Source organism: Physcomitrium patens, chromosome 20 (assembly GCF_059467195.1).
Source record: "Physcomitrium patens ecotype Gransden chromosome 20, ASM5946719v1, whole genome shotgun sequence".
NCBI lineage: Eukaryota > Viridiplantae > Streptophyta > Bryopsida > Funariales > Funariaceae > Physcomitrium > Physcomitrium patens.
In genome coordinates this window covers 3,445,820-3,517,908 of record NC_143429.1, presented here as the reverse complement: position 1 = coordinate 3,517,908, position 72,089 = coordinate 3,445,820, and the positions used below count along the sequence as shown (strand labels likewise).

The following is a 72,089-nucleotide window of genomic DNA, read 5'->3' as shown; positions in this document are numbered from 1 at the left end:
AATCAAAGATATAGGATAGATAGTAGACATATTTACCTTAGATGCTTATAATCGTCTTTGAATACCCACTATATCTTTTCTCTTTTTCTTTTTTTCCAAGAATTCAAATGCTTCTTCTACTTTCTTCTAATTTGTTATCAATCCTTCATCTTCTTCTTTAACTTTAAGTAAGATTTCCAATTTCTCTTGTAACTCTTCATTAGCTACTTGAAGAAAGAGCTCTACTTTACTTGGATCCAATAATTGCCTTTTTTTCTTTGATAAAGAAGAATATTGCTTTTCAAACTTCCTTAATAATTTTATTGCTAGAAGATCCTTCTTTAGCCTTTCGACCCATTCAAAAAATAATTTCTTTGTGATTTAATCACTATCTTCGAAGAAAAATTCATCCTTCAATACTTGAGATAAATTTTTCCATGAACCTCCGAAACGTTCTATAATAGACCTTACATGATTTCTTATCTTTGGTGTAGTAGCCAATTCAAATAATTGAACCATCTCCCTTTTTGGAGCATGTTTCAACTCCATTTCTTTTACATAGCATCTTAAATACTTTGTGATGTCGTTCCCTTCAAATTGATCAATTTTATCTACAACCACTTGTAATGCTTTATTTGCCATACCTTCTTTGTGATTTTTAACTTCTTATTGTTGCATGAATAAGGCAAAAGCCTCAAACATGCTTGCAAAATTGGGATCAAAATATATACCTTGTCCTCCACTAGTACCTCTATTTGTGACTCCAGTCAAAGCACCATCCATAGCTCCTCCTATAACTCTCTTGTCTTCCCTTTCTATAATTCAAATAAACTAAGAATTTTTTTCAAATACCTTCCATCTTAAGCTTTTTACATCCAATTCACCAAATATGTTGTATTACATGAAGTATTGCTTGATATTACATTGGGCATTTGGTTGTGAAAGGAAGAATAGAAATTACAATAACAAAATCTTATTTCTAATAGAATATTAAATAAAGTTTAATTAAAACTTAACAACGCTAAATAATCTTTAATCAAATTCAAAAGAAATCTTAAAGAAATAATAAAAAATAATAATAATAATAAATCTTATAGGAGATAAAAGATAATCTATAATAAATCTTCAAAAAAATCTTTAAGAAGCACTCAAAAATATTAAAATAATCACAATAAATCTTAAATAAATTTCAACCAATTTTTAATTTAATCCTACTTAAAATCCTAATGGACTTCAATCAAATCCTAGACAAACTCTAAATCCTTAACCAAATCCTACACAAATCTTAAACTCTGAATCAAATCCTAGAAAAATCCTAAATCCTAAATTCAATCCTAATCAAATCCTAGAAAAATCCTAAATTCTAAATTCAATCCTAAACATTAAACCAAATCCTAAAAAAATCCTAAATCCTAAACCAAATCCTATACAAATCCTAAATCCTTAACCAAATTCTAACTAAATCCTAAATTCTACACCAAATTCTAACCAAATACTAAAACCTAAACTAAATCCTAAACAAATCCTAAATCCTAAACTCGAAATCAAATTATAGGGTAGTTTAGAATCTTAATATCTTTTGAATATATCATTGATCTTATTTAAAATTTTATAAACCTCTCAATCTCTTAGTTGCAAATAATTACAACAAATTTGAAAACAATCACACCTACCAAATGGAAGAAAAATTCTCTAATATGCTCAAATATTAGCCAACTTCATTCTCCAACCTTGATGCTGATCTTTCAGTACTAACATATCTCTTTTATACCATTTAATCGATTTTAAAATTCTTATATATGTAGAAAAATAAGTCTACTATCTACATACATAAATTTTATTCCAATCCAATTAATAGATTTCAAGAAATCTTAAAAATCCTTACTAGATCTAAATTCTACTTTCTAAGACCTCAATCCACTTAAACCTCAATAGTCCTCAATTGAATTGTTAAATCAAGCTAAAATTCATAACAATTATTAAGCACAATTATAACTATTAATCTAAAAAAATTGACTTATAGATCTACTACAAAACTCTTGATATTTTCCAAAACATTAATCCAATTGTATTTCATAAAAATATAAGTCATCCAAAACAATCTTGATTTTGTGAAGATCTTACAAAGTTATTATAAATCCAAATCATACATAACTAATGCTTATAAAAATTCTATCAAGTCTGCTATCAAACTCTACTTTTTAATCTCCAAAATAAATCCTAGAATTGCCATAGATATACAATTTTGTACCTTGGGATTTGACTTTGATCTAAGTTGACAGTTGATCTTCTCTGGGTATCAATTTTTAACTTTTTAAGGTAAATTTTACTAAAATCTACTCTTAGCTCTCTCCTACACATGTTTATAGTATTTAAATTTCTAATTTATTTTATTTTATTATATTTATGGCCAGACAATGTAAATAGAAGTCTATTTTGTAAAAAGTAATATTAATATTTTTATTTTTACTATCTTTTTATTATTATTTATATTTCTAAGATAATTTTTTATAATATTTTAAACTAAGATCTTCTATAAGATAATAATTTCTGCACTCTTTTACTTATTAGCTATGTCATATCATAACAATGGTCCCTATTGTAATTAGAAAAATTTATTTTCCGCCATTTTTTCATCTTTGACAGTTGTACTCTTCATTTTGTAGTTGCATCATTTCTTTAGACAATATTGAGTGGTGTGCTTAGCTTCTCCATAATATAAATTCAATCTTTTTTGACAATAACTAGTCTTTTTTTGTTTAGTAAGAGGTTTAAAACATACTACATTAATTTACATATCTTTTACTTTTAAATATTTAGATTGAGAAGTCATTGGTATTATCATTAAATTGAAATAATGTAAAGGTATTTTATGCAATTTTTAGATTGAAATTCAAAAAGTCAATTGTCACACTTTACAGCAAAGTCTATTGCTTGAATCAATGTCTAAGGATCTGATAAGTTAAGCATCAATTTCTTTACATCATATTGTAATTTGTAGAAAAATTGGTTGATAAAGGCAACATCATCCCACTTGATATCAATTACTAGTTGTCAAAATTATAAAGGATATCATTGATCAATTACCTTCTTGCAAGATATGGATTTTATTAGTTATAATATAAATTATATTATATTTTGTATACATAGATAAAAAATTTGCCAAAAAAGCCTCTAAATTATCCAATATTAGATCTTGTTATTCAAAAAAAGATGAAAATCATAATAATGTTGAACCTAAAAAAAGTGTATCAATGAATCTAACTTATGATCTTGGCATTGAATAGCTTTGATGTTGAAGTTCAATCACAAATTATACTTGATTGATAAATTCTTGAAACTTATATCTTTTGCCATCGAAATTCTTAAATAAAGTAATTCTGGATTTTCTAATATTAGAAGAATGTTCTACTATAGGAGAAGGAATGTGATTTAGTATAGATGCTAAAGTGGCTCCAATTATGTCTATACCTTTATTTTTTGTCATTTTTATTATTTTTGGTGGCAATAAATTGAGTTGATGCATTGCAAGCATTTACTCTCTTAATTGCTCTTACATTTGTACCATTGCACTCTTTATTTCAAAAAGCTCTACTATGATAATACTTAAAAAAATTATCTAATATTACTTAAGATAAGCAAAAGAGAGGACTTGAAAATAAAAAAAATACTAAGAATAATATTAGTTTAAAAGAGGATAATCTACAACTTCTAATATGCTAATATCTTATTAAGAAAAAAGAATACTCTATTTTTAATCAAAAAAAGATAAAGCTCTAATATTATAAGTGCACTCTTGTCAATCTATTAAGCACATGAACTGAAAGATGATGCATAAATGTCAAAAATCTGAGTCGAAAGAAAAGTGACAAAATAAAAATAAAAAAGTATGTATTTTAAAAAGAAACTAGAATAGCTATTGCTAAAAGATAAAGAAACTAGAGACTCTTGAATCTAGACTAGAAGCAAGAAAGGAATTGACAAAAGTAAAGAAGGCTTTATTCTTGCATCTATATATACTATCTACCTAAGATCTATGTGGTAATGTTGAATAGAACCTCCAAAAATGTGTTGACTTTGAATAACACATATCTTAATTTGCAAGATAAGCTTTTTATATGGATGCTACATAGTTAGCTTGTTCTGCAAGCTACCAATACATATGGTACATGGATAATTTGTTGATCAAGTTTCTAACCTATTAATCAATTATAAACATATGTAAAGTCAAAATAATGTCTAGAAAGCTTCTAGAAAGCTTTTTTAAAAGTAATATGAAATTTATTTATTTTTATTTAATTCTACCTATTCATATTACTTAGATAATAATTATAATGGATATATATTTGTGATACCATTACTTCTACATATACAAATTTGATTTTTTAAATTAACGATATTTTTTATTTTTAGACAAAGTGTATATTTATAAAATAGGTTATATAATAGAATATAAATAAGATATTTGTATAATTGATACATAAGAATAGATAGTTAAAATTATATTTGAAAAGTTATAGAAATTTTTAGAATTGAGATTAGATTAGTGGATCAAACAAGACCCATCATATAATATTCTAAAAAGAATTTAAGGGGGTTATCTAAATAGAACCTACCATAAAATCTTTTAGAAGGAATTTAAGATCTATCATCTAGGAACATTCTAGAAAGTTGAGGGTGGTAGGACAAAGTATAAATAGGATTAGTCATGGCCTTTTGGGACATCTGATCAGATATAGCTTCGAATCTTTTTTCTTAATATAATTGGATTTTATATTTTTCTATTTTTTTTTTTTTTTTCTAATTTTGATTTTTCAATTTTTTCTTCTTTATCATATTCTATTTATTTCTATTCAATTTTGTTTTGGTCTAGTTTATCTTACATTGTGATGAGATTTTATGTTGTTGTGGATTAGAAGGATCTTAGACTCTTGAGATAGATTTGCCTTCTTTTAGGTTGAGACTAATAAATCTAATAAAGCTATGACTTTGTGATTTTTTAGTTTTAAATAAATTTTTATTCTAAAATAAGGTGAAGGATTTGAAAAGAGAATAAGAACTTTATTAGGTATTGTAGAAGATTCCAACTGCATGGTTGCTATTATAATTAGAAAAACTAATTTTTTAATATATTATCCTCTTTGATAACCATGCTTCTAATTTTATGATTGTGTTGCATCTTAAAACAATATTGAGTAGTGTGCTTAGATTCTCTACTACATAGTTATAATCCTTCTTGATGGTATCAATCTTTTCTTATTCAATAAGAAATTTAAAACCTATCATGTCAATTTACATAAGTTCTTGTTTTATTGAATAAGCTTTTGTAAGCATAGAAGTTGTCACTATGACTTGACTTGAACATCTCCAACCAAATCTTTGCTCTTAGTGTCTTTCAAAGCATTGATTGTTACATGCAATAGCTAGAGCAATAAATTGCTAAAATGAGTATTGTGAGTATAAAATTCACTCTTCAACCCCAATTATAAGATGGCCTCAATTGAGAATTGCTTGTAACTGGGGGTGTGAAGTGAAGTATGCAATTGGAAAAAAAAAACCAAAAAAGAACAAATACAATACAAGTGGAAGAAATGAAATCAAGTAATTACTACATCCAAAACTAAGTCACAGTCTGTTCTTTGTATTTTTATCCAATAAAAAAATAAAAACTAAAAACTAAAAATCAAATTTTTAGACATGTAATTTTATTATCTTTTCAATGACATAAGAAACATATAAATCCGAATTACTATGAGTGAGTTATGAAGTTTTAAAGATAAAAAATAAGTAATTAAAAAGTGAAGTGAAAATATTTTACCTCAAGGATAACTTACTTATAGATTAAGGGTTCGAGCCTCACCAAGGCTCACGTGTAGTGTATAAGGGTGTCTAAGAGAGGCCATGAGGCCTTAGTCTTATCCTCCTAACTATCTTCAAAGTGCTACAATCTATATGGGACTTATGCACCCCCATTCCTATAAAGACTAAACTAGCTACTCGTCTTCCTATTTTTTATTAGAAGGACCAATATTTTGCATTTTTGACCTCACCATGGTGTTTAAAAATATCCAATTAGCCTTGAAACCTTGTGTGGCCTTGAAATCTTGCTCCATTTCTTCATAAAGGCTCCCAAAGTGGTAAAACTTATTTTTACAAAGATCTTAAAAATTGCTCTAAAAATTCCTAAAAAATACTATGTAAATTCTAAATAAATTCTGAAAAAGCATAATTTTTTTCTATAATACTAATATATATTTAAGGCTACTTTTTCCTACCTATTTATTTTTGATAATGATAATAATTAATTTAAATCCACTTTAAATCTTCTTTTTTATATCAATAATTAAAATGATATGAGGTTCTTTCTCATGCTTCTTCTAACTATTAATATTTATAGTTTTTATAAGTAGTATATATAGATAGAATACCAATATAAATATTAGTCTTAATAAATAATCTTTAATATTCAATAATAAATAAAAATATTAAATCAATAAAGATAATTGCCTCCAAGTCTTACTAAGACTCCAATTCCACCACTAATATTCTAATTTTCTATTTCTCTAAGGATTTCTACACTACTTATTATATATTGTGATTTAAAGCATTCTAAATATATATATTTTTATTCTAAAATAATAAGTGAGTTAATTTGATGACTTACAAACTGCATAACTTCTTGCCTAAAAGTCTTAAACTTCTTCTATATGCATAGGCCTAGTACCTCCATGGTTCACGTTAGAAATATGTGAGTTTTTCACTCTTAGAGTATTAATATGCTCATGAAGATTTGCAATAGTTGCAAAATTATTCTCACTTCTACTAAGAGTAGCATCCATGATTTTTATATATATATATATATATATATATATATATATATAATTCAAACAAATCCAAAAAATTAAATTAGAGGAAGGTAATCTACAACCTCTAATAAAAATTTCCACAAAGAGGGATAATCCACTCTCTTTAAGGAAAAGATCAATGTTAGAAAAAAAGGTTTTTTTGTTTAAAGGTAAGTGATCCACAACCTTCAAAACACAATAATAGAAGTGAGATAATTCACTCACTTCTAAAACAAGACAAAAACAGTATGTTAGCACTCTTGTCAAACTATCAAGGAGATGAATCTCAAAGAAAGAAAATCCTCAATATACTCTTGTATCACTAAAGAGAACTAGAGAGTCATTCAAAAGTTGATATATTATTAAACTAGAATGATTATTTCCAAAAAAAAAGAGACTAAAAAATCTTGAAACAAGACTAAAGACTAAAAAGGCATTGACAAGAGTGAAAAAGCTTCACTTTTGCCTCCATATATACTCTTAATTAGAAGTTATGTAGCAATATCATATAGGACCTCCAAAATGTGGACTTTGCTTTCCATATGTCTTAACTTGCAAGGCAAGTTATCTATGTATGCGCCACATAGTTAGCTTGTTCTACAAGCTATTACAAAAAATTAACTTGTTCTACAAGCTACCAACATGTCGTTAACTTGTTGGCTAAGTTTCTATCCTACAAATACATCTAAAGTCATAACTGTATCTATAAAGCTTCTACAAAGGTTTTTTTGAAGACTTTATGAAATTAATCTATATTTATTTACTTATATCAAATCATACAAGTAACTATTGGAGTAAATATATATGTTCGTGACACCTCCCTACTTTACTTCACTTTGCATTATATTTTTGTCTTTGAATAAAAAGACTTAATTTTAGACTTCAAAACTCCAAGAGTTTTGTAATATACAACAATTATATATATACATGTTTGGCCACAAATTTTCTTCCTATGTTTTTTTTTTTTTTTATCTAACTCTAAATATAAACAACAACCCTCCATTCCTAGCTACAAATGAAGCCTTCTTTCCTACCACAAGTCCAAAGTTGGTATAATATTAAATTAAAATGGCTATTACCAAAGACAAGAAGATTAGAAAGTCTTAAAATAAGATTAAAGACTAGAAAGGTACTGAGAAGAATGAAGAAAGCTTCATTCTTGTTTCTATATATATATTATCTAATTGAAAGCTACATAAGAATATTCTATAGAACCTCCAATATGTGTCCAATTTACAAGACACATGTCTTAACTTACAAAATAAGTTTCTTATATATATACAACATTGTTAGCTTGTACCTCAAGCTACCCACATATGTAATACATGGCTAACTTGTTGGCCAAGTTTTTAACATACTGATCAATTATAAACATATATAAAGTCAAATTTGCATCTATGAAGCTTTCAAGAAGCTATTCTATAAGATATTTTTATGTATTTATTTTTATCTATTTTTATTTATTTATAGTATTTAAATAACTATTAAAATAAATATGTATGTTTATATCACTTGATTGCAATAGTATTATTCTATGTTATAAAAGCTTTTGTAATATTATCTAATTAATCCTAAAATGATTCTATTTATAGAGGTCTAAGAATGTTTATATGCATTTTGATGGATAGCTTTGGAATTTTGATAATTATTTTAAAAATATATTATTATAAAATATTAAATAATAACTATAAGAATATAATTATTTTCTTTCTAAGATTGATATGGATAAATTGACTTATATATTTATATTATCAAAGTATATAAAAGTGAATAAATATGTATATATATATATATATATATATATATATCAAAAATATATAAAAAAATAATTATAAAGATTAAATATTTTTTTAATGATTATCTAAGAAGCTTCTTTAATACTTATTTGATATATAAGAACTTTTTTTAGATATACTTGTATATTTTAGAATCCAAAATATATAAATGAGTATTCAAAAGAAGTTCTAATGGATTGTTATTTTTAACAAATGATGTCTAAATTACAAAAATAATCTATAATTTAGACATCCTTAAGCTTTATGGTTTTTAAGAACCATTCACATGATTATCTTCTTAATTAATATATATAAGAGCAAGACTTTGGTTATTTGTAGTCTTATTAATGTCTTTCTTACAATCTAATCTTGATTTAAGATTCTCAATTTACTTAGTACTTAGTAATAATAACAATAATACATTCTTTTTGCATGTATAAATATAGATATATATATATATATATATATATATAGAAATCAAGGGCAACTAATCAAATTCTAGAGATTCCTTGGCCAACGGCATGAGTTTTCACTAGTGTATGTGTATATATATATATATATATATATACGCATTCTTATCCACATGTTAAACCATTTGTATTGTCTTTATCACATAGTTTATTTGAATTTCTTTTTGTCTTATGTAATATGAAATAGAAAATAGTATATATGTAATTCTTGTTTATTTCATGTTTTATAACAAATTATGTTCAAACCTTTTTTTAAAGTAAAATTTGAGTTTTTTTGAAGTCATAGTTTTCTACTAAGATCTCATGTGTTTTTTCTCCTCAAATTATATAGTAAGATTTAACTCCATATGATTTACACTTTAAAATAAATACTTTGTGGTTCAATACAAATTGGAATATAAGTCGTAAAAAGAAAGAAAAAAAAAAAAAAAAAAAAAAAAAAAAAAAAACACTTATTTTCTGTTTTTATTAAGAATGAATCATAACATGATGTTGGAAGAACAATTTGTGTTAAATACTTGTACAGCGCTATGTTACTGATTTAAGCAAACACATCATTTCAAAACTTAATTTCGCACAGTTCCATGTATATTTAGAACGAATTTTAAATTAAAGTAAATAATATGACAAGTTTATTAACATGACAAGTCAGTCATATTTGTAGATACAAATGCATAAACATGTAATCTATTTTTACAAATTAAATGTATGGAAAGCATTTAAAATCCAAATTATTTGTACCCCACCATAAATCTTCCCAGACAAAATTCTATGGCGTAAAAAAATTGCCATGACCTGAATACAGCCAGACATTGCCATGTCCCGTCACATTTCTTGCCACTGATTTTCAATGTGCACATATTTTAAATCCTAAAAACGAAAAAAAATCTTGCTGAAAGAAAATAAAGTGAAAGAAAGAAAGAAAAACCTAAAATAAGAGGGAGCAAAAGGATGGCTTTTTCGACGACATGGTGGTCGTCTTCTTCGTTTTTTTCATGGCCAGCAATTGTTGTTGAAGTCGAGAGCGTGCTCTGGCCAATGCTCAGAAACCCATACACTCACAGCTCTAAAGGGGCTCAATTTGCGTACCATGAAGCATGGCTCCAAGCTACAGATTCTGAAGTGCCCAGTTTGCCAGCCTGTTGCCTCGTTATCTTGATTCAACCTGATGCAATTTGCTTTCGTTCTGTCGCAATTGGGCAAAAAGCTGTCTCGCGAGGAATACAGACTGTTGAATCTACCACGGAGCTGCAGCAGAGAGACGCCCACGGTGTTATCCCACATGACTCAGAGGTTGTAGAAATAGTTAGCTGCTACCCTTCGTTTCCAGAGCTTTGAGCAAGCAGCTGCTGACTGAGATTATTAATGGCGTGGTTTCCTGTCAGTTGCATAATGGAGAATATAGGAGCTCCACGAAGAGACTCAAGGAAACTGGTTGGCTCAGAATCTTTAGTAAGCCGTGCGCATCATCATCATCATCACGTGGCTTCGTCTGAGGGCAATGTCAGGCGACGAGATGTTGAACTAACAATTAGGGTTTGGTGATCCGACGCCTTCCTGACTCCCTTTTCTGACATTGCGAAACCGGGCTCTGCTTTCTTGTCTGAGTCTGTGTTTTTGGCCACGCCACTGTTGCTGCTGCAGCAAACTCAGTTGTGGTAACTTCGGCTTCGGAGCTGCGTGGCGTCTCTAGCAAGTTTGGGTTTTGCTGACAGGTTCTCGAGATGTTTGCTTTTCTCACACCCTTGCGCATAAGCGATGTTCAGTTCTACCCACCGGACCTGATCATTCCAATCCCCTGCACCGTTGCTCTGCTCTGGGAGCAGTGACAACAACAGAGCTGCACGGTGAATGTCACTGCATCACATCTGATTCATGGAATCATTCACAATGTTGATATCTCTTTCAGCGCAGTGCACATTTGCGTATATAAAGTGCTCTGATTGTGATGTTACAATTTTTTAGGGTTCTGTCACCATTTTGTTTTGCTTTGTTTTGTTTTTCTTCTTTATTTTCCTTCTTAATCATTTGTAGAACAAGTAGAAATAAATTATATAGCTGAAAAGAAACTGCAACATATATAATAAGCACCAATGATGTTTCTGTAATCGAGGATTGTGATGGATTGTGTGAAAGATGTTGGTTTTAGTCAAGGGTGGTAAATATTATTTGAGAATATAGTGTTCCAACTATCTTGAGATCTATTTTGGAGCTAAAGTAAAACATATTATTTTTGCCTCATATTGAATCAAAGGATTTGATGAGGTTTATTTTGGTGTATAGATTTTGTTTGATTTTGACATTTAACCACACTTTTTTGGTGTGATCAATCATGTCATTCAATATAAAACAACACATCTTTTGTCTTAAAGATTAAGTTGTTTTGTTTTTGACATGTCATCTATAAAACTATTTGTTGCATAACTCTTGACGTTGTTGGGGATTCCCAAAATCTTTGCAATGTATTATTATAAAAATAACAATATTAAAACTTAAAACAATCTATAAGGAGTCTTGCATTGTGTGGCAAAACTTATTAATTACTTTTAGTCCATAGTGTTATAAATGTTGTACAAGATTGTGTCCTTAAAAATAATATATCATTAATTGTATGTATTAATGGATACTAAGACATAAAAAAGTACATGTCAACCATTGCATTAAATTTTCTTTTCCAAGAATTTATCATATTTTATAATGTTAAATAGACCAAATATAGTTGAGTTCTTTAGATGTCATAACTTTGGCCTATTATTCATTGTATTTAAAATTAAATAGCAAATAAGTTTTTAAAAGCCATTTAGGCATCAAACATGTGTCTATTGTGGCATTATATGCTAACAAATATATTTAAGGTTAAGTAGAATAATATACCAAATCTTTAAAAATAGATATGTTATCTTTGCTATTAATTTATTTTATTTTATGTTAAATGTACATTTTGATTCTAAAGATCTTTAAAACCTTGTATATTATAACAAACAAAGTAGGATCCTATAATATACAGATAAGTTAAAGATATATTTTTAAAATATTGGTTGTATTGTTAGATAAGTTGGATACTTTTATTAAATAAGGTTGGTTTTTATTATTATTCATTTATTTATCATTATTTATTTTTAAATTTTAAGAAAACCAAAATCTTATAAATTTAGTGTATAAAATGTTAATAACACTAATTTACAATTTATTGAAATTTTAATAGAATAATTAAAAATATTTTTTAAAAAAATAACAAAAAAAACATACTATACACATTCTTTATTATTATTATTATTAATTATCTTTCAGAAACAATTTCTTAAAGTAAAATGAGATTTTTATGTATTTTTATGTATTATAGCATATTTCTTGATCAATAATTCAGTATCTTAAAATGATAAAAATTTTAATTTTTTAATTTTTAAGTTTTTTTAATCTAAACTTTTGAAGATATGTCTCACTTAATATTTGAAATATAAAAAATAATGTAGAATTAACTTTATTAGAAATGGAATGACTACCAACTTCTATTAAAATAAATTATATAAATATATTTTAGCATGGTATTACCTTGATTAATTTTATTTATTTTTTACTATAGAGATATTATTAAAATTTCTATATTTAGTTACTTGGTCTAAAATATCACCAATTTCTTTATTATTATTTTTAAATTTTATACTTGGTATACCAAAACTTATTTTAATAAAAAAATTTAAGCCTTATAAATAAATAAAAAAAAATCAAAATTAATTTATAATTTGCTTCAATAAAGTTTGGGTTTTAATTTATACATTAAGGTACTAATGAAGTATTATTAATAAGTGAATTATTAAATTTGGTTAAAATAAAATTAGAGATGAACCTTATTTACAAGATAATCTTATCTCAAAGTATATTTTATACAAAATACCATAACAAGGTTGATAATTAATATGTGTCTATAAATATATATATATATATATATATACAAAGAAAATGATAAAGCAACCCAATTTTATACTAAATTAACCTACATGCTTAAACCATCATTGTACTCTTTTAACCCCGTCTCTATTCCTAGCCATTCTCTTGTTCCTAATTGTTGCCCTCATTCTTGATGTTTCCAATCCCCTACACTTGTCCTTAACAACAGTTGAGAACAAGGATCGATTAGGAACAAGCATGGGGGCTACAAGGGTGCAATGATGGTTGCTTTAATATAAATTTAGGTTGCTTTATCATTTTTCTACAAATATATATATATATATATATATATATATTTATTGTAGTTAAATATCTTTATAAATTTTTACTTAGTTTATGCTTATACTACCTTGTAGATTTCTTCTTATATTATAATTTCTTTTATATGTGTGAATATTTTTTCTTCTATCTAAACATTACCATTATAAAACCATGGTACAAATTTATGCCTTACTAGTAAATTTATTTTGAATTTATATAACTTGCATTATTATTCCATATCATATTTCTATGTTCTTTGGCATTAAGACTAATGTAGATATGTAAAGCAATAAAACTTATTAACTAATTATATCTACATTTTAAAATATCTATTTATTATGCTCTTTGAGCTTAATGTATTTAAGTATTTAAAAAAACCACTAAAATTTAATTCATATGAGAATCTTTAAGCTATTAAGATGCTTATGGTTACAATAATTTATTTGATTTAAAAAAGTAATTGTGCTAAACTTATATTTTAAAGTATAATTATTTTGTTTTATTTTTTATTCTATTTTGGATTTTTTTAAATTATAGACATTCTTTTTATGACATTGATTCTTATAAAGATGTTGCAATATTTGATTTGGAGTAATATATCATTAAGGTGCCTACCTTCAAAGATAGTAAGGGTGGATAGGACTTTAAGCTTGTTGATATTCTTTTACATTATATTATTATCAAGAAATAAATTAAACCTAAATTAATTTAATATTAGTTATTTAATACATAATATTTTTATTGAAAAATAAATAAAAATATTTAATTTGTGTTACCAATATAATTTTCAAAGGTTTGCCTAGTCCATGAGCTCAAATTTCAATTTTGGTGTCATAGCCAACTTGCTAGCACATATGAACACAAATTCAAATAATAGATCATTTGTCTATGTTAGATTTTAGGCACTAATACACCTATTTGTTATAAAGGGTTTTGGTAATTTAAGTAATGTTCTTTGGCCTCAATATAATTTACAATGACATCTAACACAACGATATACAAAACAATCTAGCTTAAATTAGATTAAACCACATACGTGTGCACAAAATTGTGGACATCAATGTGATTTTGTAAGAACTCATCAAACCAACCACTCCCTGGTTTGCAAATAAACCTCAATAGAAATGGGGTTGAAAAGAAAGCATGTTCTGAACAAAACTGAAGTTTGTATCAATTGGTCTGAATGCGGAGAAATGAAAGCTTTTGAAACGGCACATTTCACGGCACCATGTTTGTTTGCAGGTAGAAACACTGATGGTGTTGTGGGTTTTGACTGCAACAGTGACCGTCATAAAGTGAGGCAGCAGTATCAGAGAGCTGAAGAATGCACAAGAGTGGGTACGAGACTATCACGACTATGGTGGGAGAAGATCACCATTGACTGGAACTGGAGTTAAGTCACAACACTTGCGTCGTCCTTCACTCCTCAGTTTACACTGATTGTTGCAAATCTTAATGGCAGAGTTGGAGAGTTAATGCAGCATACGATGCCATCTTCACTTGTACCCAATTGGGCAGAGATCTGATGCCACGAGATGGCAATAGTATGGGATTGGAAACAGGGCCTTGTGCCTCCAGCTGCACTCTCTTTTCTCACTTGGAACAGTGGAACCCTCGGCCAACACAGAAAAACACACTATAAATTTACAAAAAACTGACATTTGATTACTAAGGAACAAAAGAAACTATAACTGCGATGTGTTGACTTGTGTTAAGTAATGGCCGAAAAAAAGAAGAAGAGATATTGCGATTTGATCACATGCAGTGTCTCGAATAGCAACTTTGCAGAGTCTTATTTCATCTCTTCCTCGTCTGGTGCTGGACTTTTGTTTTTTTCTTCGGGACCTGCACCAGCAAATAAAAAGCAACTGACATTTTGTCTGTCTGCTGGGACAGACCTTTTGGAGATGTCGTAAATGAACAGTTTGGTGATTACGTGTCCATTTAAAGAAGTTATGTTGTAGTTGTTTTTGCGTGGAATCGTTTTTCCTCGCCGATTGGATCTTCCCAAAGATTGCAATGCGCTGAGATATGTGAATGCTTGGAAATTGTATCAAGAAGGCGGTGATTTCTTGATTCAATCTCCACTCCAAAGTTTTCCTGCAAGACAACCGGCCCAAACGCTTTTTCACTTCTAGTAACTCACATCACCTCGCTAATTCAAAATATGCTGAACCGGTTGCAACTCCTGGCTCTTTCTTTGCTTTGCAGACAGAAACTCTCTTAGATTTCTATAGCTTTTGGACACCCGAGATCGTAAATATCGCAACCATGTCCTGTTACTATGCCAATGAATTCCATCTTCGCAGCAAGTTCATATGTAATTCTGCTTACTCCTTGAACGTTTCCGTGCTTTATGAGAATTCTGAGGATTGTGGGTTGATGTCTTGGTTTGTCGAGAGGAGGTTAGAGGTTGAGAGGTCGAAGGGTCCTTCCTTGTAACTGTGTGCTGGATCAAGTGAGAGCTTCCGGCGATTTGTTCAAATGCTAGGGGGCGTGTTAAATGGATCGGTTGTGAGGCGGTAGTTTTTGGCACGGAATGCGCCCTGATCGGAGTTGGAAAGTTTGAGAAGTCGCTGGGCAGCATGGGTTTTCTCGTCCTAGAGATAGAAGTCGGTGGAGGGTGTTTTGTCAATCGTGTATTTCGGTTGATGGTGGGTTCACATGAACGGACCCCGCACTCGAAAGCAAGATACTCGTGATGAGGTTCCTTTGGGGAGGAAGAGAGACGCTTGCCACAACTTGATCACGATTGTTTTCGACCCGTGCTCCTGATCTTGGGGTGGGAGTGATCACAACCGAGCAAGTTGCTCAAGACCACCGTGGGAAGCACCTGTCAAATTTAAGAAAAATCTGATGAGGCTAAAATAGTTAGAATTTATCCCAACTTTTATAGTATCCTATTTGTAGATGTAGACTGCACTGCTGCAAGGGCATTCAGTCGGCATCGATTCTTCATCGAATTTCGATCATAGCACACACCAGGAGGTTGACCTTCCTTGAGGCTGCGATACAATTATGTCCGTGGCTCTAATCTAGTTCCTCATCTCTACTGGCAAGTTTGCGTTCCGACCGTTGTGGTGCTTTCGACTCTTTGGGTACCTCTCCTCAGTCATCATTTTAGTCAAAAAGTGCCTCCAGGTGTGGAAGATACAGTAACTAGACAGATTTGGCTTATAGCAAGGGCCCTCAAGGGCTACACTTGGGAAGAGGATGTCTTGGACCGCAAATCCTTGAGCATCTGTGTCCTTCCAGGTGTACTTTGTGCATTTTTCGTTACCATTCAAGTGGTTCCACGATCTAGCGGAGCTAAATTTAGATCGAGTTCATGCATCGAGTTCTTTTACAAAATTTCAGTCTGTCCATCTGTTTTTGGTTCTATTTTTCTAATGAAATATTTGAGCTCTATAATTGGTTCTGGTAACTAGATACGAGAGTTAACTTCCTCCAGGCCACCATTGCCCGCAGGAACCTCTATATACATTTTGGAAAATGTATGAGCGTTTGATTAATTTTTTGGGGATCCAGAGATGGAGGGTCCTCTTCGCCGCCTTGCTTGGTCAATGTGGAGCTCTGAACAAACTTTCTGTCCATTCAGTCGGAATTTTTCGATCAGTACTTCAGTATTCTTGCAAGAGAACAAATGCTGCTTGTTTTAGACTGATCCTTCTCCTGGAAACGCGCTTTTGTCACAGGAGCGAAGGCCAGTTGACGACACGCCCATCTGCTCTGTTCAAGGGCAAGGTTAAGTGACGAATGATTCATTTTCTAGGCATGTGGTTAGTGAACCTCTGCGACTACAATTCGAAAACTTATATTTAAGATATATGTTTGCACGTTTTATAGCAATCACTGTCGCGCAACCAGTCTTCTTCAGTGGCGGCTTCCAAAGTACCTACCAGTCAGTGTGAATATCATTTCACGTTTTTCAGGATTCAAGAATTTCGGTCAACCTCAGGATTACACTGAAGCCATTCCGGATGCAGTGAACCTGGTCGAGAGAATATGGTACAGGATCTATAAATTGTACTCAAGTAAGACAACTTTGAACAATAATTCTCTCCAATGGAGAAGTCCGCCGAGAGGGAAAGCTCAAGACGGAAAAGCTGGCCCTGGAAAAAGAAGTCACACGACAAAATTTCCGCTGCACCAGCGCTTGCTCCCTCCACACTCACCTCCAAATCAAATGACAATCAGCAGGTGTGAAAATCTTGCAATGAAGTGCTGCTACAGATTAATGCGCCAGGGATGTAGGTTTGATTCTTCTTTCTTCAAATGCAAGTAATCTGAAAACTAGAATGTGAGATATTATGGTACTTCGGGTATGGTGATTCACCTCTCGAATGTGATGGACGTGAGAAAAATTCCAGATATGGGAGTATCAGCCTACAGACCTGCCAAGCCATACGCGAAAGACTTTCTCGATGAAGTTCTCAATGCAGCAAGACCGCAATCGAATGGTAACTGATGAGGCCAAGGCTCAGAGATTGCAATCAGAGGAGAGAGCCGAAACTCTCGCGGATAAGCTTTCCAACGCACTTGCTGATATCACCGCAAAAGATAATCTTGTCAAGCAACACGTCAAAGTTGCTGAAGAGGCCGTATCTGGTGTGTTTTCCCTGGTTGTGGGGGGGAACCATATGAGAGTGATTCGTTTCGATTTTCTGTATTTTGTTACTGACAGTGACAAATATGACGTTATTGATCTGGTCCGAAACATCTGATAATTTTGGAACGGCACAGATCAGATTAGCATTGTTACTGGGTGTGGATGAGACGCACAAATGGACAATTGTATCAAACATTGTTTGTTTGTTTTTTTTTTCTCTCAGGCTGGCATTGAATAACCAGACAACGTTGGTGTTTGGTAATCTTGTTTTTCAGGTTGGGAGAAGGCCGAAGCGGAAGCGGTGTCACTGAAAGCACAACTTGATGCAGCTCTTCAAAAGAAACTGGCCACTGAGGGTCGAGTGTGTCACTTGGATGGGGCTTTGAAGGAGTGCATGAAACAGCTGAGGAATATTAGAGAGGAAAATGAACAACGCATTCATGATTTATTGTTGATAAAATCACGAGAATTTGACAAATTCCGATCGGAAATGGAAGCAGAGCTCGCAGAATCTTCTCATCTTCTGGCTCAGAACCTTTCTGAGCTCGTGAAATCAAGAGCAGAAGTTTCCGCTCTTGGTCATGCCTTACAGGTGAGAGCTTCAGCGCATGTTGTTTTGTAATCTAAAGCACAGCACATCGTGTGGCATGATATCAGCGCTCAATTGTATTAGAAAACTAAATACATACGTCTGTCTGAGACGTTCAGGAACGTTCGAAAAGTATAGCTGCGATTCGTGAGGACAAAAGACTTGCCGAGGCCGAGATAAAAGCATTCCAGGTATGAGTTGAAAATATTCGAACAAATTTTTGACTCACTGAATGGTTCAATAATTCACATCCTTCATCTCTTTTTAGAGGAAGACCTCATTGGTGTTTTGGCAGCCCTGTATTACCGCACATCTAAGATTTGCTGAAACTAGTTGATATTATTATTGGAGATGTCAATCCTTACCTGAGTTAACGAAGTTGAATACTTGAAACACGGTAGAAATAACTTGCGCTTACATCCTTTTCGAATGATCATAGATTTGTAATGTGCTTAATTTAGGTGATGCTGGAGACGACGGTGAAGGAAAATTCGCAACCTAAGCACGAGGTACATGTCCTCAACAAAGAGCTCGATATCCGCAGCCAAGAGCGCGAATACGAACGTAAGGCGGTGGACATGGCATCTAAACAACATCTGGAAAGTGTGAAGAAAATTGCCAAGCTTGAGGAAGAATGCAATCGTCTTCGTCTCTTAGTACGCAAAAAACTTCCAGGTATCTCTTCTACCTCTTGTCACCTCAAAAGCTTTCGCTTGCACACTTGTAACGATGTACAGATAGAACCAATGAGCTGAACTGATCGACAAAGTTATAGCAGCTTAGAAGAGAATTTAGTAACTACATGTGTGGTGTGCCCGGAGTGAACATGTCACAATAGTGATATTGGTTGAGTTTAACATGTCTTCAAGTTTGTGACGGAGAAATGCATTGAACATCAGATTTTCATTTTGAGACATCAGACGTTGATATGTGGCTGGTTTGATTGCCCTCTGCAGGTCCAAGAGCAATTCAAAGAATGAGGATGGAAAATGAGGGTGTGTCTAAGGAGCCAGCTGATAGGAGGCGCAGGTCTATGAGCCGTAGTGGTAGTCAATCGGATCTGTCAGTTGCAAGCAACACTATGCAAGAGAATGAACTGGATGGGCGAACTTACGAGGCACAAATGCTGGCTGAGCGAGTGGTGGCCATGGAAGAAGAGATAAACATGCTGAAGGAAGCCCTCACACAAAGAAATGCAGAGCTTGAGTCTGCTCGTCTCATGAGCTCAAAAGCCACAACCCATCTCTCCGTTGTAGAGAAAGAACTCAAAAGGGCTAAACAGAAAAATGGTGCGGGTTCCGTTTCTCAAAATAAATTTCTTTGTTGAGGGCTATTTAATGCTCAGCTTATCAATCTACAGGATTGGTATCTCATTTGTTTTAGGGAAGATTTTCGCAAGTTGAAAGCAGATGTGACGATGTCCCTCTTTAACGTCCGTAGACATATAATAATCCTTGACATCCTTGCAGATGCGTCAGATAGCGCCAGTGTACCACCCAACGGCTTCTCCGAGTTTACGAGAAAGATGAGAGGTTCATTATCTGATAGTCCGAGTGACTCAGTCAAAGCAAGAGACTTTGAGAAGTTTGAGCTCATGGATGACTTTGCGGAGATGGAGCGTCTCGCCATGAGTGCGACCCTGACAGAAACGCAAAGTACTATGCCAACGACGCCGATGGACTTGGTTCAGAACTTGGAGGATACCTTGAAGGCCAAAATCCAAGACTTACGAGTTGCCGACCAGATGTATCAGGACCTGAGGACGAGGTTGAAAGAAACTGAAATGGAACTCAATGTTCTTCGTTCCCGGAACACAAAGGAGACCTCCATGATTGGTTTGCAAGAACAGTTGGCTCTATTTTCCAAGCGGGAGCGAAGAAGAAGTGGCAGCCAGTCGACGAGACTCTCTGGCTACTCGTTGAAAGATATTTTGGGGAGGGCTAAGAGAAATGAAGATGCGAGAACAACTTCAGAGGCCAGCTCGTTAGAAGGGACGATGCGTGACGAACAAGCCTCCATTTCAGATGCTGAGTCGAAGGTTTAAGATTTTCTAGCTACATATACTATGCAAGATCTTCGTGAATGAGTACATGGATTTTGACGAAAATCACTTGTTTGTTGTCATGCGCGGCACTCGCTATTTGTAAATATTAATAAGATGTTAAGGAATCACCATCAGAACTTTTATTGTTTTAATTGTAACAACTGCCCGGTATCAATTATTTCTTCTTCAATTGTTGATGTATGGTTCTTATGATGTGTCCTGTTTGCAGGCTGACAGCCCTCATTTGGAGCTTGCAATCGCAGTTCGCAAGATTTTCCATTCGGTCGAAATGCTTTATCAGGCAACTGGGTACAGTTGCACCCCATCTGTCATGAGCCTGCCGAAATTGATAACTAATGAAATCTCACTACGATATGAGTGGCGAAATCCTGGGTTGAAGACTATTTTGCGTAATCTGGCGCATGTGAGCAACATGTTGTTGCAAGGACAAACTGATTTCATTGATTTTATAGTGGAGGTGGGAACAGTCTTGGATTATATTGTGTCCTTAAAGCCGCTGGGAAGCTGCACTTCTCCTATAAAAGGTGAAATCTCACGGGAATCAGCTAATAAAGATCTAAAGTTTTCGAGGGATCTTTCGGTAAGCACAAATGGGGATGTTGGGCGCCTCGAGTCGGAGAAGGCGGACATCTCTACCCAGTTGGAAATAAGTAATGAACACGTTGGATCTCTAAAACTGCCACAAGAAGAAGACCCAGTGCTCACTCACAAAGTTCCGCAACTTCAAGTACAGACAGATCCTGTAACATCTCCCCTAATGTTTACATGCATGAAAGTCTCTGTTTTGTTGTCAATCGCACAGTTCCTTCCAGAATCACAACAAAAATGACAAGCAATGTGCATGCTTTTCTAGTGATATGTCCTATAATTTGCAGGGCATGTTTCATTACAGATTTTATTACAGCAAGGCAATGATCCTGAAACCCCCCAAACCAAGGAAGATGATATGATTGAAGAAGAGCTAATGGCGCTATCATCTCCGAATCCTGCACTCCGAGCTGCAAGTGGAGAGCTCACAAGATTGCGGGATAGAGTGGCTGGTTTGGAAAGGGAGCTTCAAGGAGAACGACAGCGTAACCAAGGCATTGCTACGAAGACAGGGGACGTGCAACATCAACTTCAAAGGTGAAGGTTCTAGCCACTTAAGTGTGCGGCGTGTTGGATGAGCTTGTACTCAGCGCCTTTAATGACATCTGTCTCTGTGCCTTAATATTCCATATTGGAGTTAACAAACGAATGGATTTGTTGCGGGTCAAATGCGGCTAAACCACAAAGAACGCTCCCTCTAAAGTACTTGTACAGACACAAAATTTTATAAGCTTCAACTTTTGCAGGCAAGGCAACGCCGTCAGCAGGGAAATGTCTGGTGGATCACATGGGGATCTGTCCAGTCACTCGACCTCCGAAGAAGATGAAGATTCTAAGCCTAAAAAGGTACCTCTTTTTCACACCCATTTTGGCGATGACAGTTTATAAATGAATCCACGAAGTTGGGTTAGATACAAGAACTTGAAAGGTGTAGATGAAGCCAAATACAATATACGAACAACGAATGTGAAGACAACGGGGGATAAGGTAGCCTTGATCAACCCTTAGTTACATTATCCCGAAGTATAATTGTATTAACTTGGGGTCGAGTTGCTGCTTGGAGCACGATATTTCCTCAATTTGCAATCATCTTTATTTTGCAGCTATTAGTTAATCACCCGATGAAGCACGAGCCTCCAAAACGCGACACCCAAGCAGCAGCCTTGGCCGAGTGCCAGAGAACCATTCTAGCATTAGGGAAGCAGCTCAAAGGCATCGAGACAGGCTACCATGCTCTAGAAGAAAGAGATACGTCTCCAAAAGTTGCACATTCTCCCCGACCCATTGAAAAAACGACCCAAAACGTGGAGCTTCTTCTCCGGCAATCAGAACCAACAGAAGACGTTGAAGCTCCACCAATCGATCCTGACAAAACTTACAATCTCCAAACGCCGGGGGTTCAGGATCAAGGCAACCAGTGGGTTAGCCCCAGCCCACGATGGGCCCACCGAGGCTCCAGTCCTATAACAAGCCGCATGTCAAACTCTGGTGTGATATATTCCCCTTTCATGCGCGCTAGCGATGCTGACTTCTACAATCGTGGAAATCAAAAAGGCAATGGACCTGAAAGAGAAAGAGGACAACATACACCACGAGGCTCCTCGCCGGCACGATCAGAGATTCACAACCAGGAAGCAGGGTCTGGACCGGGATCCCCTGCCCGATCTCCCGCAATCACACCCTGGTCCTTGAGAAGTCGCCTCAAGGATGCATTCGGTGTTGCACAAGGGGATTCAGTCGCTTCGGCAGAAAAGATGCGAAGTAGTTCCAGCTTCAGCAGGTTTTACTCGAAGAGCAAAAGTGGGAGCATGAGCTGATCTTGTGGATAAGACAAAGTGTCACAACTCAGGCTTTATTATGGCGACTTTTCTCCATCTAAACGAAGTCCAATACCGCGAATCAAATCGTCAGCTGCAGGAAGCAATACACATAGTTCCTTGCAAGACATTGGCAGCTCATCCTCAAAGGTTGTTGTCTGGTTTAACCTGCTTTTCCATGCATTGATTGGTGTTTCACAATGGTGTGATGGAGGAGATTTAGGAGCTTACAAGTTAAGAACTGCTTTGACAGGAAGCTGAAGTTGGGTACTTCCACACATCAACTGATTTCATGGTGTTGGAAGTAATTGGTTTGGTATACTGCGCCTGCTGCGCAAAAGCATCTTGAGTTGTAGGTAGCTGCATGAACTTCCAATTTAGTGGTGTGCCCATGCAATCCAGACTTTAGAACACAAAAACCACTAGATCCGGTTCTTCAGTTGTTGTCGTGATGTAATTAAGAGAAAGGTGTTTTCAACACCCCCTTTTGAGGTGCACTGGGCCCCTCGGCTCGATCAGTTCAGTGGACCAATCCTTGGTAAGTAGTAGGTAGTATCTGAAGGTAAACTCGTCAATAAGTTTGTTTGCTACATTTAGATATTCACTTGATCATTGAGTTATCAATCATCTTCGAAACCTCTTTTCCTTACTGAATTCTCCGGCTTCGCATTGCTGAGACAAGTTGTGAAGAAAAATGTTGTTTTGACAGTCTTTTAGGGTGGTCTAATATGTTCCTTTGGATCCCTAAAAGAATAAAATGTATAAACTCTAGTCTTAAAAATGGAGTTACAATTAGAACTGGGGTCATGATGTGCGTATTCAGAGCATTTTGATTAATACAGGTTTGTACAAGACATTAGTTTTGTTGAAAAGGTTGTTAGCTTTCTAGAATCGATTGAGATCCTTGGTTGCAGAGAATTGTGGTAGTTATTTGTAATTAAGATTCCATTATTATCATTATTAATACAAGCAATGTATGTCCTTGTTTTGATTTAGAAGTAAAATTATAAAGCAAGTTATTGATGTATAATAATTTATAATACAATAATGTATCACAATGTAACCAACAATTACACCAACAAATTCAATCAATACCAAACTAGATAAAATGAAATAATTATAAAAAAATGCAAAATAAAATATAAATAAATAAAAATTTATAGTTTTTTTGTGGTCGGTTTAAAATTATATATATAAATATATATATATATATATATATATATATACACATATATATTAAGTGAAATTCAGCAATTATCTTAGTAATTTATAATATTTTATAGTATTTTATTTCAAAAATAAAATAAAATAAAAAAGTAGTAATTTTTTTATCATCAATCTTATCATTATAATTATTTTTGTATTATAAATCATTTATATAATTTTATTTGTATTTATATATATGAATGTACATACATTTATTAGGTTGTTAATAATTTTCATCTTAAACAAAGGTTCTAAATAAATTTTAGATGCACTTTAAAAAAAAAAAAAAACACACTTTTCCAAATTGTATCATTATTTTTTTTGAAAACATAGATAAAATAAAAATCATTAGTAATGCTCCTAAGTTAACTTTTTAAATAACATTTTTTTAAGTTTTATACTAGAATTTAGAAAAAAATAATAAACCTTATGAAATTATACATACATACACACACACACACACACACACACATATATATATATATATATATATATAACTATCTATAAAAAATTAATACTTGCAAAGTAAATATTTATATATTTATTTATATATTTGTTAATTTAGTCTTATAATTATTAATTTACAAACAAATACACACATACTTTTTTAAATATGGTGGCATCAACAAATTGCTCTTCTTTAATATATAACTATATATATTATTAAACTTAGATTGCTAAAAAACTGAAATATGTGTTGCAATTGAAATTTTCTACAATTTTATTTTAAAAAAATTTCATAAAAAAATAATATTTAATATATAAATACATCATATATATATATATATATATATATATATATTAGTGTCACAAACTCCAAAGGCAACTTTCCAATTGTACCCCATCATTTTAAAAAAAAAAAAAAATCTATTAACATAAAATCGTCTTCTGCACACACAAACATATATATATATATATATATATATATATATAATTTGTGTGTTTAAACAGGATTTAATAGTGTTCAGTTATAGTAAATTTTTAGTACTAAATACAGAACATGTTTAATTTTAAAAAAGAAAATATATTTATTTTAAAGGAACAACTACTACTATATATATAGATATATATATATATATATATATATATATTCATATTTGTAATATTGCAACTATAGTTTTTATACATGAATAGATATGTTTATGCCAATAAAACTCATACATAAGAGCTTCTTTAAAAATAATATTAGTAAAAATATCTATAAAAAAATTCAGATTTCCAAATTTATTTTTTATATAACAGAAAAAATGCAAACAACAAGAATATTTAATACACTTTATATACATAAATAGCATCTTCGTTATTTTATAATTTAATATTTTTATAACATACTTCATGTTATATTTATGTAAACATATTATATAGTTTAATGTAATAGATGTATTATTTATTCAAAAGAATAATCCAATTCATGAATCATCAATGATTTAGTTTTATGATTGAAAAGAATTAGACATTTCTTAGTTAAGTATTTTGAAACATAGAAATGAATTAATAGAAGAATTGCATAACAAACTATAAGTTAAAATATGAATTTTTAAGATTTTGTTGATGATACCATAATTTTTGCTACTACCACCACAATGCCACTTTTGTTTAATATCTTTCAATCTATTTGATTTAATATAATTTTTTATTAAAAAATTATTAAAAATATATGACAAGTAAATATCACAACTACATCAATATTAGTGAATATAAGAGGAGTTAGGTAGAAGTAGGTAGAAGTAAGTAAATTTGATGATATCTTATAGAAAAGCTACTTAGAAGGTTTATAGATGCAAATTTGACTTTCTAAGTGTTTGTACATAATGGATAGGTTAAAAACTTAGCCAATAAGTTGACTTCATCTTGCACATATTGGATATTTGTTGTATAAGTTGGCCATGTGGTGCACCTATTGAAACTTTGTCTTGCAAGTTAGACATATATTACAAGATGGATACATATCAAATGACCTATAGAATATTGCCACATAGTTTTCTAGTTAGATAGTATTTATGGAGGCAAGAATAAGACTTCTTTTACTCTTATCAATGCTTTTCTTGTATTCTTGTTTTAAATCAAGAATCTCTAATTTCTTTGTATTTGGCGGTAGATATTTTAATTTTTTATCTTATATCTATTTTTTATTTGATTAAACTTTTTTAAGTATTATAAGAATATATTATTTTTTAAGAATTGTATTATGATATATATTCTTGATAATTTAATGAATATTAATTAATTATTTTTGTTATATTTTAAAAGTGTAAAGATTATTCTATATTTACAAAAAGGAACTTATAATTGTGGATTTATTTTAAGAATAGTTCCATTACTTAAAAGATACTTCTAGTCTAATAATTGATTATATTAATTATATTAACCTTAAGTATTTTATTTCAATACATGTTTTAAATCATCATTAGATCCTTTAAAGCATATTCTTATAAAAATTTATATCCAATATCTATATAGGCTAAAATAACAACAAATTATCCTAAAAAAATATTTTTTAAATATTTTCATCTTATATCAATTATTTTTAAAATAATTTTTTATTTCTTGTTTAACTAAATATTAATTTCTACCTTAACCAAATATTAAAAATTCTTCTAAAATAAGATTAATTTCATCTTTGAGTAATAAAATTAATATTGATTATTGATTCAATATTTTAAAATCAAATTCAATCAAATATATTGTCATATTATTTTGCACCTCACAAACTCTTCCAGTCCATCCTCAACAAAAGTAATAACAGAAACTAACAAAACCATGTAACAAAGACTAACTTCAAACATCAAATCTCAAACAACAATCTGTCATAGTAACGTCACCCTCAGCCATCAAAACTAGTCACCAAACAAACTTTTCGTCAAACTCCCCCCCCCCTCCTTTTCTTCATCCACTTATTCATCTTCATCCACGGCTGCCGTCGTCAATCGATTCGGAAGACCAAAGGAGGGTGGCCAGTGTCGGTCAACGAGGGTTGACCGATGGCGACACCCGCAGCGGAGAGGACGATGCATAGGGACGGGCGGGGGTGGGGGGGTGGACAACGTGAAGGGAAGGGCGGGCGGCGGGGGAATTCGACGACGGCAGGGAACAACGGCCCGCGTCTGTCGACCTGCCACATTTCAATGCCGTCGTCGATACGAAGGGTTGCTTTCATCGAGTCCCATTTGTCCGCCATTCGGGGGAATTCGACGACGGCAGGGAACAACGGCCCGCGTCTGTCGACCTGCCACATTTCAATGCCGTCGTCGATACGAAGGGTTGCTTTCATCGAGTCCCATTTGTCCGCCATTCGGGGGAATTCGACGACGGCAGGGAACAACGGCCCGCGTCTGTCGACCTGCCACATTTCAATGCCGTCGTCGATACGAAGGGTTGCTTTCATCGAGTCCCATTTGTCCGCCATTTTGAACGTGTGATGGGGTGGTCGTAATAGTCCCCATTCAGAGTCCCATTCCTCAGGTCTGCCGTTGCGACGCATCCTACCCCTGCACGGGGCCCTTGGACCTCGGCCTTTTGGTAGTATCCAAATAATTATGCTTGAATGGGCGCCATCGCTAACATTGCAGGAGCGGGCTGTTTCAAGGAATTCGAGATTTGAGGTCCTCTCCTTCGTGTGCCGTTCTCTTCCCCCTCGCGGCGGATGCATGGGCCGGAAGCTGCTCTTCTTGTTGTTGGCTACATTCATGATCCTCATGATTCCTCTCACGTCGATCCTGCCGCTGCCCACTCCGCCTTGGCTGCTCATGCTGCTGCCGGTGCTCGTCTTTGGGGCGCTTCTGACCGTCGCTGTCCGGTTTCAGATTTCTGAAGCTCGCATTGCGGATGATGCTTCGAAGAAGCACCCGGAGTTTGCTGTGTAAGCATGGCGGGACTTGGAATGTTCGTATCAGGACGTAGGAATCGTATGGATCGGCGGAGATGCTGCGCGAAGTCGCTAACGCAGCGGTCAAGTTGCTAAGCTCCTGTCGGTTTTTCTTCGCATTCGTTGTTTTTATTTTATTTATTTTATTTTTTATTTTTTTGATTCATTCTGAATTGGAGCCCTTGTTGGGTGCTAGATTAGGTTGCACGTCCAGAGCAATGGAGGTTGCAATTATATTGTATTCAGTTACCTCATTACAGACTGGAAAAAAATGCCGTCATTGCTTGGATGAGCTTGTTGATTCTAGATTATGAAATCAAGAGTTTAGGGTCACGACGGGTTTCGGGGCATCGTCATGCATCGGGAATATCCAAGTTTTGACTTCGTCGAATTAGTTTCAGAATGCATTCGGTTCACACCTTTGCATCGACCAGAAATTTTGGGTTCCATGTAGCTTTATGGAAGCTGAGGAGCGAACATGTTTAAGAATTAAACTAGAATAAACTTTTGCAAAGATTGGACGTGATGTATTTTGGCCCGATCATGTTAACATCACATTTTCTTCTTCGCTGGAAAAGATTTTTCATTTCATCGTTGATTGCGTTGCGACGTGATTTCTTCCAGCATTCCACTTCACCGTCAGTTCCTCAATATCTATTAATCTGAACTGAAACTGACCTGAAGGTCACGGTTTTACACGACAATAGCCGAATAATTTTCCTACATTGCCACTCCGAAGACCTTACCGTCCAGGTCCTTGGTCCTTAATCAGTAGGGTTCAGGAGTTTTACCTCTTCTTTGCTCCTCGAGACCACCCCTTTCACGGGGTCAGAAGTAAAATGCTTGTGTGGGAGGGTGGTTCGGACGATGCCAACTGGCTCTAGGAAATCAGCTGTCCCCACCTGTACGCTTATCTTTAAAAATTATGCTGAAAATCCCGGAATCCAATTCCTATAGATAGGTGTGATTAGCCTTGTCTGCGATACCAGCAGCCTCCAGATTTCAGGAGAATTAAATTTGCGTCGACGATGTGACATTAGGCTTCACCATTGCTACGGTGCATGATTGCGGAGCTGGAATCTGTGGACAACGAATGCTGCAGTTGATGAATACAACCAACTACGTGGATAGTGATCTCATCCAGTTACATCCTCGATGCAGGCGCAAAAATCAGCAGGAGATGGCAGGTGAGGAAAGGGACTCGCTCGGAAGTTTCATGTAGCCCTCCACCCAGTGCCAAACCCTGGGATCCTGACAAATGGTGTAATGCACGAACCCGAAAAGATGAGGTTCGCTTTGCTTGTTTCGCGCCGTAGAGCCAACACTCCTTTTGCTTTCTCAGGTTTTTTGTCGTTCGACTGTTCTCAGAGTTGTGAGTATCGTAACTGAGTTGGATGTTAAGATTAGTCCGGCTTGCGGTGCTCTTCTGAGGTTGAAAGGTGGTGGGTTTCCTCCTAGATGTTTTGAGATTAGGTAGAAGGTACAGTTTGGTGTAGCTCTCGAAGAAATGGCGGCAGCGCTGGTAGCAGCGCGGTTGCCGCGTCCGCAGCGTGAATTCGTGGACGTAGTAGGGCGTGAGACGATGGAGTTTGGGAGCTCTGGAGTTAGATTGCGGCCTGTATCATCCTTGCTAGTGTACCGGCTCAAGGGCATTATCTCGGAGTCCAGGTTCGCCAGATTTTTCCTTGATCTCGTTTTGTTTCTCCTGTTCTTTTCAGGTTAGAATCTGAATTCATTGGTGTGATGAAAATTGGGGTTTCTTGCGAGCTGTCAATCCTTCACAAATCCGGTTTCGCGAATTCAATCTATTTAGAATAGCTGTTTATGAACGCAGTCGACCGAGTTGTAGGTTTTGAGATACGATTCTCCTGGTAGAAATCTGAGACCTGTATCTCGTATGGATCAGCTTATAATCTCATTTCTAAATATAACGCTGATATTTAACTTGCACTATTGTTCAGGTTTCATGATTCTTACGAAAAAGAATTTTGAGAAATGTGCTAAATTTTTTGTCGGTCGTTTCTGGGAAAGCTCTGTTGTAGTCGCAGTGTGTACTGTAGCGGTTCGAGGGAAAGCATAGAATAATCTTTCATGCTGCTTAGTGTCCTCTCGTTTTGTTGCTTTTGGTCAGTGCGCTTACTTGAAGATTATCAAACAGCCTGCGTTGCTATTTCGAAATTTTGATATTCTAGCGTGGACAATGTACATAACTTACTCGCAATTTGAACATGAAAAATGAGTATATGCAATCCAGCATTAAGGTATCACCAAGTGAAATTTTCTACAAGAAAATCTTTTGTGAAGCAGTAGTCTAGCCTCCTGGGTTGAAGTAAGCGAGTGATATCGTGTACTTTGATATTTCTTGCCCAAATTAAGCATTGCCAATCCACATCGAATGAATATGTCCCAACCTTTTGCGACTTAAGTAACCCGCGGCTTTAGTCATCACGATTCAGTGACTTGCTGTGTTGGAATCAATCTGCATTGCTATAATTTCTTCCACAATGTTAAGTTGCCCAGGGTTGCTTAATTATGTAATGGTAGCCGTGTACTCTTAGAAATTTTGTGACCAGGTGCTTGGGTGTTTGTAGAACGGGGATGTGCAGAAACTTTCTTTTCAGGAAACCGTTTTCCAAGAGAAAGGTTCATATTGCGGTAGTGAGCGAGGGCGATGATGACATTACAGACATTCAAGGTAAGTCATAATGACTTCTATCCAAATCCGACGTAGTGCGTGTCCGGTTCATGAGCATTCATGAGCATTCATGTTCTCCACTTGGAGTACTTGTAGAACGTTTTAGAATCCGTCCCACTCTTCAGAAACTGACAGTCAGTGCAGAGTGTTGGGAATCTGTCATCTCCGTTATGCATGATTGGAGCAAAGAGACGGTATCGCTTGTTCTTTTAAAGCCGCCTTTATTGATTGGTATTCAACTTGAGCCGATGATCTCATCAATGCGAGTTCGACCATCTTGTAAATGGACCCTTGGCAGCTGTATCTAACGCTAAATACGTCATATAAAGATTGGAGTCTTTGGTCTACACTTCTACCGCGCATCTCTTATAAATACTGTTTTCCTTTAGGTTGCTTGGAGATGGACCTGTTAGGAAAAGATTTTTTTTTCAAATTGAGGGTTAGATGGTGCTTGTATCCCTAAAACCTCAATCAGAAAATTTGAGGTCTGATGGCCGTCAACTCTTGCTGGTGGGTGGCGGTAGCGAGACCTTGATATATAACTCACCAGCCTGCTGCGAGGTTTATGCTTTCTCATGCACCGTGTAAAATCGGATGGGAACCGGAGAGCTTGATTTAGGAGATGATGTTTTAGGTTTTGGTTGGCCTCTGAGGTACCAATATTGTTGATGCAGCTTTTGGGGCTCGCAGAGCTTGCAGATGGGAGTCTTTTCTTCTCCTTCGCCGGATCTCCATCTTCTGTCGAAGCTTCAGCTCAACCGAGGGCAAAGCAGAATGACAACATCAAGATGAACGGGTGCGCCTCCGCGCACAATCTGACACGCACAACTCTGCCACCACGCCAGCCATCGAGCTTCCGAAAGAAATCCCCGATTCCTTCTCGAGAACCAGGTTCTAGTTCCGAAGTTCAAGCGGCTACTTCTCAATCTGCTGTAGCAGAAGATCGGAATACGAACAAAGGCGCCATCCCCAGCAAATCTGGAAAGCATGAAAGGCCCCTGTCGTTATTCTTGAAGAAGTCGCCAATACCGAAGGAACGTCGAGTGTCGTCCTCAAAGAAAAGCTCGTCAAATGAGGTGTCCTCTGCCATAGAAGCTCCCAGAAAGTCAAAATTGACGAAGAGATCGTCAATTTCGAAGAATCGAGACACCGCTCCAGCTTTGACCTCCGAGAAGAAGAGGAATTCTAGTGAAGCATCTGGAGTCGGAGAAGCTTCTATAAAAGCCAAACCTGCAGTTATCGATCTCGAAAGTGACTCACCATTCTCTTCCGAGCTGAAGGAGATTTTGAATCACAGCAAGCAGAACCGCAAGCAGACGGCTGGACAAGCCACAGAGAGTGTCGAAACCTCAACCGCAGCTCCTGCAGAAGATGCTTCTTCAGCAAATAAATCATCAAAGCCGTCAAAGGCTGCGAATGTGAATATCGAGGTTGGTCAAGCTGAGGGTCTTAAGAATAGTGTTTTGAGTAAAGACTTGTCAAATTTCAAGCTTCCGGAATTGAGGAGCAAAGCAAAGGCGAGGGGGCTGAAGGGATACTCGAAACTAAAGAAGAGTGAGCTTATTGATCTTATAGCCACTCGTGAGGTCACGTAAGAGATTGTAGCTTAAATGTAACTTGTGAACAGGAAATGGAGTTGTGCACTTGCGATGAAATCCAGGATACCTTACGATCAGTTTTATTTGTCATTTTGTCTCCCGTTTCGCCTGTGGCGGAGCTCCATTCGTGATATCTGAGTTCTGTAACGGTTTCTGGAAACCGAGAGTTCCCTTCTTTAACTGTAGATTTGACTTGGAGCTCGACCCTTCGTGTTCAAAAGATATCTATGCTTGCCGCTCCGACGGAACGATGCACTTGATTCGATACCACTCTTTCACTCGCACGAAACTCCACTCTGCGTAGTTGAGCAAAATCTTGCATCAGTTGATTTCATGTGAAGATGTTCCTATGCCTGAACATCAGGTTAGTCCAAGTGTTACATAATGAATGTCTGGATGTTGAGTTGACATGATCTTGTCAAGGAATGAGCTAGTACCTGAGTCTAGCTTGTGAGGTTAAGCGAATCTGAAGGGGCAGGTTATTTAATAGTCATAAACTAGATGACTGCGATTGTTTAGGGCTGGGATGTTTAAACCTTGTCTCCACTGCGATAGCAGTAGAGACGGTTAGAGGCGTTGCATGATGATTGTTCGACGTTTATCATAGATGCATTGGCTGCAAATATATCTTCCGCAGAAAATTGGGTAGTTGTTGCAGCGCTACATCGTATGGTGTCTGCAACATTCACTCCGCTTGTATTGAAAGCATCGTTGCTTGATATAAGCCTGCTTCGGAGGAAGAGTCCTGCTCATCTCTTTTGGATTCTGTCTATTTCTATCGTACAAATGTCTCTTCTGAACAGATCATATATACGTCTGTTGTGCAGTGGATGCCCTAGATTTAATTTGAGTGTATTTCAGCCTTATGTGCAAATTCGCATGTCTCGTTCACATTGAAGATTTCGAGGAAGACTTCCTGTTATTAACGTTACACTAGGTTATTTATGCGAGGACAAGTTGTTCTATCGTGCAGAACATCCTCGAGGTGCAGCTTCCTATCCAGCCTTGCCACACACGATTCACTTTCCATAGCGCATGTTGTTGATACGGGGTAATGACTCGCCCCATAGTCAGACGGCTATCAACACCATGTGATCATGCCACACGACAGAGACATGGTCGCAAGCGAAAAGTGCAACCTTTAGAAGCTTGGAAAATGGACTGTGAGGAAGAGAAATCTGATGACATGTATCTTCGAGGCTTGAATTTCCACACCATCGAGCAGATTGCGGACGGAGTCGAACGAATGATGTTCTCCTGGAAATTGGATACTTTCGCAAGAGGGCAGGAGCATGCAAGGATTTTCAATGCCTCGACTGCCGCGATATCGGACACCCTTTGTCAGCATACATGCAGAAAGGGAGAGAACGAGGAGTATGGATCGAATGTGAAGCAGGACCCCGGAAGAATTTGTACCGTTTGTCATACGTTCGCAACTCAGCAAGTGACCTCCAAGTTGATGGGCTTCTCCTGCCCCAGGTACCCAGCAGCACATGAAGCACACCAACGCTACGAAAAATTTCGCTCAAGGAGTCCATCGCTCGTGCAAGGATTTGCTGGGGAACCCAAATTCGACTGCGGACAGAACTCGTATTCCTTGCAAGTGCTTCCTCAAAGAAATGACTGGATAACAAGCAGCTCCACAGCAAACGTATCAATGACAGCTAGTCGGGTATTTGAGTTTCCAGGATATCCTCGTGTGACAATCCGTCAAGACAGAGTGAGACGAGGTTGTACTGTTTTGGAAATAAGGGAAGACTGTGCAAATTCCACACAAATCTCAACTTGCGAAAAGAGTGTGGGGACGGAAGCCGAGAGTTTAGAGCGTCGGCAGGACCACATGATTGCCAAGACACAGCTCTCTTCTCAGCTTTCATTTAAGGGAATGGCTTCATCACCAGATAACGAGACCGTCCCTCTCACTCCGCTACCTGAAAGTAACTGTTATTCTGTCAATGAGGAATCCTACGCTTGTCAGTTCCCTAGTCCCGGTGCCGAGTGCCAACCACACAATTTACGTCTGAAAGAAGAAGTTCACGCTTGTCATGCTTCAACCCCAACATATCCGGCCTGCTTGAGTTTCTCCGTTGGGGGACCCTCGCCACACAACGTAACCGGCAAAGACGAAGCTGCTTGCGCTTGTCATCCTCCAACCCAATCACGGCGCTGCTCCGGTTATTCTGTTACGGAGCAACAACTAAATGACTCGCCTCGCAAAGGCGACGATCGATACGCTCATAATAGTTCAAGCCTAGCACAACGCTGCTCTAATGTCCCAAGCCCTAATGTCCCCTGCTCGGTTGAGCACTCAGAAACTGAAGGGTTGAACGAGCCCGCATGCGATGCGGTAGCGGGAGTTATCGCATGCACCGACTCTGGGAATCGTAACTGCAAAAATGTAGTGGTTAAATGTTGTGGCAGAATCCCTCACTTCTGTTCCACTTACTTCTGCGCTCGTCAAAACTCTCGTCACAGAGCGGGAACAATTCAGAAGCTTGAAGTAGGTGCGTGGTTCAATCAAGTATGCTGAAAGCTTGTTGTGGAATAAGGTTTCGACAGTTTAGGCTCTCAGTTGCCAGAATATTGCTGAAGTAGGGTTCAGAGAAATCGACGAAGATGAGTTGTACCATAAGCAGTGCAGTCCCCTGAATTGGATGTCTGGGTGAAGGTGGACGTCCAGTGACACTGCCAGTGTTGCAAAATGGCACCATGGCTCTCAAGAACAAGTTTGATTCACTCATCTACACGACCGTGAATTCTCCCGCCATCTTCCAGGTGAGCACCCACTTTCCGGGTTTGTGTTTTTCTAGGTTTTAGGATTACTGAAAGAATGAGACGTGTGGAGCATGTTTGTAGCTCTGTAATCTGGTAGAAGATAGTGGTCGCAGTGAAAACCTCCTGCTTTCTTCAGACTATGATTGTGTGGCTGAATTTTTAGATTCAAAGCATAAGTTGCGAAAGGGCATTTGTTCTGTGGATGATCAAGGTACAGAGTCCTAGACCAGAGGGTGCATATGGTTGAAAGTTAGCGGTGGTTGCATCAGGGGAAGGAGATTACGAGACTGGGGAGCCATCAGATTTCAAGTGTGGAAGAGCTCCAGCTAGCTCTCGTTGAATGTGCAACGGAGTTTGAAATCAAGGTTCGTCGCTGTACCGGTTGTACATTTCTCATTACGCAACTGAAGTAGGTGGGTTCGAGACTTGAGTAATCTGTCTCTAACACTACAATCCTGCAACCTGAAACTCTTACAAGGTTAACACATGCTTCGAATTCGTATTTGAGGCGTGAAATTCTCGTGTATGACATGTTGTTGTGTTGTGTTTTCAGACTTTAGATGCGCAGATGAAAATGCACGAGCTGAGAGCTCAGAAACGTCCTGGAAGCGGTGAGCCTGACCAACTTACAGATTTGCAGGAAAACCGAAGCCAAGATGAGGTCCGCACACTCGACTAGCTTCTCTGGATATCATCATGGTTGCTTCCCGTCGATTGCTACATTCTTAGTAGGTCATTCGGCCAGCCTCGGGGAATTTCTAATCCCTGTACCTGCAGTTTGGTATCATCTTGCGATTACCAAAACAGTTGTGTAATCGCAGATGTCGACGTGCAGTGGGGCTACTAAGAGACAACCATTACCCCATCAGCAGGTTAGGAAGCATGTGAAGAGACAACAAGATGTGAAAGAAAACCTACAAAAACCAGATAATCCGTCATGGAAGAAGAAAGAGAGGTGTGACCCAGTTTCACAAATGTATGAAGCATGTTTCACTTTTCGTCTTGGTCCATGACGATCCAAATACGTTAACTGCTACTAGATGTTACCTTGAACAGATCGAGTCCGGAACTAAAACTATTGTCGGAGAGTGGTAACCGAGCTTTTGCGAGGTAATATGCTCAATAAGATGACAATTGGTGCTGACGGTCGACGCGAGATTGCACAAGATGTCACTCAACTTCAAGGTGTATTTGCAGGCTGTTTGACAGGCAAAGGAAGAGCTTAGATGATGCGTTGAGTCATGTCGACCGCCTCCAGAAGTAAGTGAGAGCAAGCTATGATTTATAAAACTCAACACTCGTAGGTCTTTCAGTTTTCAAGTATCTTGGACAAAACACTAGAACAGCTGCGTAATTTCGTTGTGATGGTGTGATTTTATTTAAGTCATTACATGTGATTTTGGAATTGAGCAGGGAGGCAACGAAGAAGGACCGGGAATTGGTAGAGTGGCAGCTGAAGGAGAAAGAGACGAAAGCAGAGCTGATGAGATTGGAAGATAAGTTGAAGAGATCTCGAATATCATCAAAATTGGAGCCCAGGAAACTTCTCCTTGAGATCCCCGCCCTTCGAGAGACATTGCGTTCCTTGAAAGCGGCAAGTTCCCACAGGACAGCGGGGTTCTGTGCTTGGTTTTCACCATGTTTCCTCCACCTACATTCAATCTGCACTTATTGAATCCATGAAACCCACCAGTAAACAATCCACTGCAGATATCCGTGAAGTATCTTCCTTTCTAAAGCTTGAGAAAAGACAGCGATTAGGTTCCATGTTGCAGTCTAACATGCTCAAGTTCATGAACGGACGGCCTCAAGACAGTTTTGTTGTTGCATATCATCCTAAGTGTTAGCATCGTCAATGTGAAACTTCAGGAGGAATTAAGGAAGATTTCCTCTCCACCACTGGCAGAGACGCCACAAGAGATCTCGGGTGTCAAATCCACACGTGAAATGAGTGTACGCTTCTCCTTTTGCACGGACCTTGTATACTGCTCTTAAAGAAAGATGCTTCCTCATCATTAATTTCATATCCATGGCCGGTAATTAAAACAGCACGTGAAATGACTAGCTCTGTTGCTTTGCTGGATGGCAGGGTAGAGATTTTTCTCTCAACATCAGGCCGCAATGTGTGGAGCAGTGCACATCTGAGATGGACGAACTGAAGGCTACTATGTTCAAGCTCGCATCTAACATGGCAGAGCTATCGCTGGCTTTCAAAGACCATGTGCAATTCGTGAACCAACGACTTGTGGCAATTCACAGCTTTATATCGAAGAAGAATCCGCGTGCCAACTCTCGCACATCATCGATGACGGTGTCTCCAAGGGTTCTACAACAGAATGGGATATGTCAACTGAATCAAGCAGGATTAGAGGATTTACGAGCAGAAAGAGAGGTGACGAGAAGCCCCAGGACCCCATTACCGTCCTGGCAAAGATACTAGGAAAAGACGTGAAAGCCTGTAAAAGAACTGCTGCAATTGAGTGATCTAATCAGAGAGTTGTGTGAGGACCATAATTTAGCGCTTCTACGCTATGGTCTTGACGTTATACCTGCTTTGCCGGACGAAATAGCACGTCCAGGAGCTCTCAAAACTACTACAAATTCCGGACTATCTTGTTGCAGCTTGTCACATGTACTTGCGGCTTATTGTATTGACTTCATCAACCGAATGCCATGTGAGGAATGTCATGGGCAAGCAGCAACATTCCTAACGCAATGGACTTAGTGAACCGCTTTCCTGCTTACTGCAGAATCCTTGTACCTCTTCGACAAAAGCTGCTCACACCATGTCCAAGGGTCATGTTGCAGCGCGTTGTCTGCGTGACCACGTCTGCAGCCCACACAGGAGGTATGTGATTGCTGTACTAATCGTAAAACCGCCAGAAGCCACTTCGTTCAAAGCAGACAATGACTAGTATTAATAATCCAGTAGTTTCCATCAAGCATCACTCAAGCTAGGACAACCAGCTAGCAAAGGCACACTGGGGATACTATTCCGTGGATGCACTGTCGCAATGCAGTGAATAGGCGACGGCGACGCCATCGCCGTTATTGACACCTACTTTTGATATTCGGAACAGGAATTCAAAGTCCCGACCCGATTTGATGAGCATCAGTCACCGTCGAAGGCTCAGCAACAAGTGCATGAAAACAACTGCTACGGCAGGATTGTGGATCGAAAAACAGCTCGGACAGTTCCGAGTAGGCATCTATCATTGCGCACTGCAGTGATGGCGAGATTCGGACACAGTATTGAAGTCATTTTTCACCACGGAATAGTATCGATTCTAGTCCTGGCACCGAGGCGACAATGGTTGTAGCGAATCAACCCATTTTCTCGACAAAATGAGCACGAAGCAAGAGCTCCTTTCGTCTCCGAACATACGTCCAAAACCACTGCAGACAGCTTCCGTGAGTATTCTCAAGGAATGAATAACGCTCGTCGGAGTACAACAGGATGAAGAAAAGAAAAAGAAACGTGATAAAGAAAAGGACAAGTATAGATACAGTTCTTTCTGGCCCGAAGCGTATGAAGCTGTGAAAGATAAAGACACAATAAGACAGGCGGCTGACTAAGCAACGTGCGTCGCACGTGGCAATCGACCATCCCAGCCGCCAATCGCAGAGCGTGGCTACGCATGGGAATGGGGAGCCGAAGACCATGAGTTGGTTGTTCTTCATTACAATATTGACACGAATTCGTCGTACTTGCAATTTTCATTTTCAACATGCATCCGTGTTTTGGAGAGTATCCCCAAGGAAGGTACCATTTGCATTAAAATGATGTTATCCTAAATATCTCAAGGACTTTAATAGGGGGTTCAAACATGGCACTTTTGCAAAACCAAATAACTGGGATTTAGCACCTGATATTCCCAAGATCACTTAAAATATCAAATCCAAAATATCACCCTTCAAACTTTATTACCCTTGATATTATTCCTTGATTCAAACTTTATTACTTCCTTGGTATGGAATTGAAGAGGGAGGAGGGCTGAGGCAAGCAATGCAGTTTTTGATATTTGACCGACCCCTCTTTTGATATTTTGATTTTAAAATCACCCACCTTGTGAGGTAGGTGATTTGGTGAAGTATCAAGTGATATTTTGAAATATCGTGGGATACTTTGAGCTTGCATCATGGGTGAAATATCACCCAAAAGTGTCATGTTGAAATCCCCTAATGTTTATGGAATTAAAAATTGAAAACAAACCTAGTCAAGTTGAATGTTAATATTTATGGAGATTTGGAATAACTAGGCTATTATTCATTAAAGATGGTCTTTAAATTTCCAATACTTTTTGATTTGATATTATAAAAGTGTAATAATTTTTGTAAGAATTTCTGATTCTTTAAATAATGTTTTGAAAAACTCAAATATGCACATAACATCTAGCTTGTAATGAGATGATTTGTAATGAGGAATGTTTAATGGTATTTTGTAGAATTGATTTGTAAGAGTTTGGGTCATGTTTAGAACTTTATTCTCTCCAAAATCTCAAAAAGATTAAGAGATTTGAAAAAGATGGCTTTTAAACTATTTATATGAATTGCACACCCCCCCCTTTTGTCCTTCGATGATTGGAAAACTAATTAAATAATGAGTTGAATTGTTTAATGAGCTAACAAGAAATTTATCAGCATTATTTACCTTCTGTTCTTGAGTTTTTACTCTTATAAATCGATTCGTACTAAGAAAACTATAATTATTTTTCATTACTACTTGATGATATTGTAATTTAACAATCAAAAGACCATTTAAGTTTTTCCTTCTTTCTTTAGGAATCAAAACTAGTAAAAAAGTGATGATTTGTATTTTCTTTCTTGACAAGATATGTGGAGTAAAAGTTCTGGGCTGTTATTTAATAACATTATACTGTTGAATTAAAACTGTTAACAATAAATCATGTGGAGAAAGAGTTTGGATATTAAACTATCCAAAACATTACATTATTATTTTTTAAATAGAAAGAACAATTAACATGAATTTGCCTTTGGAACCGATTGCTAAAACTAGAGATGTCTAGGTACTGTGTCATTAGTCAATTCCTACAAATATATTGCCAAGATCAACATTAACATTTACTGTAGAATTTCAATTTTACATGTAACAGTTTTCAACTTTCAAAACATATATTTAATCATGGTTGATTTGGTTTGCAGCTTATTGATTTTATTTTTGTGGTCTTTACATAAAGGGAATATACATCTAGCAGAAACAGATATGTTTATTGAGAGGTTAGTTACAAAATTTGAAATGAAAAGTTCCATAACTTATTTATTTTAGTGAGTTATGGTTCCAAGTTCAATGTTGATTACAATAATATGCTATGCACACACACTCGAATTCCATCAAAATAATATGTGTCAGGTTAGAAAACGTATTGTGAGGGTAACTTAAAGACATACAGAATAGTGTAGCCATTCTATACTTTTTAAAGCATATTATTTACCAACAACTACTGTTGCAGATTAAAAAAACTCTTTAAAAATACTAGTTTTAAACATTTGACCTATTGAGATGCTAAATTGTTCATTAAAGGCCATCAACATGTTTAGTTTCCTTCATTTAATGAAAACTTTACTTGAAGATGCAATAAAAGTTCTCTGATAAGCAAGTAGCAATAACAGCCAGTTTAAAAGAATAAAAATTTAAAATAAAAGTTAGTCTCTACATTGAGAATGACAGAATGTTAACTTATTATTATTAATATAAAGGATGCTGAGGTTGAACCTAGCAAGCAACATGCAAGGAATGAATTAATCAAGCAACAATCTCTACTTTGTGTGTGTGTGTGTGTGAGTTTGTACATATGTGTATTTATATATTTGTGTATATTCACTTTTACATACTTCAATTGGGCATCAAAGACTTGAAAAAGAACACTATATTTATGTAGAGTACAGGAACACAAAACATAAATGACATTTGTTGTGCGTAATTTTCCATCAATTGCTTTTACTGTTGTGGTGATCTCACACACACACACATACATACATATATATATATATATATATATTGCAATGGCATCAATTTACATGGGTCAATTCACTTTTGGCCTTAGATATAGACATGGCTTACATCCTCTTCAAAATAGTTAAAATAAAAATCATGCATTGTTCACAACAATATTTTACTACATAAACTCATGACTAGTTTGGTTTGTACTTTTTTATGCTTGAGAGGTAAATGTGTACTAAAATGAGTGTTTTAAAGTATGCAGAATCTTCTTTCTTTTCTTTATTTTATGTTAAATCTCAATATAAAATATTCTGTCAAATGAGAGAACTTAGTTGCAGGAAACAGAATTCACTTTTAACACTAATTTCAATGGGGTTGATTTTTGAAAACAAAGTCTAAAAACTATCGTTATTGTATTCCCAAACTAGGTTTCTTCTACACACAAATGCAAACCACATATTGAAAAACAATTCATTGCAAAGTCTATTTAATTATTTATGTACATGAATAAGAATATCTAGTTTGTATGTTAAGTTCTTTTTGGTGTCTATCCTTGAGATTCCCTTATTGACTAAATTCCATCTGATAGAAGAGACTATTGGTTTCAGTGAATTTCTTAATTGACTGAAGTTCAACTGAAATGTGATTGGATGAATTTTCCGAAATATCCTTAGTCATGATTTTAAAAATAAATTTACCAATCAACACATGAGATTTTTTTTAGAATGTTTGGTAAAAATTTTAGCAAACTCTTTTGAAATACTTGGCAAAAGTTATGAACAAGAATACTAAAAGAAAAATCAGTCAAATCACATATCATATTTTTTTACAATATTTACCATGACATTGTGATGTTATAGTCTATGTATGATATAGGTTACTACTGTCTAATAAGTGTTTTTAGAACTTAGCAATCAACTTGCTATATGGGTCTCCTTTCTAGTGCATATATATGTAGAAAATATGTGGATTGTGGATATTCCTCTAATAAATTATCAAATTCATTGCTTCAACTAGTATGCATTATAATCAATTACACATTTTCAACTATCTACATGTCAAGATGCGCTTTTCATTATAAAAAAAAAAAAAAAAAAAAAAAAAAAACACAACAAGGTTGAAGAGATGAATGATTTAATAAAATGAGCATGCGTAATTTCTTACAAGATCATATAGAATAGAATGAAAACTTTGAATGTGAAAATATGGGTGAGGTTTACACATGGCTTGTATCCGATATCCTCGAACGAACGGATTTCGTCTACGAGGGATGCACGATGAACGGATATGATATTGTTACATCCACTCATTCATCCACCAGGTATACTTCTATCCATCCAACCGGTTCCGTTCAAAGAAGATGCCGCCGAGGGAGATCTTCGCAGCTGCGCATCGACGGCGAAGGTATCACCAGGCCATGGAGTTTCGCCGCTGTGCCAGTCAGTCAACGAGTGTGTCGCAATGTCAATCGCGGCGGCAGTTTCGTCGCGTGGATCAAACAGCACAAGAGCACAGTGAGAGAGGTAGAAGGGCAAGGAGAGGAGAGGAGAGGAGCAGAATGCTTAGATGGTGAAGGTGCTGGTGCCGCAACTGGAGCGACAGAGCGCGAGAGAGTAGAAGGTTGCGTAGCCATTCAGTAGAGCGAGCGAGCGCTTCCCGATCGGAGGAGATCGGCAGGCCCATCTCGGTCGAGCCCACGTTTAGGCTCCCGAATAGTCGGACCCACGGTGGGACCGAGTAGTCTACGGCATTCCCTTGTGTAGACTTTTTGGCGCTCAAGGGGGTGGGGAGGTGTAGGGGCGGTAGTGGGCTTCAGCGTATAGGCCCTGGCAACTTTGCGTACTAGTTGCTTACTAGACCGACCATCGTAGACTGCGACCTGGCACTCTTAGCTCTGTAATCTGCGCTAGTGAATGGTATTGGTACTGTCTGCTGGGGCTACACTATTGTATATGCAATAGTGCTTGTGCGTGTTCAGGCGCATGCAGTGGTGGTGCTCTGCAGTTGCGTGGGTGATATTTGGGTTCACGCTGATAGGGGAGAGACGTAGAAGGGTTGGGCTTGTCGCAATTTGTCAATTGATTGCGTCGGAAAAGGGTTTCTCCGTTGATCGTAACGGTGGGTGAAAGTGAAACGCTTCCGGGAGTGAAGCTGCGTGGGTTTGGTACTTGTTCTCCCCTGTTCCTAGAGGCAGTCCTTGTTCGCGGCCGAGTCGGGGTTCGGCGGTTTGAGAACGGAGCACATTTTGTGAGTTGATTGATCGCTTGTCCTGGAGAAGTCGTGAGGTGGGAAGATGATGTGGTAGATGCGGTGCTGCTGCTTGTGATCCGACTCAGTGACCTAGCTTCTGGTAAGCGTTAAAAACTTTTCTAATTCAAGCATGTTCATGGTCATGTCCTGATTGGAGGAACTGGGGAAGTCGTTTTAGGAGTGTGCCATCGCCTTTGATAACCCCCAAGTCCGCCCCGCATATTTCAGTACCTCTCGCGTCGTGTTATTTGTACGGCGTCGTTGTGATTTTCTGGGTATAATGTTGATAAATGGGATGAACCTGGGATGAGCAACAGCATGAAGCTGGTGTGTTGTATGCTAGTTGAGATTGTTTGTCTTGCGGTTCTCTTGAATATTCAACTTGGTGTCCCTGGTATGTTTCATAATCTTGAAGCTGTGTTAATAATTTTCTGGAGCTTTTCCTATGTGTGGATTGGGGATGGATGTGCGTGCTTCTTTGATACTTGCGATTGAAAACTCGAGAAATTGGCTACTGAAATCAAATGCCACCAGGTGACACGCTTCATTCGTTGAATTTCTTGGATTCGGTGCGAATCTGTTCTTCAATGTTGAATTGCATGGGTCTGGCGTTGAAATTTGATAACATTGAGGTGAACTCTGCTTTTAACAGGGCCAAACATTTAATTTCACTTAGTCATGGATGGAATTTACAGATATAGGTTTTAGAATAAAAGTTTCAACATTCGATTTCGAATGCGCTTGTCGTGAGCGTTGCAATTACAGAATTGGTCTGCTTTTCTCCCCAACTTCTCATCTTTTTACGATCATTAGTTTATGTCAGCAAGTACATTCAATTTTTGAACCCGATGGAGAGGAACGTTTGAGCTTCAAATCTGATCGCTTTTTCCAGAGTATGTGAGCACGTTTTCAATTTTTTTTTTCACTGTTAGTGACTACACCATTCCACATGATCCTGGTGTAACTTATCACCTTGAACATGAAATAATCCAAATTACTTTGGCATTGAAATTTCGTTTGTTTTATTTTTCCGGCATTTTGAAGATCATTAGTTACGTTCAAGTGTTTCAGATTCGTATAGGCTAGGTTTCGGTTTAACAAACCTTGTCCTAATGATTAATTAGTTTTGGTTTAGGTTGTGATTGTCTCCAGTATCACTTCGATCTGTACAATCACGGGTGAAGTTTCGTCGGTTGTATTGTTGCATTACGCCTGTACGACAATCCTCCATCAATCGGCTATTCAATTGGCACCTTAGGCAATTGAAAATTATTACTCTTAAAAATACCGTTCCTTGGAGACATACTTCCGATGAATCATGGCATTTGTGGCACCTGGTAGTCCGAAAAAAATTCATTTACTACACCTTTATTTATCAATAATGACTGTCCTCCTAACATACTCAGCATACACAGCCATAACATCACGAAATTGTTTGCCAAGTGTACTACTGATTCGGTCCATATTGATGAGACCGAACCAGTTTCGAAAGTTCTTGAACCTCTATTTTCAAATTCTTCTCCTCCTCTAAACACCACGTTCATAAGCACAGAAGAAGTCTTCTACTGAATGCTGCACGTGTTGCCTTTGTTATTATATTTCCTTCTTTCGTGATTGCTTGAGTGTGTTTCCCAGCGTTCCAAACGAGAGTTATGTTGAACATATATCGGGTTGCTGCTCATGGTGTACAGGAAGTTGTGAAGTTGGGAAGGCTGATGTGGGGACATGAGCACTGAATGGGCAACACATGTGTAGGGGCAGCTAGCAAGGCCGGCTTCTTCGAGTTCCCTCAGGAACGAGGCTCGCCCAGTCCCTCGGTCACGCCGAAGGGCACGCAGCCAGAGGAGCCGGCAGCGAAACCCAACAACCCCTCGCCAGAGGAGCGGAGGAAATCCGGGGCGGGCGTTGAGCAGGAGGCGAGAGCAGAGCTTAAGCCCCAGCTGAGCCTGACGATTCAGGCGCCCGCCGTGATCCGGATCGCACCCACAGTGTACCCATCCGCAGCGAACAGGAGGCAGGAGAACTGCGTGGTGCCAGCCATGAGGAGAGCAGGGCTGAACCTGATCCCGGGGCTGAGCTTCACGCACTCGGTGCTGCAGCGGCAGACCGAGAATCTGAAGGACCTGTACAGGCTGGGGCGGAAGCTCGGGCAGGGGCAGTTCGGGACGACGTACCTGTGCGTGGAGAAGGCGACGGGGAGGGAGTATGCGTGCAAGTCGATTGCGAAGCGAAAGCTGATCTCGCAGGAGGATGTGGACGACGTGCGGCGGGAGCTGCACATCATGCACCATTTATCGGGGCACCCGAACATCGTGACGATCAAGGGCGCGTACGAGGATCAGATGGCGGTGCACCTAGTGATGGAGCTGTGCGCGGGGGGGGAACTGTTCGACCGGATCATCCAGCGAGGGCACTACTCGGAGGCTCAAGCGGCGGAGCTGTGCCGCGTGATCGTGGGAGTCGTTGAGACGTGCCATTCGCTGGGCGTGATGCACAGGGACCTGAAGCCGGAGAATTTCTTGCTATCGGACCAGAGCGAAGGCGCGGCGCTGAAAACGACGGACTTCGGTCTATCGGTATTCTTCAAGCCTGGCGAGGTGTTCACGGACGTGGTGGGGAGCCCGTACTACGTGGCGCCGGAGGTGCTGAGGAAGCACTACGGACCGGAGGCGGACGTGTGGAGCGCGGGGGTGATACTGTACATTCTACTGAGCGGAGTGCCACCGTTCTGGGCGGAGACGGAGCAGGGGATATTCGAGCAGGTATTGAAGGGCGAGCTGGATTTTGTGTCGGAGCCGTGGCCGTCTATATCGGACAGCGCGAAGGACTTGATCCGGAGGATGCTGGACCCGAACGCGAAGCGTCGCCTGAAAGCGCATCAGGTGCTGAGCCACCCGTGGATTGGCGAGGAGGGTGTGGCTCCGGACAGGCCAATGGATCCCGCGGTTCAATCGCGGCTGAAGCAGTTTTCGGCGATGAACAAGCTGAAGAAGGTGGCGATCCGGGTGATCGCGGAGCTTTTGTCGGAGGAGGAGATCGCCGGGCTGCGGGAGATGTTCAAGATGATCGACACGGACCACTCGGGCACCATCACGTTCGAGGAGCTGAAGAGCGGGCTGGAGAGAGTGGGGTCGAACCTGGTAGAGTCGGAGATCCGGCAGCTGATGGACGCTGCGGACGTGGACCAGAACGGGACGATCGACTACGGGGAGTTTCTGGCGGCCACTCTGCACCTGAACAAGATCGAGCGGGAGGAGAACTTGTTTGCGGCGTTTTCGTGGCTGGACAAGGACAACAGCGGGTATCTGACGGTGGACGAGCTGCAGCAGGCTTGCAGCAAGTACAACATGGGGGAGACGTCGATCGAGGATCTGATCCGGGAGGTGGATCAGGACAACGACGGGCGGATCGACTACAACGAGTTCGTGATGATGATGCGGAAAGGGAACGGTGCAGTGGGTCGGACGACGCTGCGGAACAGCCTGAGCCTTTCGGACGCACTGATGAACCCACAGTGAGGAGCGGAGGGTGTGGGACGCGAGATGCCGAGTCAAGTGGACCAGTACTGCATGGTGGGCGATGTATTCCCCTAAGCTTCCAGGAGGCACGCAGCAGGAGCAACAGCAGAGGAAGCGGGAGCCTTGTGCTGGTTGGCCATGCGTGTGTGGAAGAGAGGACGTTGCGATGGATGGTTGTGAAGAGGCTGAGACGATGGCAAGGTGTGTGGGCTGTCGGGCAACGACGGGAAGGCCGCAGACTGGTAATGTACATGAGATAGTGATGCGAGTAGTGAGTAGCGACAGAGCAGCGATTTTGCTGAGAGTAGAGGTGGATCTATGGGTGGATAGGGACGGTCAAGCGGCGAGTGGCTGTTTCTGTTTTGCCTGCTGGGCCGCCGATCGGTCCTGTTTCTGTAAACGCGTGCCGGTGACTGGCGATTTTCGATATGATTGCTTTGAACATTATCGAACCTTTATTTTCCGGTTTTACTACCACAGACTGGCGCTTAGGAATGCATGTGAATGGAGTCTTCTGTTTGTAGGCTTTGTTTTTCTCACCTCGACTTGTAGTTCTTGCTTTCGGATTGCCATTTCAATTGTATTCCTGAGTCGGTCATCGAAGCAGTACCGTTGTGCAGGAATTCGTTCGATTTGAATGGGCATGTTGTTAACTGCATTTTCCATGCCCTAATCGTTTTGTACATCCCAGTTGGTTTTTTTACGTTCCCACAAGTCCTACGGCTGGAGGTATTCTGGCTAAAGTGTCTTCCACTGTACTGGGTTCGGTAAGACATCCTTGCAAGGGAATTGCAGGGATGTCCTCCTTGGTTGGATGCTCGCCATGGTGTAGCCACCTGGGACGCTGTGCAGTGGTGAGAGCAGATTACAGCTCCGATGCTGCCCAAGTTAGATGGAAAGAATAAATTTGTGACTTGCTTCAATCTTGGGTCTCACTCTTTCATGGCTTCTTCGCTTAGGAAAAGAGGACCTAGATTGGGCTTATCAGGGTTGTTTGATGGATGAACCGTGGAGACTTTGTGTATGTCCATAAGTCCTGTGGGTTGCCCCTTACCGGCTACCCCATGGTATGGTATGGTTTGGGTTTTGGGCTGGGCAAAATCCAGATCACTCTAAATTATGTGAGATTCCATCAAACCAACATGCTTTGGAAAGGTTGGTGCAATGGTTGTAGACTCCAACTATATTGGGTGGATCACGTTTAATGTTGGCTGCAGATGTTCTTATCTTGCTTTGTTTTTGACCTCTTCTCTTGGTACTTAGTCACTTAGGTACTTGAATTTTGCAGGCAGGTGTAGGTAGGTAAGAGTAGGCATTTAAAATTTTGTTAAATTGCATAGGAAATTAAAACCAAATAATTTGTAAAATATTATAAATATTTATAAATATTTTATTTACAAAATTGTTTTGAAGTGACTTTGGTTTTTGTGAAATAAAATATGTTTGTATTTTAAAGTATTTTGTGAGATTTATAGCAAATCTATAAGTAATTTTTTTAAGGTTTATGATCATAATTTTGATTAATGTATGTTGTAATTTAAAGCTTGATTGGATGATTTAATTATAGGTTATTGAAATTTAAATGAATTGAAGTCTTGGAAATTAAACTTTAAAAGGTTAATAATGTTTTTTAAGATTTATAATTTTATGTATGTTGGATTGAGGTAAAATTTGGCTAATATTGGTTGTTTTTGCTATAGTTTGTTTTCTTTGCTCTCTTCGTTTTATGCTTTTTGTTTTATTTTTATAGATAATTAGAGTAAGATGATATATGTGAGTAATGTTGAGAAAGAATTGAATAACCAATTAGAAGGAAATAGCATATATATATATTTTTTTTGAAAATATGGTAAGTTAGAAATATAAGAAATAAATGGATTATAGTTTTAGGAGAATATCAATTAAAGATACAAATGGTGGATTTAATGATTATGAATTCTATTTAAGATCACATTTCAATTTTTCTATCTTTTAGTTTTAAATAAAAATAAATTATAGTTAAAATATATTAATTTAAAAATTTATGTTTTGATAGATGTTAATATATTGATATTGATGGTTAAGATATATTATTTTTATCTCAAATATAACTTAGATTATATGAGTTAGATAGTAGTGAATAGAAGTAGATTTTATAATATCTTATGGAAGAACTTCTTAGAATTTTTTAAAGATAGATTTGACTTTATACGTATTTGTAGGTTATTAATACATTGCAAACTTGGCCAATAAGTTAGCCACGTATTGCACATATTGGTGATTTGTAATATAAGTTAGCCATATGGTGTATGTATAGGAAACTTGTCTTACAAATTAGACATGTGTTTTATAAGTCAAACACATTTTAAAAATCCTATAGAATGTTGCCACGTAGCTCCTAATTAGATAGTATATGGAGGCAAGAATGAAGCCTTCTTCACTCTTGCCAATGCCTTTTTTTCTTTTAGACTTATTTTAAGAGTCTCTAATTTTCTTATCTTTGGTAATAGCCATTCTAATTTAATATTATATCATCTTTAAGTGATTATCTATATATTTTGAATAACATATAAGTGTATTAATCCTTTGCTTCTTTATAATTTATATCCTTGAAAGTTTGACTAAAGTGCTAATTTATTATTCTTATTTTTTTTAGAAGTATATAAACTACATTACTTCTTTTGTTTTTTATTTTGAAGGTTGTAAATCACTTATCTTTAAACTAATATTTTTTTAATTTTATAATATTATTTTTTTAAAAAAATATAGATTACTCTTCTTTATCTAAATTTTTATTTTATATTAGAAGTTGGAAATTACCTTTCTCAAATTTGACTTGCAAATTTTTTAAAGATGTTTAATATAGAAATAAAAAGAAAAATTATAATTTCTATATTTGATAGAAGTGAGAATACATTTATAACTATTATGAATCTTTATGAACTTCGTTATACTTTTAGAGTAGAAATCTCATATATTACAAATATCCACTATAATAGTACTATTTTTATGCCTGTTAATGAAGCACACTACTCAATATTGCATTAATTGGCATAAAAACAACAAAATTACAAAATAAAGATCATGGTTGCCAAAGAGGACAATGAGTTGGAAAACAAGTTTTTTTAGCTACAATAGGGACCATGTGGCTAAAATCTTAAGTAACATTTAGTAAAGGTTCTATTCTTTCCTTAAATCTATTATCTTATTTTACAATAGATGTTTTTTTGGACTGAAAAATTACAAAGTCTTTGCCTTATTAGATTCAAGAGCCTTAGCTTGTTTTATAGACAAAGATTTTATTATAAAATATAAAATATTCTTAGTCAAGAAAACTAAATCCATATATGTAGAAGTTATAAACAATCATTTTTTTTTCTTTTAGAGATATTATTAATGAAATTATTTTTAAAGTACAACAAAAAATAGACATAATAGCTTAATAATATTTAATTTTTTAAGATATTCTTCCAACTTGATTATTTAGGTTAAATGTACCTTAAAAAGTATAATCTATAAATAGATTAAATTTCTTATAATCTAAATTTTTTTATATTATAATTTAGACTTCTATTATCTATATAAAAAGTAATAAATTCAATATAACCAAATCCTTGTTAATAGATGCAAGATCTTTCATACATGCTACAAAAAGGTCATTTTTTTTATTATTTATATTATAATTATTTCTATTAATAAAAAACTTCAAGTAGCATTCTAAGCCAATGTATAAATTATTAAGATATTTTTGAAAAGAAAAATATAAATATTCTTCTAAGCCATAATCATTATAATTGCTTAATTAATATTTAAGAAAGAGCTGAATTGCCATTTAGATCAATCTATAATTTATTACAAAATAAGTTGATTGCATTTAAAGAATTCTTTGCTAAAAACTTAACTAAGAACTTCACATACCATTCAAAAACTTTAATAAGAGCTTCTATCTTATTTGTAGAGAAAAAATATAGATTACAAAAAATATGTGTGGATTATTAAAGATTCAACAAGATCACTATTAAAAATAGATATTTTCCACCTTTATTATGAAGAATTTTAATTAATTGAATCAAACAAAGATTTATTCAAAAATAGATCACTGAATATACAACTTGATATGCATTAGATAAAGAGATGAATAGAAAATTATATTTTAAACCAAATATGGCCATTTTGAATGCAATGTTATTCTTTTTGGACTCACGAATACACTAATTACTTTTCAACATCTTATAAATGATTTTTTTTGAGAATTTTTAGATAAGTTTGTTATTTATTATATAGATATTAACTTAATCTATTATAAGAATACAAAAAAATATGAATTTGATATTGGTTGTGTATTATAAAAACTTAGAGATGTAGGACTTTGTGCCAAGATAAAAAAAAAGCATATTTCATATTATTCAAGTTGATTTCTTAAGATATATCATTTTAAATGATAGACTTATAATAGACCTTTATTAAAGTTCTAATTATTATAAATTAAAAAATTTCAAAAATAATTAAAGATATTTAATATTTTTAAAATTTTCTGATTACTATATTAATATTTATTACGAATTTTTTTCAAGTTGCAATTTTATTTACATGTTTGATTTGTAAAGACAAACATGATTGGAATAAAGAAAAAAAAAACATCATTTAAAGCTTTGTAGATAACTTTTGTTTTTGCACCAACTTTTCTAAGGCATTTATTATGAAAACAAATACATTAGACCTTGTTTTGGATGTTTTATTAATACAAATAGGAACAAATGATAAAATTCACTCAATAGCTTTTCATTTAAGAAATATTTTAGCAATGGAAATCAATTACAAGATACATGATAAAGAATTTTTTGCAATTATGGATTCTTTTTAAAAAAACCGTTTTAAGTCTAATAATTGTTTATACAAATAATAAGAACTTTAAATATTTCATATCAAGAAGTATTCTAAATTATTGTGAAGATTATTGGAGAATGTTTTTGTTAAGATTTGAATTCAAGATCACTTATTGACAAAAAAAAGTAATAAAGCCTTTTTTAGACATTCTTATATTACACTACAAGAAAGAGATGCAACTTTTGGTAAAAAAAAAATGATTCTTTTGAAGCCAAAGAAATTTTATCTTTATATAATGAAAGCAATATTGATTTTTGATTCAACCTTCTTTAAGCAAGTTCAATCAAGTATGTCATTAAATCTTCTTGTTTATGGTATTGAAAATAATCTATCTTAATCTTATAATATTTCTTAATTTAAATTCAAGAATAATCTATTCTATTTTTAAAAATACTTAAAATTTCAAGAAGATAAATATAACTACATGATCTTGAAGCTTATGACAATTTTCTAGCTATATGACATTTTGTAAAAAAAGAAAACTTTGGATTAATATCCTAAGTTTTTGGATGGGTTTAAATATGAAAAGAAAATAACATCTTTATGAAATTGTGTGATATTTGTTAAAGATTGAAAATTCCTTCTCGTTAAGCTTATAGACTTCTTTAGCCATTACCTATATCAAAACAACCATAACATGTTATTTTCATTAAATTTATTATTAATCTTTTAATTTTAAGTTTTTCTAATTTTATATTTATAATAATAGATTTTTTTTACCGAAATAGTATATTTTTTACCGTTTAAGAAAACTATCACAAATAAATAAACATCTAAACTTTTCTTTGACAATATTTTTCAGTATCATAGATTGTCAAGAGATATTATATTGAATAAAGGGACTCAACTTCTATCAAGGTTTTAGAGGTATTTTTTGAAGATATTGAAGATAGAAATAAAACTATCATTGGCTTTCTATTCTCAAATTGATAGATAAACAAAAGAAATAAATAAAATTTTGAAATAATATTTGAGATGTATCATCAATTACTATAAAGATGATTGGTCTCTTTTTTTTTTTTTGATAAAGTTTACTTATAATAAAATAATATATTCTTCTATTCAATAAATACCTTTTTATGTTAATTATAATTATCATCTAAAACTTAATATTTTTAACTTTTTAAAAGTTGATAATTACGCAGCAAAACATTTGATAAATTATTTATCGAAGTTAAATGCAATAATGAAAGTACAACTAAAGGGAGATCAAAACAATAAAAAATTAATACAAATATCTATCACAAGGAATAATCTCAATATTGCATTAGAAAAAAAAACATTATTATTTTGTTTTTATTTCAAGATTAATTATCTTCATAACAAATTACAAATTAAATCAAATTAAATTATATAAATCCAATAAAATTTGGCATTCAATACCACATTATGTAACAATTGTTGTGTAAATAAAGATTGTTATACATAAAAAGTTAAGTACCATAAATCAATCATAAAATATATAATTTAAATAAAATATAAATATACAACCAATATAGTGTCAAGTGTTGCCCTCACTAATTAAGAGCCCTTCTACTCAATTAGGATAACAATACACATAGTTGGAGATAAATGCCACAATGATATTATTGTACAACTATACTCAATTAGACTAATGTTGTAGTAGCTAGATCACCAAAATATATAGCAAATATGAAAGAAAGAATCTTTTGTTCTTGTCAACAAATAAAGGATAGTTGGAAGACTTCTTACAATAAGAATAAATCTAAATTTTTAAAAGAATAGTCAAAAGATGTAGTGTCAAGTATGCCACATGCCACCTATATTAGCATTGATCATACAATAGTATGGTAGCAATTCCTTTCTTCTCACTACATATAAAATAAAAAAGATTATATAGCACAACTATCAATTCAAAATGTACGGAATTATTAATAGGATGATGATAAGAAAAAAAATTCTTTAAATTCTTCCAACCCTCATGTCTATTCTTACCTTTAAGTAATAAAATATTATTAGGTAAAATATCCTTCATACGGAAAATTGTGCATCCTATCTTAACATCAAGTGTTGTAGGCACCTTACTTTACAAATACACATAATCTCTACAACTAAAATCAATAAGCTCCACTACAAATATAAGCATATTATAAGGTATTATAATGGTAAATAATAGATAAGTTCTTCATAGCTTTAAGTATGATTTTTTTTAAGAACTTTATTTAATTATGCAGATATTATGTCTTCTTATCAAAACCATCAAAGTATTTAATTAGAGCTAGCTTCTTACATATTTTATTTAATAGGATTAGCTTTCATTTATATAAAAATTAATAAGAACTATAAGATGTCAAAGATGCCTATGTATTAAAGCAATAATTTTTTTAAATCTATAGCAACATCATGTCTCAATCATAGTAGTTGCTACAAAGTAATTTATACTTTTTTAAACCATACATAATAATTTGAATAACCTTTCAATGAATTCATTTATCTCAAGATGATTTTTAAACATGGTTCAAAGATATATGAAAGCTCTAGTACATAAAGCCTCAAAAGATCTAAAGAACTTCCTCCTTTGATCCCTTAAGACTTCAACAAGTGCTCCAAAACATGCCAACATACAATCAAGAAAAGCCATAGCTGCCAATTTTAAAAGTTTTATAATAAAGCCACACCTTTAATTTACTTGCTAATATGCTCTATAATACCAATACATATTTAGTCTTTGGCCAAAGTAGCAAAGACAAATGAACTTCTGGCTCATTAATTATATGCTACTTTAAACAAAAGAAAAATATTCAAATTCCTTAATTTTAATAAGTTTAAGATCTATTATTCCTTAAAAATTACTTTTTGACCTTAAAGCAAGCAAATACTCATCATAATATTTTTAAATAGTAAGACATATGTTAAAAATCTATACTAAAGTATTGAAATTTATATCCTAGTCTAGAAAAAAAAATATATTATTGATTTTCAATGATATCATAAGCATTTGTTGTATAAGTCAAAAAATCCATATCACATTGTCGGAGTAGAGAGAATTTGCCTTAAGAAAGTGTTGGGCTTTTGGCTATCACTAATTACTCAACCAAGCCTCAAGATTAAAAAAAACACCAAGTTTATATATAACATTTTTCCTATAGAGGCAATTATATTAATACATAAGCCCTAAGTATCAAAGATCACCAAAAATGTGATACAAATATTATAAAACCTTGTATATCCTTAAGGTGATTTTTTTCCAAATTTCAATAGCTCATATCTCACAATTGGATTTTCCAAATAAACCAAAATTTTACTTGAAGTACTGATGTACTTTTAAAAACTATTACAAAAAATTTCAATTGCAAATTTGTTATAGATCTTGAGATATCACCAAAATTCTAACAGTAGCTTCAAACCTTTGCTTATATACATCTATATTCAATTTTCTTCATATCTCAAAAATCAAGTACTTAAATACCGTAAAAATTTGATATATAGCTTTTTAATCTAATAGCACACATTTTTGGAAATTTTGAGCCAAAAATTCCTCTGAAAACTCAAGATATGGCTCCAACTATTACTATCAACAAAATGACTAACTTACTACCTTCAAATTACATATGTTGTCTTCAACGCTCTATAACTTCTTCAAAAAAACTCCAAATACAAAAATTCTTTCACAAAAGATATAGATCTTAAAATTACCCTTGTAGCTGCAGCTTTTGATCTCCAAAATCTATCATAAAACTCATTTTTTTCTCAAAAGAAAAATAATATATCTTAAAAAGACACCTTAACTTCAAATGGCTATAACTTTATCACCCTAACTCCAAATCCTCTAAACCTTATACACAAATTGTACTCCAAACTCTAAATCCTATAATCTTTGCTTTTAATTCTCAAATTTTACTTTTGAAGTCACCAAAATCATTGTTATGGTCATAGACAACCTACTGAATGCTTATTGGGTATGGCCTTCAACCAATAGGGATGAAGATCTTTTCTTTTAGCCTTCATCCATCCATACCTTACTTTCATCCTTCTAAATAAGTTTCTTAGAGTTTTGGATCTTCATCTTTGAGTTCCAATCTTCTCATTAAATTTTATACTAAATATCTAAATCCTATATAATTTAAATACTATAATCAACATAAGTAAACTTTTAAATATTTTTTTAACATAAAATCTCTTTAAATTAATCTACTAACTACTCTAATATATATCAATATTTATAAATATATTATATATTTTAGTTAATTTTTACATACTATAGATAATTATAATATGACAATGCTTTCTTTTATCTACATCATATTTTTCATGAATTTGAAAATTAGCAATTGAAATCATATAAGGTCCTCATGCTTAAAGTGAAAATAATCTTAAAAATATAATGAATAAAAAAAATGTGCCATAAGATGCCTCTACCTTATTAACAAAGGCAAAAGGAGGCTCCTCAGCCTTAGTTACAACTAAAGAAGATTGATTATCAACTAGATATTATCAGCTTTGCATCTAAGAGGTCATTTCATTTTAATAAGTGTTGTTGTAAGTAAGTGAAACAAGACAAAGTTGGTCCAAATCCAACAAGGTCAATGGATATAAGACCCTAAAGCTGCAACACCTATAAAGATTTGATAAATATATTGATCAAATTCCAAAATTTGTATTTGAATATCACTTAATAGAGAAACATTGTCAAAAATATACCTAGATAGTATGATTTGATGGGTAAATAACCATTGTATAAGCCACATCAAATTTGTAAATAAATTAAATCAAAGATCATCGAAATCTATTTTTTTCAATATATAATGATCCTAACAAGATCATCTAGTAATTAATAAATTAATATAGCATAATATCTTCAAATCTTCATAACTAATAAAGGTGATATTTCTAAGAAGTTAGCTAAAATAATCAAAAATAATAAAAGATTGTAATTTCTTAGGATACAAAACTAACAACTTGAGGATTTCATATTGCACTATTTGATTAGGTGTAATTTTGGTATACACATGAATTTACCATCTAATGATGGATCTAGCCTCTAACACTATTGCCAAAGTAATATTAATGCTTATAAAGAGTTCCAAAAAGGTAATATTTTCATTTAGTAGATGCTAATGAATAGGATGAATAAGTGACAAGGAATGATTTGATATTTCCAAAAATTTCAATGAAGACATAATTTCTTAGCATTGGCAAGATAGTTTTGCATGTATTTTCTATGGAAGAGATAGATCCTTATAGTATCTTACATAAACTTTGAATAATAGTAAAATATGTATTTATACAAAATTGGACATAAATGCTAATGTCTCTTTTAATAAAATTAGTCTAAAAGGTAAGTTTGATATTAATGCACTACAACCAAATAGGATTTTTGCTAACATAATTATGATAGTTGCTTCTAATATGATGGAATTAAATTCTTTCTTTCTATCATAAATAGACCATCTTAGTTTAATCTATTTTTTTTTAATCCAATAATTTAAATCAAAACAAAAATAATGAAGTACTTATTGGCCAATTAAAATATTATAGTTGTGGCATTAATTACTGGAAATTTTAGAAATAAGTCTAAATGAAGTGGTTTAAGTTAAGTATAAAAAGTCCATTGCAATGGATGCTTGTTATAGTTGATAGCTTGGTTTGTGCTTCCTATTAAAGTGAAAATGGTGAAATGATAAGGCTCTAAGTTTATAGTAGTGAGATTTAATTTTTGAATAAGTCACTTATCAATGATGATTGATTGAATACTAAAATCTATCATAACTTATAAAAAATTAGTATAAGTAGTATTACTATGAATAAAGGTAATAACAACCATGTTATTATCATTGACTAGTTGTACCTAATGTTCTTGAATAGAACTAGTTGCAATATCTAAAAAATATGCTATCCTTATAGCCAATGGCACTTCAAATAAAAAACTTGTGTTTATTTTTTTTCTTGATATTTATTAAATATAGGAATGGTTTTAATTATGATCTTTTCTTAAAACTTAATCGAATCTTCTTCCATTGAAAGCTCCACGATTACTTAAGCTACTTTTAAAGATAGCATATGCATTTTATCTTCCAATATCTTACTAGCTTGCTAAAAAATCCATGTTGATTTAAATTTTAGAGCCAATAGATTAACACTAAAAAAAAATGCATATTTAATATATTATAGGCTAATATATGTGCCATGTCTTTAATAGTAGTATCTCCATCTTGTATTGAAGTTAAAATAGAAGTCCTTGCTACAAAACTAACATCTATAAGGCCAAGTAATAATGGAAATTAAATATAAATATTAATATTTCTACGATTTCTTTAATAATCATTAAAGATTTTAGATACCTTACTTATGAATGGTGCCATATTTTTGACAATTATTTAAGTATATGTGGCATCTGCAACTATCTAATGAGGCCACATGATTGATTTTTTTCTTCTAGTTGGATAATTTTAGCTTCTAAGGCTCTTTTCTTATTTTAAATAAGCCACTTATTTGGATGTAAAATGAAATAATTATTTTAAAAATTATTAAATTTATTAAAATAAGATTATTTTAACTATATTTTTTTAGAAATTCTAATAATATAGTCTTTTTAAATTAAAATTTTACCAAATTACTTGTGGTAATTGCAACTTTCTTGGACCTAGATACATTTTTCATCCGAACAACTATGTCAATAGCATCATAGTGACAAAAGGCCCTATTACATTTGCTAACTTCAATAAATGCTTGAATTAGCATTATCTTGCCATCATAGTTGAAAATAATTCTTAGTGTGGCTAGTCTAAAAGTTTCTTATCAATCTTAGATAAGATTGTTGCTACTTTTTTTTTTTTTTTTTTTTTTTTATTCTTTTTAAAGATGTTTTAATTTTTAGTTTTAATTTATCTTTTATTTTTATTATAAGTATTATATTAGAAATAATACCTTCTTTACAAGCTAAAATAAGCCAATAAATAAAAAGATCTTGTTGGCCATCAATCCGACTTTATTCCTCTAATATACTTTTTAACATAGACTAATACAACATAATATGAAATAACAATGAAAAACCTTTTAAAAAATTACTTTTAATTAAAAAAAAGTATCAAAGATAAAAATCAAAAATCTATACTAGATCTTCATTTCAAATAATACAAAAACAAACTTCACAAGTGAATTAAGCAACCAACATCCACTTGTGGTTAATGGCCACAAATCACAAAATTTGTGATAATAAAAGAAAATTGCAACAAATTAAAATGTAGAGAAAAAAATAAAAAATTTACTTAGAAAGAAAATAGCATTAAATAAATGCCACTTCAATGTTTGAAATAATCTCCACTTTACAACCAAGAATATCATTGGCTTTTTTGGATATCTTTTACACGAAAATAGCTGAAAATATTTAAGTTTAAAATTTATATGCTTTTAGAATGAACTTCCAAATTTCATACTAAAAATAATGATAGATAAATTTTATTTATTTATTTATTTATTTAATTTTGAATCTTATTACCATACGTAATTATCTATGATCATTGTCGCCTCTATTATTGCAAATTCTTATCATTGTATAATCCTATGACCATATTAGCTCTATTTATCATACAAATCTAAGGACCACTCTTGTCTCTTATAATAGTATTGTGATTCTAAAGTTACATTGGCTCTTGACACTACGTGACATAAGATAAAATTGTGATTGCTACCAATTCTCATTGTCTATTGTTGTTGTGAGATTTTTTTTTTCTATGCTCAATTTGCTTTTATTTTTACCACACAACAAAAATCACAACATCTTATAATACCAATCCAAACAATGCTATATCAACTTAAATAAAATCATGCACCAAAAATAATCCCGCAACAAATAAAGAAATAAAAAATTAAGACAAAAAAATAAAACATACATCAATTGTAAACTACATCTTCTATAAAAAAAAACATTCCAACCCTCTTATGTTGTAAGCTCTTCTCAATGCCTTATTATTTTGCACATTATATCCTACAGCACCACAATTTGCAATCAACCAATGTTGCAACTCTCCTATGCTAAGGACTCTTATAATCTAAATCCTAATTCAAAGTTACCTTACATTATAATTTAAGTGCTGTATAGCTTCTAATTTTGGTTGATTATATATAACAACCCTCTAAACACGAATATTTTCTAAATTCTATTATTCTTATATAATAATTTAACAATAGAAATAAAAATACATAGACCATAAAAGTAGTTGTATTAAGAACATAGAAATCTATTGTAATAAAATCCAACAATAAAAACAATCTAGAAAAATTGATTTTTTTTTTTTTTTTTTTTTTTTTTTCCAAAAATCTAATTTATTTGAATCTAATAAATTATAAGTTGAAAAGAATGACATTTTTGTCAAGTAAAAGATCATAAATCTATGCACAACTAAGTCAAGTTATCTCTCACATGACAAAGGAGGAATCCAAAAGTGCAAGTATGAATAGAGAAAATCCTAAAGCTTTTTAAATGATTGAATTACCATAGCTAAGCAAACCCGTACAACATTAGTTTTTTTCTTTTTAAAAATCACTCAAAAGATATGATTTGACAAATGTATCAAGTTAAAAGAGTTTCTCTATTTAATTTTTTAAACTTTAATTGATACTAATAAAATTAAGTATTGGAATAAGTTGAATAGATAGAAACTAGTAAATCAAATTAAATTAGAAAAAACCAAAAGATTATGGCATTTCACACCACATCATGTCACAAAATGGATAATAATGAAGAGTTTGAGATTGAAGAAGTTTTAAACTTAAGACACTATTGAAATAGGTTGGAATATCTTACACATTAGCATGGATATGATATTAATTAACACACATAGAAGCCAACCAAGAATCTTGCAAATGCAATAAAGAAGGTTGATGTTTTTTTATCAACAACATCTATCATATCAAGATGAAGAGTCAAGAAATTTCTTGCTACAAAAGAAACAAGGTCCAATAAAGATTTTATTTTATCTTCTATATTTGTTTGTAGCTTTTTATATATTTATGGTATAAATTAAAATAAAGCTAAATTAATTGGAAGTTTATTCTGGTTCATAATAATTAAATTATTTATATTATATTATGAATTATTTTTATTTATTAAATATTAATTAAATCACTCTTTAACTTCTCTAAATCAATTCCTTTAAACAAAAAAAACCATCACCATAAATTGTACTTGTAATACAAGTCATACAAAAATTCATACATAAATAATATTTTTTTATTTTATTTTTATTTTTTGTTTTAACATGATTCATCTATTAACAAAACTTCATCTAAAAATGAAAATTCATCCTTCAATAATAAATCATTTGCAAATAACTTTTTATTTACAAATGACTATTCATCTTCAACAGAATTCATTTAAAGTTAATTCATCCAATATCCTAACACCATTGAACCCTAATTACTTGCCTAAACCTAAATTCATCCTATAAACTTTGTATTCACCTTACAATCTCCCAACTAATAATGGACGTAGAAGATGAACCTTTGACTCCACAAGGCGCTCCTTCCACTCCAACGATAGCTTCGAGAACTACTTTCCTCTCCATTCCAGATGAGAACTCCCCCAACAAGTTTGCTCTCTGGCTTTGTTTGGTAATGATCCGATCCTTCAAGTGTTGCCTAGAAGAGTTGATGAATGGTGGTTCACAATGGCAAGATCTGCAGCTTGACGTCACTGTAAGAGCTACGTTAATTCTAATTTATAAACTAGTTGCTTCCTTTCAGCCACATCCACATGTTGCTCTGGGATGAGTAGCCGCAGCAATGTAGGGTGTGTGAAGTCTGTTTTCTGCAGAACTACTCAATACCGCTGAACAGCAGCAATTGTCGATGAAGAACCGTTGATATCCTCTTGGGAGAACCTTCACAGCTTGTACACAATGCCGCGGCCTCTTGATTCCTTTCGCAAGCACAACCAGCCTTCTTCGAGGAGAACTCACCACCGCCAATCCTTGCTCTAGCAACAATATAAGGATGCATGAACCACTTGAACTTAAGCTTTTGAGAAGGACAGCGATAGCCAGATGAAGCAAAGGCTGCAACAATGACACAGCTAAGCCCAAAAGTCCACCACGCAGGGACTTGTTCCGCCAATGTCGAACCGAAATTCGCCACTCGAGAAAACAGCCGCCTTCCACACAACAAACCGAGCGCACGGAATCCTTATGCCTCAGATCAAAGAGGAAAAAGACACTGCAAACAACTCGTAGGAGAGAGGATAAGCGACAAGGAATTTCTAGCTCACCGAGCTGGGCTAATAATCAACAACAACAACAAAAAAAAAAAAAAAAACTTACGAGAACCGAGCAGCAGTTCCCATATAATAATTTTAGGAGGACAACCGCGCTTTCTCTGCGGAATCACCACAAAATTAGATGACCAATAGCCCACCAAATTCAGCCACCGATCGGAGGTCGTCGCATGAATCCAGGAGGAGAGCAACCACTTCCCGCTTACAACCGCGCTGCCGCTCGTCAACCCATTGTAAAGGAAGGCAAAACACAAAAACCATCTACTGTCGCTGTTCCAGCCACAGTAACAAATGCCGCAGCATCTCACAGAGAACGGATTGCAAAAAGCATAAGAAGACAACGACGCCAAAATGCTCCGTGTCGCAGGAACAACACTCAACACGTCGATGCGAGGATGGAACTATAATTTGCCGACCTCGTTGCCGCCTTTACCATCGCGCAACCAACGCCGTTGCACGCAAGGAAAACAAAAACACACTGCAAAATTTTTGCACCTCAAGGATCTAGAATTCTGAAACAACATCAACAATGGAACCATGCCCCGCAACTTCAACGCAATCAACAGAGGAGAGACAGTCGCGCAAAGCAGTGCTAGACATGCCGTTGCATCGCAAAACTAGGATGCCAGAGAACTCAAGAACGAGAAAAGCATACGTCCCCGCACCGCCGCATGGCAACTCCAACACCAAGCTTGCTCCAGCCGTTCATGATCGACGCTATCGACATCGAGCGGCATAGCACCACTAGCGCCACTTTGCAATGCGAATCGTTGAACGAAAAAAGAGTGGAACACCTCCACTGCACTTGACCTTTCTGTAAAACACAGCCGCTCCACCATATCGGGGAAGACGTCGACGACAAGCGGCCTACCTGCAACGCAACTGAACCGCCGCAAATATCGCAACACCAATGCAACACCACGCCAGAGAACGCCAACGCCGCAAGGATCCGGAAACAATAGCCCCGACCGCCGGACTGCACACGAGTAGACAAAAAAACCAGGAAAAAACAGCGGTTCCAGCCGCAGATCACACTGGAAAATGCGAAGCCCTCGTACACAGGAAAAAATAAAATAAAATAAAAATCAAATCAAATCAATGCGAGAGAGAAATGAGGCCAGGGGCCTCCAAACTACGCCGGACCCCGGCAGCTCTTCCCCGAGAAATCTGGCAACTGTCGAATTCTAGTAAATCCGGGCCAGCAGTCAATAAATTTTTGTTTTTTGTTTTTTATTTTGTTTTTGTTTTTTTTCCTTTCTCTTCTTCTTGTTTCTTTTTCTACTTGTTTGTTTGTTTGTTTGTTTGTTTTGTTTTGTTTTTTTTTTGTTTTTTTGTTTTGTTTTGTTTTGTTTTTTTTTTTTTTGTTTTGTTTTGTTTTGTTTTTTTTCCCTCTCTATTGTATATTTTTTCTTTTCTATTCATTTTTTTTTTATTCTATTATATTTTACTTATTAAGGATTACTAACTTATTCTTTTTGAATTGGTTCAAACCGAGAATTTATCTTTAGCTTCCTAATCTAATTGAAAATTCAACAAAAACCAAAACTTCAAGATCAATTCTTAATATTAGCTAAATTTAAGAAATATATATTCTCTTTGAAATCCTTTTCAAAAATTCTATATAAGACTACATTTATACAACTAACATTCTAATTTTCTATTTGTCTAAGAATTTCTACATTTATTCTCTATATATTATGATTTTAAGAACAATAAATGCATTTTTTGTACTAAATACTCAAATGAGTCAATTTTGTGACTCACATATAGTACTAAAGAGATGGAGAATTAATAACTTGCAAATTTATCTCAAGCACTATCATTTGTTGTATTACTAAACGAGGCATTGAGATTGTCACAACCTTCAAGATGACATAATAGAAATAAATAACCTCGAAAACAATATATTCTTCTTCAAATACAATTTGTTGCAAATTAGACTTCTTCAATATGTGATCATTGTTCCTTGTGGAACTTATCTTTAGATTAAATGGTAATGTCAAAAAAAATACATATTTAACTAGATTAAAGGAGTTAAATAGAAGTTAATAGAAGTAAGTAAATTTAATGATATCTTATGAAAAATCTTCTTAGAAACAATATAGACACGGATTTGGCTTTATCTATTTGTATATGTGATTGGTTGGTTGAAAATTTGGCCAACAAGTTGGCCATGTGTTGTACATATTGATGACTTGGGATAAAAGTTGGCCATGTGGTGTATATGTATGAAACTTATTTTACAAGTTAGATATATGTACTACAAGTTGGGCACATGTTAGAAATCCCATAGAACTTTGCCACATAGTTAGATAGTATATATAGAGGCAAAAATAAAGCCTTTTTTACTATTATTAATGTCTTTCTTGTTGTTAGTCTTATTTTGAATTTTATAATAGTTAATTTATATTAAATAATAATTATTATTTATAAATTTATTAATTTTTTAAAGATTTTTTTATACATTTTTTTTAAGATTGAAATAAGTTGGTCACATATTAGATGAACTACAGAATATTGCTATATAACTTCTTACTTAGATAGTATATATAAACATTTTTTTTTACACCTTTCTTATTCTTAGTTGTTTTTTGTAGACCTTCTAATCTTCTTGTATTTGATAACAGCCATTCTAGTTTCTATCTTATATCTATCTTTAATTTGTCTACTTTTTCATTTTAAGTATTATAAGAGTATATTATTTTTTAGATTTTTGTTCTTATTCATGTTCTTGACATTATGGCATTAACAAAAACTTCTATTGATACCACTATCCATTACAAAATTGACATATTTGATAGTAAAAGATCAATGTAATGTCACTTTATATAAAGTCTTGTTCTAAAATACATTGACATTTGGATGTAAGAAAAAAATATATCTTTAGTACAAAAAAATTCTTATAATCTAAAAGATAAAGTACTTAAAAAAATTATTTTTAATAACCTTAATTTCCTTTAAAATCCTAAATTTTTTAAATGTGAAAGCCTATCAAATCTCAAATCTTAAATTCTTAAATTCTAAAAAACATTTCAATAAACTCTAAGCAAATCTTTAAAATATTTAGTCCTCAAAATCCTAAAAAAATCACAAAATATCCTAAATTATCTCTAAATTCTAAAAACCTTTAAATAAATCTAAAATATTCAAAAAATATATTTAAAAGAATTTTTATCCTAATCTTAATATAAAAAAGAAATACAAAAATATCTTTAATTTTTAAAAACAAATAACAGATATAATAATCTTGATAATATAGTTTTATAAGAATGACTAAATACTTAGTAATAATATGATAAATCAATAACACATTCAAAAACTATTTAAAATTATTATTTGAAAATATTTATAAAATCCCAAATAATAATTAAATGAAAGGTGGTCATTCCATTCAAATATAAGATGCTCATGGATCTATCAAATTTTTTTTAGATAAAATTAAATTAAAATTTATCGAAAATATTACTTGCTAAAATTAATATATTTTTAGCATAAAAATATTTAGAAACCAATAGTTTTATATAAAACAAATTCTAAAAAAAATATGATCTCATAATTATCTATATTACTTGAATAAGTAAGAATAAATAAAATTAAGTAAAATATATAATAATATATAGAAATAGATCAAGTAGATAAATTTTGCTACTAAAAAGTATTGATGAAATTCCTAAAATATAGATTAGATCTATACATTTACAATATAGTTTTAAAAAAATTCTTAGATTTTTGTTTTTTTGTTTGTTTGTTTGTTTTTTTTTCTAGAAAGCTACACTAGAAGTGTTCTACAAACTTAGACACTTGATTTATAAGCTTCATGATTATTTGAAAGCTTTTATATAAAATCATATTATAATATAGTATTGTGATGTAACGTAATTATATGGTGAAAGATAAAAATACTAGTTTTATGATGGAAGAGTCTAATTAAAAAATATAATAATAAAACATAGGTAAAAGATAGGGAGGTAGTAAATACTTTTAGTATTAATACTATTTTTTTATAAAGAAGAATTTTACTTATTTTATATAGCCATAAATTAAGAAAAAAAAGTAGATTGGAAAAATAAATAATATAGGCATCTTTAGAAAGAAGTTAAGAGTAGTTTGTTGCAATAATTATATTAAAAAAGCAAGAATTGATATGCAAAGAGGACTAGTTGTGAATCAAGGTCAAAATCAGGTGCTAAATCACAAAATCTTGTACCAATGGCAATTCCAAGGTTCTTTTGTTAATTAAAAAGTAAGATTAAAGATCAAACTTTATGAAGGTTGTTTTAGTATTACTTTCAAGTGATTTTGATGGATATTTCATTTTAGAGATCTTTTTAAAGTGAAAGATGTTTTTGGTGATTTGTAGATTTTTAGAGAAATAAAAAGAGGCCAAAATATTTATAAAAAAATTAAATATTATAATAGATGTATAGTATAGTATATAGGTTTTATTGCAATATTTTATCAATGTAGAAGGTTTTTTTATTTTTTTAATTATTTAAATAATTAGGAAATAAATTTTTTTATAAAATAGAATCAATGAAAAAATATAATTAGAAATCATATCTTGTTATATTTTTCCTAATTAAAATTGATTAGAAGAAGTGAGGTTGTTAAAAAAAATATTTTTATGTACTATATTTTTGGAATTATAAAAATAAATATAACATCATAGATTTTATTTCACAACTAAATCATCAGTATATTTTCTTATTAGATTTTTTTTAATATGACAATATTTAAGTAGATTTTGATATATCATTATTTTTTAAAGATTACGCATAAATTTTAATGTATTAATTTTTTTGTAAATTAAATAATAGTAATAATAGTAAAAAATCATATGATTTTTATTTATATCTATTAATATAATAAAATTTAGTGATAGAAATTTTATAATTTATATAATGTTTTCTTCTATTATAAAATAAAGAAAAAATAATTCAATAAATAAATAGTTTGTATATATTATGGTTTTTTGTGGATTTATTTTTATTTAGATAGAAGATAACAACCAATATTGTTTTAGTGTAATACAATTAATAGATAAAGGATGTATGAAGACCAAAACATTTAAAAAGAAATTTGATAAAAGATAAATAGGTATTTTTTTAGAAGTTTGTAGTTGATAGATTAAACATAAGTAAAATTTTAATGTTTTATGTTATATTTTCTTTTTTTCCTCCCTTTTTTTATTTATTTTTTCTTAGTGGCATGACTTGACTATTCTTATGCTTTGTGTACGATATTAATTATAATCGCCTGGCTCTCTCAATTCCTTCTTACACTACTCTCATCAATTGTCCTATCCATCCCTCGCAGAGATTATGTTCATGAACCTGCTCCTGTCAATGTTCCAGTTTCGTTTTTTCTCCCGTTTTTTTATTAATCTCTTTTTTGGACAAAAAATAAATACCTTTCTTCGAATAAGCTTAGCCAGCAGCTTGTTCAGTTCCGACGTGCCCAGAGAATGTGGCTGATTGAGTGGTCACGGGCTTCCAGTAGCGTAGGTTCTGTGAAAATGCTAAGCAGTTCCGTGAATCTAGACGACTTGCTCTAAACTCATGTTTATTACAGAACACGATGAGATAGAACCAAGAGTTATTGAGATTGAACCAGTACACTGGAACCAGTACTGCTGTTACTTTGAACGCTCCTATCCACTACGAGGTGTCGAAGCAAATGGACAGCCTTTGAAGCATCCATGTTTTAGTAGGAAACATCAAAATTGAAAGCTGTTGGATATTTTTTGGAAGTGATTGTACCATAAAATGCACAGGCTCTACTTTTGCTTGTATGCAGAGGAACTTGGACTGAAAATTGATGCACAATATTAATTAGCCAAAAGAAGATCCGTATTGGATACTCTACATCTTGCACAATATAACCAACTGCTCACAACAAGTGTGGCACCAACCACAAGTAGCTTAGGATACAATTATTACAAATATAAACAATATGCACTTGGATGAGGGCCAGCCACCCATACGTGTGGTGCACATGGAAAGGGGATGAAGGCCAATAATAGGTAAGTGTGGATGTCTAGCATGCAAAGTGTTGAGAGCATTAAATGTAGTTGGCGCTCTCCAAAATATTTATTGTAGTTTACAATAAATATTGTAGCAATAGTGTTTGAAATGTAGTTGGGAGAAATTATTTATCTTCTCTCCTTCTCTTTGTATAAGTGAGATAACTACATCAATATACTCCTTCTTGTGTATATGTGTGTATTTTTTTATACACATTATTTCTAACTACTCTTATGTCTCTCCAAACATTCTTGACATGTTATCAGTACGATTGCTCTTATACACTAGTCTTGGTTCTTAAAAACTTATGTGGACTTTATCCTTCACTTTTTCTTCATTTTTTTTCTCTATCTTATTGTTGTGTTGTTGCTATTACTATGCTAAGTTTTTGTGGTACATCCTACCATGATGTTGTGTTGTTGATGTACTACACCCTATCCTACTACTATGCTGCTACTATTCTTGTGCTAGGTTGTTACTACTACTGTGTTGTGTTGTGTTGCTGTGCTGCATCCTACAATATTACCAAATTACTATATCTTGCTATTGACTACCGCATCTTACCGTGGAGCTGCTCCATTTAGCCATCAAGCTACCATGCCTTATTGTCATCTATTGCAATCTACTACTGATCTTTATTTTTATGATAAAAAAAAAAAAAAAAAAAAAAAATCTCCCCAAGTTTTAACATTTTTGATTTCAAGTTCAACTTTATCATTTTATTTGGCTTTACATTTCAAGGTACATTTTATTCAACCTTTTTTACTTAATCTTATACTTTTTGTTTATAGATTTATTTATAATGAATGCTTCAACATCCTCAACTGCCTCTACTATGTTTTTAACTATCACCACTGCATTTCAACATTTTTAAATTCTTCTATTTCTATCATTGGCTACCGATGGAAATAATTATGTATTATTGATAAAAATTAAAAAAATATATTTGTAGAACAATTCTTAGATGCAATTCTATTTGAAGAAGCTTGTATTGTAAGTACTTCAATTTTTCTTGCTATCCATTGAGAAGAACTTCTTTTCTTTTGTTGTCATCTTATACTTGTAATGCAATATTAATATTTAAAAATATAAGTTCCAATTAGGCTTTGGAAGAATCTTAAATCCACATTTGATCATCAAGAGACCATTTTTTTTTCCACATGCACGTCATAATTGGACATATTTATGTATCTTAGATTTTTCAAATTTAAATACTTTAAATAATAAAATATATTATATTTTCTCACAACTACAATTATGTGAACAAAGCATCTTTGAAGAAGAAATTATTGAAAAAACTCTCTCTACATTTCATCTCGCATCTATTGTCCTTGTACAACAATATAGGAGCATAAAATTTCATCGTCATTGTTATCTTATGTCTTATCTACTTCTTACAAAGAAACAAAATGAGCTACTCTTATATAATATAGAAACTCATCCTATTGGAACCACGGTTCCAAAATCTCGTGCACTTAATATTTCAAAGTCTAAGAAAAAATCATACAAACATGGAAAAGTGTACACAAGTGAGATATGTGTGCCAATGTTTATTACCTTTCAACAACAATTTTAAATAAGCAAGAGATTTTGATTTTTACACAGAACCATAAAGTTATAGAAAAGGCCTTTGTTGCAAAAAATAATTTATACTACATTATAATTGAGCCTTCCATTATATCTAATTTTGCATCATTTATCATAGAGAATTATGTTTCAAATATATCTCACTTATAGATGTTTGATTATTGTACTTGGATTCTAGTACTAGAACCTCAATGACATACCATTGGAGGTCATCAATGAGAGGGCATATATATTAGTTTTGATTCATTAAATATTATTTGTATTGTTGATCCATCAATTGATACATTATTACATGCACATTTTTAAAATTGTTGTTTTAAAAAGAACATATTTCTATTTCTTTAAAGAAGAGTATTTAATCACAAAGAAATACTATACTTATATTTGAAGCATCAAAAATATTTATAATGAATCATGATCTTCAAACACCTTTGGTTGAAACTAAAGTTGCCAAGATTTTGTATCTAAAATGGATTGTAGATAAAAACACTTGATAGCTTCAATGATGGACCTTGGATTATAAGAATTCCAATTAATGAGGCTCAAAATGAACTTTCTCAAATTACAATACCACTAACTAATATACTTTAAGTTAAAATATCAAAAACTAAAAATACTCGTGGACCAGATAAGCAATCACAAAAGAAGAATGTTATAATATGTGGTGATTCTAGTATTGTTTCTGTGAAAGTTCCTACTATATCTATAGGACCATTAATTAATGATGATATATCTATAAAAATTAAACCTTTATTACATGTAATAGAAAATCTTAAAATTAAGAGAAATAAAATCAAATTGAGTACAAAATTATTTATTTAATATTATGCTACAAATAACATTTGGGATAGACCATATATTATAATAGATGAATCATTTGCATTCATAATTGTAGAAGCTCTTTCTTATTATTAAGAACCATGTACAAAACAAGGATTCAAGACCAAAAAATAGAATTACCTTGATATTAGAACAATAATTAGATACAAAGCAAGAAGGTCCTAACTAGACCATAAGAAGTGAGTTGTCAAGACTCAGGATCTCCTCAGCCTCGACTCCTATATATACTAGGTTCTACGAAGCTTCTTGAAAAGATATCGTGAGGCTTGGGAACAAAAAAAGCCTAAGATCCTTCTTCGGCAACTTCTTAAATCATCTAAAGCCTTCTAGAATCTTCTAATATTTCTTATGATCTTCTAGAACTTTTTTAGAATCTATTGAAATCTTTTAGAATCTTCTTAAATTTTTTTGGAATCTTCTCAAACCTTCTTTAGTTGTATGTCCATGATATCACTTCTTTTTCTAGCTTCAAGGTCTCCAAGAAGCAATATTGCTATAAGTCAATATATGTACAAGAAGTTAAAAATCTGTTGTATAATGTCTACTATATATTCCAAATTTTTTTTACAAAGCAAATGGTTTATAGTGCCCCAAGCCTTTTATTTGTCACTAAGCATGAATTTTGTTATCTTTGTTATGAAATTGTTCTGCAAACACTCCTTTGGAGCATCCTTCATGGATAGGTTCTACCTCAAACACAATTATTAGCAACGTATTACTGAGTATCCTTTGACGTCTTTGTGGTTTAGGCACCTTTTTCATCTCAAGGTTGTCTTCAAGAGCTACTTGGTTGAGATGGTATGACCAACAAGATATTAATTTCTTGACTATCTATATCACGTAAAGTAAATAAGATCAAAAGAATATAAATAGGCTATGGTTGTAAACTTGAACTACTGACTTATATTGTTTTAAACATTTAAAAAAATTGTTTCTCTAGAGGCTATCTCTTCTCTTTCTTTATGAAGCCAAGAGCTAAGAATCTTTATCGTGAAATCATTTTAATAAGCTACTATTCCTCATTTTGCGACTTTTGGTCCAGATGGAGGTCGTTGATGGAACTTTTAAATCTTTATTTGTGTATTTATAAGATTGCGAGCTTGTCCCTATGTGCAATTGTTAATATCATATCCATACTAATGGACCAAATATTCAAGTCTTCCATATCTTATCCTTGAATCTAATATCTCTTCTATTATAAATTTAACATGATCATTGATTTCAACCATAAGATGTGGTCGTTATCTTTGACTTGGTATGTTCAATTCTTTATATCTTTTCAAAAATGAAACATGAAAGATTGGATGAATCTTTATGGATGAAGGTAACTCTAAGGGATGAGTTACATTATTGATTTATTTCTGAATCACAAATGGTTCCAACTTTTAATAGTCCAACTTATTTCATGGCATGTTGGTTTTTATATTGTATCAAAGAAGCCATACTTTGTCACCAACTTAGAATGGAGGATGTTCCTTCTTTAATTCATCTGACGCTAGTTAATAATGTTGTTGAGTCCTTTTTAGGTGAGTCTTTATGATTGCTTGTACTTTGGCCATCTTCGTAGCAAACTCTTCTACTATTAGATTTGCCAACTTTGAAGGCTCTATCATATCTAACTTTGGATGATGACCATAATTTGAATAAAATGGCGTTTATTGCATAGATGCATGGATTGTATTATTATATGCAAGTTCCGCCAACAATAAATAGGAAGTCCAATTGTC

At 33.9% G+C, this 72,089-nt stretch overlaps 5 protein-coding genes and 1 long non-coding RNA gene across 19 annotated transcripts; 5 read left to right on the top strand and 1 right to left on the bottom strand.

The window, feature by feature from the left end:
- Positions 1–10,020: 10,020 nt before the first annotated feature.
- LOC149987258 (uncharacterized) lies at positions 10,021–10,971 on the top strand. The gene is made up of 2 exons (XM_090245442.1): positions 10,021–10,362; positions 10,455–10,971. Exons 1-2 carry the CDS (start codon positions 10,021–10,023, stop codon positions 10,563–10,565), a joined length of 453 nt encoding a protein of 150 aa, XP_090101568.1. The 3' UTR covers positions 10,566–10,971.
- Positions 10,972–15,294: 4,323 nt separating this feature from the next.
- LOC112273285 (uncharacterized) lies at positions 15,295–23,600 on the top strand. Of its 6 annotated transcripts, none has more exons than XM_090245198.1 (14): positions 15,469–15,598; positions 16,747–16,843; positions 16,974–17,057; positions 17,211–17,478; positions 17,649–17,886; positions 18,163–18,479; positions 18,596–18,667; positions 18,938–19,151; positions 19,433–19,765; positions 19,946–20,514; positions 20,750–21,268; positions 21,434–21,666; positions 21,876–21,975; positions 22,233–23,600. In XM_090245198.1, exons 4-14 carry the CDS (start codon positions 17,344–17,346, stop codon positions 22,944–22,946), a joined length of 3,444 nt encoding a protein of 1,147 aa, XP_090101324.1. In that variant the 5' UTR covers positions 15,469–15,598; positions 16,747–16,843; positions 16,974–17,057; positions 17,211–17,343; the 3' UTR covers positions 22,947–23,600. The 6 variants fall into 6 exon arrangements, with proteins under 6 accessions (XP_090101325.1, XP_090101324.1, XP_090101323.1 ...); XM_090245196.1 differs by lacking the exon at positions 15,469–15,598 and adding an exon at positions 15,699–16,376; XM_090245199.1 differs by lacking the exons at positions 15,469–15,598; positions 16,747–16,843 and adding an exon at positions 15,295–15,415.
- A 5,583-nt stretch (positions 23,601–29,183) lies between these two features.
- Positions 29,184–32,514, top strand: LOC112273289 (uncharacterized). Of its 2 annotated transcripts, none has more exons than XM_024501887.3 (3): positions 29,184–29,685; positions 30,609–30,712; positions 31,387–32,514. In XM_024501887.3, exons 2-3 carry the CDS (start codon positions 30,689–30,691, stop codon positions 32,305–32,307), a joined length of 945 nt encoding a protein of 314 aa, XP_024357655.1. In that variant the 5' UTR covers positions 29,184–29,685; positions 30,609–30,688; the 3' UTR covers positions 32,308–32,514. The 2 variants fall into 2 exon arrangements, with proteins under 2 accessions (XP_024357655.1, XP_024357654.1); XM_024501886.3 differs by having other exon boundaries at positions 29,262–29,685; positions 31,403–32,514.
- Positions 32,515–32,657: 143 nt separating this feature from the next.
- Positions 32,658–37,631, top strand: LOC112273287 (uncharacterized). Of its 6 annotated transcripts, none has more exons than XM_024501880.3 (10): positions 32,658–34,814; positions 34,979–35,085; positions 35,355–35,450; positions 35,639–35,746; positions 35,958–36,040; positions 36,142–36,195; positions 36,283–36,345; positions 36,499–36,679; positions 36,955–37,038; positions 37,175–37,631. In XM_024501880.3, the coding sequence occupies exons 1-10, from the start codon at positions 33,365–33,367 to the stop codon at positions 37,523–37,525; spliced, it is 2,577 nt and encodes an 858-aa protein (XP_024357648.2). In that variant the 5' UTR covers positions 32,658–33,364; the 3' UTR covers positions 37,526–37,631. The 6 variants fall into 6 exon arrangements, with proteins under 6 accessions (XP_024357648.2, XP_024357647.2, XP_024357651.2 ...); XM_024501879.3 differs by having other exon boundaries at positions 35,907–36,040; XM_024501883.3 differs by lacking the exon at positions 36,142–36,195.
- LOC141044633 (uncharacterized) lies at positions 37,197–38,495 on the bottom strand. The gene is made up of 2 exons (XR_012216266.1): positions 38,148–38,495; positions 37,197–37,915 (listed from the first exon to the last, which is right to left on the bottom strand). It is a non-coding gene; the product is annotated as an uncharacterized LOC141044633 (long non-coding RNA).
- Positions 38,496–42,562: 4,067 nt separating this feature from the next.
- Positions 42,563–47,292, top strand: LOC112273288 (calcium-dependent protein kinase 4). 3 transcript variants are annotated; one of them, XM_024501884.3, is made up of 2 exons: positions 42,563–43,397; positions 44,989–47,292. In XM_024501884.3, exon 2 carries the CDS (start codon positions 45,034–45,036, stop codon positions 46,813–46,815), a length of 1,782 nt encoding a protein of 593 aa, XP_024357652.1. In that variant the 5' UTR covers positions 42,563–43,397; positions 44,989–45,033; the 3' UTR covers positions 46,816–47,292. The 3 variants fall into 3 exon arrangements, with proteins under 3 accessions (XP_024357652.1, XP_090101476.1, XP_090101475.1); XM_090245350.1 differs by having other exon boundaries at positions 42,568–43,397; positions 45,059–47,292; XM_090245349.1 differs by having other exon boundaries at positions 42,568–43,397; positions 45,053–47,292.
- The last annotated feature ends 24,797 nt before the right edge of the window (positions 47,293–72,089 follow it).

Excerpts from the sequence above, each read along its gene's own strand:
- LOC149987258 (XM_090245442.1), top strand. The coding sequence starts at position 10,021 with ATGGCTTTTTCGACGACATGGTGGTCGTCTTCTTCGTTTTTTTCATGG. Across the intron at positions 10,363-10,454 it reads TTATCCCACATGACTCAGAG|TTGCATAATGGAGAATATAG; the intron begins GTTGTAGAAATA and ends GTTTCCTGTCAG.
- LOC112273285 (XM_090245195.1), top strand. The coding sequence starts at position 17,344 with ATGGAGAAGTCCGCCGAGAGGGAAAGCTCAAGACGGAAAAGCTGGCCC. Across the intron at positions 17,887-18,162 it reads TGCTGAAGAGGCCGTATCTG|GTTGGGAGAAGGCCGAAGCG; the intron begins GTGTGTTTTCCC and ends CTTGTTTTTCAG. Across the intron at positions 18,668-18,937 it reads CCGAGATAAAAGCATTCCAG|GTGATGCTGGAGACGACGGT; the intron begins GTATGAGTTGAA and ends TGCTTAATTTAG.
- LOC112273289 (XM_024501886.3), top strand. The coding sequence starts at position 29,525 with ATGGCGGCAGCGCTGGTAGCAGCGCGGTTGCCGCGTCCGCAGCGTGAA. Across the intron at positions 29,686-30,608 it reads GGCATTATCTCGGAGTCCAG|AACGGGGATGTGCAGAAACT; the intron begins GTTCGCCAGATT and ends GGGTGTTTGTAG. Across the intron at positions 30,713-31,402 it reads TGACATTACAGACATTCAAG|AGCTTGCAGATGGGAGTCTT; the intron begins GTAAGTCATAAT and ends TGGGGCTCGCAG.
- LOC112273287 (XM_024501879.3), top strand. The coding sequence starts at position 33,365 with ATGACTCGCCCCATAGTCAGACGGCTATCAACACCATGTGATCATGCC. Across the intron at positions 36,041-36,141 it reads TCATGGAAGAAGAAAGAGAG|ATCGAGTCCGGAACTAAAAC; the intron begins GTGTGACCCAGT and ends TACCTTGAACAG. Across the intron at positions 36,346-36,498 it reads CATGTCGACCGCCTCCAGAA|GGAGGCAACGAAGAAGGACC; the intron begins GTAAGTGAGAGC and ends GGAATTGAGCAG.
- LOC112273288 (XM_024501884.3), top strand. The coding sequence starts at position 45,034 with ATGGGCAACACATGTGTAGGGGCAGCTAGCAAGGCCGGCTTCTTCGAG.